We start from the raw sequence: 72,089 nt of genomic DNA on the forward strand, positions 1-72,089 counted from the left end.
AGTGCATACGCTAAATGCATTCGAGAGACCAGCGACAGTGGTATAGGTAGGATTTCCTTAGTTTGTTTTTACTTGAGGACAAGTAAAATTCAGGTTTGGGGGTATTTGATGAGTGCCAAATATTGTATATATTTATCCCTTTTTGTTGGCATTTAACTCATCTTTTGCGCATTAATTCTACATTTTATCCCATATTCTGTATTTTCATTGTTTTCAAGAATAAATAATTTTCTTAATTAATTTTGCATTTTTAGGTACTAAATAAATCTTGGTTATCTCACGGAGCGAAAAGAGCAAAGGAACGGCAAAGACTCTCGATAGGAGGAAGCGAAGATTGATGTTTGCAAGAGCCGGATCAATTAGAAGTGGGATTGAAGAGGAAGAATTGTTCTTAAAGAAGATATGGGCTTGGTATACCTAAGGCCCAAAACCCTTACCCAAATCCATTTCCATTATACATACCCATTTCCACGAGAGCCGTCAGATTGGATCCATCTCATCATCCGACGGTCGCCTCATCATTGTGCATCAAACTCCGAAGATCCTGTCAAACACTATAATACCTAACTCCATCTGAAGCCGTCAGTTTTGTTGTATCTCATAATCCAACAATCGTGAAAACCCTCTTTATCGTAGCCGTTCGATTCAATCTATATGGGATCGTCCAACGGATTTTCATCGCCGTACATCAACTCTTGAGGTCTCCGCCTCACACCATAGCAACACATACCCTATTCCCAACCAAACAACCCCTAATCCTAATCCCATCGATCTCTTCCTTCTCATCTTCCCAAAACCAGTTTCTCTCTTCCCCATCGCCTGCAACTCCACTGCCACCACCAGACCTCGAGTTCCACCACCACCACAAACACCCGACAACACCACCATCTCCATCACCCGACAACAAAACCCATCATCCTATTTCACCCATTTCATTAACCCTACCCACTGTTAGGGTTTTGACATGAGAGAACTAGGTTGATGGGAACTGAATTCGTAGCAGAGGAGCAGAAGAAAGCATGGGTCATCGACAAGAAGGACAAGGAACAAAAAACACCAAAATTTTGCTCCTAATTTCAAAAACCAAAACTTTTCTCCCATTCAAAAACCAAATTTTACTTGCTCCCATTTTAACAACCAAATTTTTTCTAAATTATCCCATTAAAACCAAACTTGCCAAAAAAAAAAAATGTCTCCCACCAAAACCAAATTTTTCCCAAAAATCCAAACCCTTTAAAAACCAAATTCTGAGCTTTGTAACATAGTTACTTAGCTTTTGAGCCAATCATGTCTGGATTTTGGTCTGCTCCTGGGGATGGAAATAAAACTCTTAGAGAACTTGCTTATGGGCATATGCCACGTTATGAACCTTCCACGGACCATGATGTCAATAGTCATAGGAATTATTATGGACATTTTCAAAGTCCCGAGCCTCAATACATGAACCCTAATGACTATTCACACATGCATCATTCGCCACAACGTGAAAATGAACATTTTGCTAGTGCCTCACTCACACAATCATCACTGATCGATCAATTAGAAGCTCGAATCACAGCTTTAGAAATGCAATCACATGAGGAATCTGTCACATCTAATTTTCTTAGGCAACCTGAAATCTATGCATGTCCCGCATGTGGTAGTTTAGACCACCCTGTTGAGAATTGTCATATTTTGCATAATTTTAGGCAATCTAGAGAAAATCCAAGGTATGAAATGCCCATAAATTGTTAGAATGGTAGTCATTGGGACCATAATCAATCCTTTGAGGGTTGCGATCAATATTTTGTAAACCCTAATGACCATGCACACATGTACCATTCACCACAATTTGAACATGAAGAATTTTGTACTCCCATGAATTTAGACTCCACCACAGAAGCTTTAAGACTCAGTAAGCAAAACTTTGATAAATCTACATCACGAATTCATGCATATTTAGATCAGATTTTGCTTCACCTACAAAAGGAGGAAATTCATGAGGAAATGTATGTTGTCCCTAATGAAGTGTCTAGTCCCATTCATGTAAATGATGTTGAATATGAACCTAATTTAGAGGAACATGAATCGACTAATGACACCACCACTGTTAATGAGGACCAATATGCATGCTACCATGATGATGATTATGATGATTATGATGATATGTTAGAAGAACATGAAAATATTGTGGAACCTATTGGTTCAATAACATATGGCTTCTCGCCCTTGACCTTCATGAATGTTGTTTTTTCTAATACTCATTGTAATTCATATGATTTTGATATTGACATGGGATTCGTACAATTATTCTGTGAAGATGAGCATGACATAGGAATAGTTGAATCTTCTGTAGACACTAATGCTAATATGCATGAAAATATATTTGATGTGTCTGATTCTCTACCTAGGTCACATTGTGATATTTCTCCTGATTTTCCGATGCATGAGAATAAATTTGTTGATGATGTTGATGACTCTGATTGTGATCTTGCCAATTTGTTTGATGATTGTGAGCATGTTGTGACACGTGTAGAAGACTTAGGAGATGTTGATGTGATTAGTAATGATGTGCCTATCGTCCTACATAAGTCACAATCTGATGGCCTTCCACCCAACCTAGATTTGGTTTGTACCCATATTGTCAAACCGATTTTTCTGAGAGTCCCTAATCTAGGTTTGGAACTGTGTGCTTCCCAAGTCCTTTTGGACTATTTTGCTTCTAAGTATAATACATTTGAGGAACCACAGTTGGAATTAGCATGTTTGCCCGTCCCTAGCACAGTTCACTTTGAGTTAGACCTTGTACATGATGAACCCCCAAAACTGCGAGATTTTGTTTCCAAAATTTTATCCGTTGAAAAATCCAGGTTTGGGGGTAGCTCATTTTGTTTCACAGTTTCACTTGCGTTTATTTCCTGTTATATTTGTGTGAAGCTGTTGAAACCTCTACACTTTGTCTTTTGGGTTGATCCTCAACTCTTTAGATTGTTAGTGTATGGTGAATTTTTTGTATATAATCCAGTAGATAAAATTTCTTAAAACCCTTTTGTTCCTTTTGTATATATTTTGCTAATCCAATATGATCTCGGCTGACATATGTTGGATTCTTGCCTTGAATAACGGAGTTCTAATATTGCTTTCGCCGAAATCGGGTATTCCCTTTCCTTTTTCTCTACTCAACATGATCCTCTTCACATGTTGTATTATAATTTTGTTCATATTTTGAAACATTGAGGACAATGTTTTGTTTAGGTTTGGGGGTGAAAAGTAGATACTTTGATAATATGTCATAATTGAAAACAAGAACTCCTTCTTTTTGAAAAAATTAAAAATTCCAAAAATAAAATAAAATTAAAAAATCACAAAAATGGAGCTCATTTACCTTGAAATGTTGACTCTTGTGCAAATATGTAATTATTAGGAGTCTTAGTCTAGATATTTAGGCACCCTGATTCTAGCATAATTCACATAGTGATAAGAAACTTGCACGCGCACGATCTACCAATACATGTATAGCCTCATCCTTGAGGTGTTCTATCGGAAGTCACGATTGCCAATCACTTTAGAATACTGAACGAAACTTGACTAGCTTGTTCTTTGGTTGGTTGGGATAGAAGGTGGAGGTTACATTAAGAAAGACAACCATCGAATTTAACTGGGTGCATCAAAAAGGGCTACCTCTTGCAAAGTGTCATGTAATTTTTTGTTTCTTTTTGCTTATGTATCAAAAGTGTTACCTTGTTAAAAAAAAAAGTATTTATCAATTCCGCCCTATCTTGTTCCAAAAATAAAAGAGAGTAGTCAATGTAAATAAGAGTCATGTAAAGAGTCATCTTTTGTTGTATTATAGTAAGCAAGGAAGGGTGCATGCCATTGATGTACAACGCGAGTAATTGTGAAATACCTCCAACTCATTCACAATTCTCGTAAAGTCCGGACAGCTAGCTAGATTTCGACCTTGGTTCTTAGCCTGAGAAACTATCTCTTGGTGATTAGTAGTCATAACATCCGATCTTTCTTTACACATGTGTAGATACACTTTACACTCTTATCACATGTCTTTATTTGTTATCAGTGCTAGGATTGTGCCTTAGATAGCTAGATTGACATCTCCATTTTGCTGTGAGCTTAAACTGTCTTGCACATGTCACATTTGATGGAATATGAGCTTATATTTTGTCCTAGAACTTTGTAGGTACGTTCTAAGCAAACCTTTACGAGACTTCACTCGTCCACTAGGGACACTTAGTGGTTTAAAAGGCTTATTGCATTCGCTAAATGCATTCGAGAGACCAGCGACAGTGGTATAGGTAGGATTTCCTTAGTTTTGTTTTACTTGAGGACAAGTAAAATTCAGGTTTGGGGGTATTTGACGAGTGCTAAAAAGTGCATATTTCTATATCTTTTTGTTGGCAATTAACTCATCTTTTGTGCTCTAATTCTCCATTTTATCCCATATTCTGTATTTTCATTGTTTTCAAGAATAAATACTTTTCCTAATTAATTTTGTATTTTTAGGTTCTAAATAAAGTTTGGATGGAATTACGGAGCGGAAAAGAGCATAAAAGTGGTGGAAGCCGATAGGAATCACGCAAGGAAGCCGCGAGGAATGTTGTGCACAAGACCAAAAGGCTAGAAATGGGCTTAACAAGGAAGAATTGTTCTTAAAGAAGATATGGGCTTGGCATACCCAAGGCCCAAAGTCCATCCCACTCCCATATCAAGATCCAAGCCCGCCTCAGCTCCTGGCCGTCAGATTGGATCCATCTCATCATCCAACGGTCGCTCAAGACCTGCTTCCATCTTGTCGTTAGATCCATTTCATAAGTGACAATCCAACGCTCATCTTCGCTGTTCATCAAAATTTTCTGCACCCGCTCAACACCACAATACCTAACCCTATTTCTCCCAAAACAGAACCCAACCAAACACTCCCTTCTCTCTTCTCCCATCGAACTCTCTTCGTTCTTCTCTCCCTCACCTCCTCTGCAACCACCATTCCCACCACCTTCTCCTGCTGCCTCCACCAACTCGAGAAGAGATCGAGAAATCAAATCATCACCACCCCAACCACTAAAACCCATCATCACCCTATTTCTCTAGCCATCTATTTCATCGATTTCTCACCTCACCTCTCCCTGAAACCCTAGGTGAGAAATTGATGAAATAGGTGAGTCTATAGACGTAATTGGAAGGCATGAAGAGGAGCAGGAAGAGCAGAAGAAGAGTGGGTCGAAGAGATGGAGCAATTGTCCCATCTAATTAGGTGAGAAATCAGAAACCCTAACTGCCCTGTTTTGAATTTGGGGGAAAATTGTAAACCCTAATTTTGGGTATAAATAGAAGGCTTGTGTGTTGTGTTAAAGATATGCCTGGATTAGCCAGAGCACCACCAAGAGGCCTGGAATAGCCAGGACCTCAACTGTTAATTTTGTTTTCAATATCAGTTCATTTTAATCTTCAGTTGTTTCATCAAATTCATCATGTTCTAGTTTAATTGCTAAGGGGGAGATGAAATCATGATGCTTCTGCTAATTTAATCCAATCTAGATATTGTGCTTGTTGTGCTGAAATGTTTAGGATAGTCTTAATCAAAGCACTTTAGTTGTGATTAGAACATCCTTTAGGTTGTTAAAACACCTAAGTGGCTTCTCTGCGGGTAGTTGCAGTGTGAGAGCCCCAACTATCACAAGGTTTAGAATTATCTTAGTGCCTTTAGCCTCTTTTCTAACCCAACCCTTTGATGAGCAGCAGGCATAGAACCTCCACTGCCATCTAGTTAGTCAGCAAGCCTAGAAGCTGACTGATAACTAACAAGGGACAAGAGCAGTATTGAACTGAGATTGCCTTAGCATAGGTAAAATGGTGGATTTGAAGCCTTAGTACCCTGCCATTGTTACCTTTACTTTCTGTCACTATTTCAGTCACATACCAAAACAGCTCAGTTGTGTTTCAACACAACACAAAATTCATTCCCACTGTCACTAGAAAAGTAGAAACAACATTTGCACCCTCCAAGTCCCTGAGGACTTTCCCTTTCTTCCCATCACTAGCTACATTCGACCCTGTATACTTGCAGGTGTAGTTGTAGGCTTTCTTAAAAACCTACCAACACCCAAAGAAACGTAAAAACAACAAATAAAAAAAAACCTAAAAAATCTACCTAAGCACAAATCCGCGTCGGCGGCGCCAAAATAATTCTGTTTTTTGATTGTTGTTGTAGTAATGAGGTTCAAACTCTCGGACTTGTGAAGATTAAATTTAAAGATTTAATAAAATTATATACAAAAATATTAACAAAGTGGGCGAGAGGTATGAGAAAATAACCAAGACACTGATTCTACTATTACACATGAATTAACGATGGTAAATAATCCAAAACTCTAATTATCTTTTAAGTTATTTATATCTTAACTCACTAATAATCAAGCAAATTCTCAAACATCAATTGTATCCCTTAAGCATAAACTATGTAAACAAAGCATAACCTATCTAATTGAATCACAACTGATTAGACAAACTACGCAAACAATTTAAAACTCTGCAAAACAGTGATTGAGTGAATTATAATTAAATATTAGAGAAAATAAAATAGTTACCAATTATTCATGCGTAAATAGCTTCCTCACTGCCTTGGTTGTGGGAGAATTAGCCGCTCATCATGTTGGAAACACGCTCAAAAATAATTATTATTGCTCAAAGGGTGTTTACAAATGATGAAAATGGAAAAATAATTCAAAACCAGGTTTGTAAAAATTATATTTGTTACAAACCAGAGAACTACGACCCACAATATGTGTCACTGATACTGTTTCTCTAAGACCCACGGCTCTGTGTCGCAAATGCTGACAAATAAATCTGCCTCTTATGTACGACCCACGGCTGTGAGTCGTTGTTACTGTTGGAAAACGACGGTCTTTGGATGGTCCGTTCTTCGTGTTCTTCATGTTCATCAGTAGCAGCAGCAGAAACCGAGTTTGGGAAAACTCGAATTTCTTCTTCTCTGGCTCTCCTCAGCCCCCCAGACTCTCGACACCCCTTCTCTATGATCCCATCCACCTATTTATACTCCTTAGACTCATTTAATCACGCCATGATTCTCAATATTCTGCATTGAACTCGGGCAGTAAAGAAAATATTTTGGGAATATTTTCTTCCCTGATTTAGCTTCTCACGCGTTTCTACAGCTGCAAAATCTCTTCATTTATCTTTTTCAAGGTTCAAAGTGTTGTTAGAATCATCATACATGAGCAGAACACATTTAAATTCTCCAAAACTCATGTAATCCCGTGAACTGTCCCTCTCATGCACGTGCTGCCCTGATTTCTTCTCATGGATTTTTCAGCCAAATTTGATCGAAACAAACACCCATACCATCTTTGTTATGACATATCACGTCTACCCATTAAGTTTCAGCCCTTTAGTCTACCCAGAACTCCTTCAAGAATCGATCGAAAGTTACACAGTTGAGAATAAAATTTTCCCGCCAAAAAGAATTTTTGAAATGTTGAAGATAGTGTCCCCCTAACCAAACTGGGGGTGCAAATAGCATGTACCCAACTGAGGTGCCCCTTATCCAAATTGAGGGTGCCTACTTTTTCCACACAAGTGTATTTCTCCAAAAACAACTACAACACACACAAAGCATCAAAATTAGTACAAAAATCGAGCACTAACAATAGAGGCATTGAGTGCAATATAGACACAAAAATGTGTCTATCACCATCACATCTTTCTCATGATTTTAGCTACGTCGTTTATTATATCATTTCTGAAATTGTTCTGCGACGCTGTTGTGTTGTGTTGTTGATAATTTCGCTAAGATATCATTGTTGTGAGATTCTGATCCTACAAGATCGATTAAGGTACACGATGAAACTATACCGATAAAATCTGTATTCATTGCAATTCTGCATGCACATACACCTTCCAACAGTTTCCAAGCAGATGTTGTCAGCATCATAGCACTTTTCAAGAGACGCATCCTCACGATATAGTCCCAAAAAACTGATTGCACCAACGAACCATCAACTCTTCCTTGTTCAAAATATGGCAAGCCAAAGCGATGTAAGAGTATAAACCTGACAATGGGCACTCCATCAAAACCAGTGAGGAGGATGTTCTGCAACTGCATGAGGCTGAAACTACGAGCCTGAAATTTCTTATCCTAACAATTCGGTTTTTAAGTTTTTAAGGTGAATTAGAAATTGTTCCTAACTCAAAGTGGTATCTTCTGAAATTTTTCGGACAAAGACACCTAAGTTATGCCATGAAATTCATAAATATTCTCCTAGTCCTAAGTTATGCCAGGAGAGTCAGAAATAACTAGCTATGCCAGGACATTCAGAAAATTTAGAAATACTACAACTACAAACGTGAAAGATTACCTATTTTACTGTGCAGAAATCAGCTTCACTTTTTATTTTTGATTTTTGCCAAAAAATAAAAAAGTTGGTTTCGCATGATTGCTGGCACATGCAAAGCCTGGTCGCTGAGAATCCTCGCAAGGAGGCGAACTACGCAATGAAACTTCAGATCCTGTACGCTTCCTCCGTTGCCACTCAAGCTGAGCCCGTTGAATATAAATCAAAGGCAAATGAGTAATGTGCTCGATGTGGGACAAACTATCATCTCTGTCTGTTTAAACTTTTAACTTTCCTCCCGAGCACAGGGACAAGTGAAATTTTGGAGTCCTAAAATGACTCTCAAATTAGGAATGTGATATTTTTCTTTTATGATTTCTCTCTTTTACACACATGATCGACTGGATGGGATTCGTTCTACATCAATCACTGTGTTTTTCTTTTATTTTGGAGTCATCTTATCAGTTCTTGACAAAGCAATTTTGAGTCAAGGACATGGTGAAGAATTCTTCTAATCTTCAGAGGTAAAACTGCTCTATCAACTTCCTGGTGTAAGGTATGGAAGCTCTACTGGATATTTAAGGAACAAATCTCTTCTGGAGGTAACCATGCTTGTGGATGAATGATGTAATAATAAGATTAACATTATTGATATTGTAGTGGCAAAATATCTTAGGAACACGTGTCGAGAAATTAGGATAGAATTAGCTTAGTTTGATACAACTGTTTTTAGGGAATAAGGTCCTCTCACTAGATCTTATCCTAACTAGTCAGCCCTAAGGGCACTATTGTAACTTGATTTGTATCCCTACCCTTTATAAGGAAAAGAGAGAGATATTTGTAGGGATGGGCTTCTCCTCCCTCACACAACCTAGAGATCAACAAGAACTCCGATCCCTTTTAATGGAGTTTGTATGTAACACCGATTTTGTAACACCACCAATCTTAGTGAAACACCGTGGACGTAGGATTCATTAATGGCCTAACCACGTAAAAACTCTCGTGTCCATGTTTATTTCGATACACTTCATCTCTTCTTTGTTGAGTAGATCTTCATTTTAGGTGTAGATATCTTTGGGTGTGGTTGTTAGATTTTAGCAACTACATTCTGGCGCCGACTAAGGGGACCGAGAGTCTTCTTCTGCAACTTTTGGTTTTGAAGTAGTTTGAGGGAAGTGAGTACTGATCTACTGAATAACGGAGAGACTGAAGTGTGAGGGGTAAATATGGAACTTTTTCCAGAAAGAGCAATCTTTAGACATCAAACAACAGAAACATCTGGAGAGAAACATCGGAAGTTCTGTATGTGAAAGCAGGGACGAGTATGGAGAGAAATTAAACCAGATTGGAAACAGAGATACCGTCAACAAAGAACAAATCGAAACAGGACGAATCTTCTTCCTTATCTCCTCTTTTATCTTGTTCTTAAACATTGAGATTTGAATATCTCAAGTTAAAATATTCTCAAAAGGCATTTTGTGAAACCTAGGGTTTGTTCTTGAGAAAAAATTGGATTTTCTTTCAAAACCTGTGCTCGATTTATGTTTTGATGGGAAATTCGCCATCAGCAGATCTTGTTTTACAAACCCATTTAAGCTATTGTGAAAATTTTGAATAACGAAATCTTTAGATGATTTGGGGAGTTTTCCGATTCGTTTTAGCCGAGGCTTTTATATCTTATGTCTTGAATCGAATGATTTAGTTGCTCTTCTCGGTTATTCACTTAATTGATTTGTTGGTACAAGGATTCTCTTAACCATGATGTGGGTATCGCCTCTTGCCTTAGCCATCGGGAGTTACAGGAAGATCAAATTTGTGAAATCACCACTAACTTAATCGAGATTTACCAACTCAATCTCAAAGGAAATCGTCATGGGAAAAACTGCCACAGTTGGACCGAGCTCAGATCAATTAGTTCAAGTATCGTAACCTTGCCGGTACACTAGATTCGCCTGCCAACTCCAGCTGAAACAACAGTTTTGGACTTACATGGAATGAAGAACTTTGGACATAGCTTATAACCACCTCGTCTATCTTCACCTCGGATGAATTCAAGATCATAAATTGCAATCAGCGTCGGGCTCGGCTACTTCAGTAAAACGTATCTTTGGTTTGGTCACAAGAGTTTATTGAATTCTGTTTTTAGGCGATCAAAATTCATGGCACCATCATCAGATTAATCGGGTCTCAGAACTCAGTTTCGGAAGAGATCATCATTGGGACCTAAGGTTACCGTTCGATCAAATCTTGGCTGTTCTAACCTTAGATGTTCTGTCACCTCTAGGTTCATTGGCGGCAACTCAGTCTCGTGTAATTCCACATCGGGGGGAATCAGTCAACTTACTCGGCTCAAAATCATCTCGTGCCAGTCAACATCGGGAAGATACCAAAGCGACAGGTCGGAGTTACCCATATCGACCATACCCCTTTTTACTTACAACGCCTATCTCGGGTCAGATCACCTCATGTCGGGAAATGTGAACCATATCGGACGGGACCGATACTTCAGATTAACTCGTGCAGAAGACTCGGCTCATGAAAATTGAGTTGGTTCAACTTCATCGGGACATTCATCTATATTTGTGCCTTTCATTTTGAATTTGGGCCTTTCATTTTGAGTAATCTCATTATCTCTCGATTGAGCCTGAAATTGCATTTGAATCCTTGGTGACCCATTAATCCGATTGCCTAAATCCGTCACCTTAACCACTTAGATTGTCACCAGGCTTAATTCTTCAATGTACTGTCACTTTACTTGAACATGTCGCTTATCTTAATAATCATGTGTTGTTAGAATTATACCTTAACCAGAGCATCCACGACAATGACATCTAATGGGGTCATTTAATTAAAAAAAAACTGCTACTTATCCGAATTGAAAGTCGCAGGTGCATAAACCCAGTCCCGAGTATCAACCGAGAAGCAGAATGATATTGACAGCATGAACACGAGCCTCAGGCGATGACATAGACTCCAACGGAGGGGCAACTTTACTCATGGAAACGAAACAATACTCTCTGACCAGGCCACCTCGGACATGTGGATCGTGTCGTAATTTGTAGATGATATCTACTCTCAACTGTCAGGATTGATAGCTAAGTACCGTCACCCTCAAACACTTAGCTCATTACAGAGCGCTTAACATTTGAATTCATCTGTTACGATAGGTTAAACATTCAAAGGCTAACGACCAGTCCAAACTGGATTTTTTCATTAATTGACAAAGCTTGTTTTCCTCAAGTTATTTAATAAAACGTTAAGTAATGTTTTGGCCTGATTTGGAGGAAACAGATCATGTCGCCAATAGTACATTTGGCTTAGGTTTACCTTGGGTGCTCACTTGCCTGACTTCTTGTTGCAGAAGATGGTGAAAGGAGTGAAATCATCTCTGGAGAAATTAGCTCGGGAAGATACCATTATGAATAATCACTTTGGATCATCTGTCTCGGATCAATATACCTTCTGCACTCCTCCATACAACCTTTAGTTCGGGTCTCATCAGCTTCTGGCCACTACCCATCATTGGGAGAAGAACTGCATACACGATTAACTCGGACTCACATACGCTTCCTGTATCAGATCACCTTGAATCATCATCTCAAGAACGCTTCAGACTCCATCTTTAACCAACGCCGGACATCATAACTCAACTACAAAGTTATATCGGGAGAACCTACTAGAATCATGAAACTGAATGAGGCAGCTACGCGGTGGCGGATGTTAACCCCATGGATAGTTATGAGTCGCAGCAACGTCAATTACTTCTTTGAAACGATAAAAAATGATGATAGATCGAATATTGACCCTTCAGTGAGATTATGTTGGAAGATCCTAGACGATCACTTCAGACCAACCATCTTGGAGTTAACCATATTAGCCTTCTCATGAAACATCATTTCGTCTAAGGAAGCTATCTTGGAACAAATTGTTCAGGTCAATCAACTCGGAAAGGAAGGAAGTAGTATCTCAAGCTGCAACCACTCGCGCCAGATCACATCGGGGCACATACAATCCACTCGGATTCCATCCAGAAACATTTGTGACCAGCACATATCGGGCACTCATCGTCTTCGGGCGATAACTGAGAACACTTCTCTCAACTAACACATCCCAGCACACAAAATCTCGCAGTAATATTTCTCTCATGAATGGCACCAATGAAATCAGGGCAGCTCCACATATGACAAGTCAAGGATTTCTCAGACCTCCTCGGGCCTCAGCTCTAGATGAGCTTGTCTTGAAACGACAAACTGGACGAGACACTTTTCTTCTCTTATCTTTTGATTCCTTTCGGTTACTGCTTACATGATATACTCTAAATGAATGTGCATAACCCTTGAGATCTCATTAAATTGAACTTAAGAATTTTGCAAGCAACTTAGTATGATATTGTCACACACACCTTTTAGTTCTGTTTCAAGGGTACAAAAACGTTATTAGCATGTTGTTATTAGACATGATAAGGGGTTCATACATACATGCATTTAACTTACTCCTGTGCATTATTGTCGTAGCGATATAATCCTACCATGACTAGCCACTATTGGAGGACCGAAAATCCAAATAAGGAGACCCTGATCGCTTGAAGAATTTGCACGATGAATAACACGGTAGAATGACCCAGTTCACTTCATCGGGATTTACTATTTTATGCCAGGCGGACTATGAACAACAATCAGTCATCTCGGGACAAAGCAATATACCAAGCTGCTGCGCTTACTCGAGTCGGGGAATAGCCAATACACTTATGGTCCTAGAAGTGAACACTCCTTTGTTGCGAATAATCATTGGGATAGGAGTCAACTCGGACTGATCACATTGTCGATTCCAGCTTGCAAGGCTCATCAACTTACGAGCGACACCTAAGAAAGGGGAGAATCCTTTCCCTCCTGTCTCTAGATCTTTAATTGCTGATAGCTTGAGTAACGTCTGCAAAAACTCTTGAGAAGGCGCTGAGTGAAACCACATGACGAGTCCAGCAAAGAGCTTCAGAAATTGTTGAGAATTTCATTTCAAGGGTCAAGACTTTCTTTGTAGTTGCTAACTTATAACTGGAATTCACATGGACCTTTGAGTTAATCGGGCGAGATACAACGGTGACATGATGGTGAGCATCGATCTTGGAATGGTCGTGAGCCCAAATAGCAGCAATCACTTCTCTACCCAATTAGTCTACAGGCGTGGGAGATTTGGCGATACTTGGAGCAACGTGTGACTGAGACATTCCTATAGTGTGTGACGCTGAACGGACAAGGAGCAAATGCTTCTCCAGAGAACCAACTCACGACTACTTCCTTTCCGTTTCAACGAATCGGGAGCAAGTCATTCCGGGAAAACATGAAACAACTTGGGCATACCCTAGATCAATGGACAGTAAATCATCTCGGGCATCATCAGTACGGAATCGATTACCTCACTGCAACGGCCGACTACAACCTCGGGAAATATCACGACTGTTTGCCCATCGAAACCTTTGTACATGAACACACCAAGCCTGACTACAAGTGATACAATATCTCACCTTGCCAACAACAATCTACTACGGATGCAATGCAGGACTCTGTCAATCCTAACACAAAGCGTATAGTCAGGGCGAAGCGTGAAACGGAAAAATTGGGACAAACAGTAGAATGAAGGCATTCTTCGGGAGATAACTGATAACTCCAAGATCAAGGAAAGAACTCACAAATCGTGGCAACGAAACGGGACCGAAATTGAATATCCGTGGAACATAGTGTACTGCATGAAACGTATATCGGTAAGGCGATGGTATGATAAACGCAGCGATATACCATTCATATTTGGGTCATCAAACGGAATGGCCCGAGATGGTCTAAGACTTCTGACTCCAACTTAGACTACACAGGCTTTGGAAAATAATAACCTGGGGGACGCCTTGGGTTGTTAGCGTACTGTAACACACAGGTCATTCGTACTCGGGTCATCAAACAGAATGATTCGAGGTGATATAAGAGCCCTGGACGAGCCAGGAGCTAACTTGTCATTTATTTATTTAAAACCACGAGGGGTAGGAAATAAGACATGAGCGACTAATGGTCATTCTTACTCGGGGCGACGCCAGTGTAGAAGTGCCGAGGTGGCTTACAGTGGACTGGCTATTCGATACTCGGGACAGTGGCAGTGTGCAAGTGTCGAGGTAGCCTAAGGGTTCTGGTGGTTGGAAGCCAGTTACCAAAGACTGTTAAGATACGATTTCTTCTCATCCAGCTAACCTACTTACACTTGACAGGTTACCCCCATCGCAAGTGGTCGTGACCACTTGCCCGAGATGGTTGGTCGATAACCACTCGGGACCATCGGGCCTAGCAACTTGGAACGACTAATAAACTTCCACTGAATCTAAAAGATAGTGATGAGATACCTCAATCGGAACATGGCATTGGGCCCGATGACCCTCCATGTTGAGTGTGTTCGACAGATATGGAATATTAACTAATGCCTACTCTGAAATGATTAGTATTGCAGGAAAATATGTATGCTAAAACTACGAGCGGTTATACATGAAAGGGGAAACACAATCGGGACGACGGATCTGTCGGGTCATCAGCGTGGGAGACTTGAATAATATAAGTACATCGTATTTGTAAGACAACAGTAACAGAGGCGGCTTCTAATCGGTCATCAGCAAGCTAACACAAACTGAGCTAAATATCACATGGAGGCTAAATGGTGTGCACGGAAGATACATGATGGACAAAATCAAACGCACAGAGGAATGGTCGATGGAAACCAAAGGTATGTCAGGGTAACACGAACAGAGGAGACTACATACAGGGACATGGAAGATAAGAAGAGTAACTATCTTAGTCGAGAATCGTGAACAGCAAAAGTTACAGACCGAGATCACCAACCAAATGAAAGTTGCAGTGAGATGAAGGATGCAATGAGATCACGGAGTCTCCCGAGTTTATGAATCAAGCAAGAAGTTGCAGCAACAAACCATACTGTGTCGACATCACTGGCAGCAAACAAGATCACAAGTAACTATATAGTCCGGTTATGAGGCGAGTAATGTACGAGTAGAGCCTGCAGCTAGCCTTCCACACCATTCCAAAGTACAATAGAACAATGCGCCCAAGTATCGGGACTTGCCAGGTCGAAAAAAAGGAACTTATGGACTTCATCGCCAGCAGCAAAACCAAAATCTATCACCGAAAAAACAAGCTAAGTATCGCCTATCCCCAAGACTGCAAGTTGTTTTAACTAAAGGGGACATGTCATCCACACATTTCGGTTCATCATCGGCCACTATAAAATCTCAACTGATTGCTCGTTCTAATAGTGCTAAAACAAACATGTGTGCTTCGTAGCTCATTTGACAGACCGCTATCACATGTTTTATTGCGAATTACGAATGTGATATCGTTTGTACCAAACATGATGATTTTTGCTATTTGATATAGTTGTCACTAGCCCTCGCGCATTGCAGGAGCTTACGTATTTTGTGCACAGATCTGGATGCACATATTTGGGCGAGAAGAAAGACATGGAAACTAAGGACGAGAGCTAGTCTGGGGCATAGGGGCACAATTGTTGTCTCGAGAATCCGCAAACGAATGGGGGCAAGTACGCGTACTAGGATGAAGCAGATTGTATTCCTTTGCGCAGTCCCTTCGACAACAATCAGATAGATACAAGATCGATGCAATAAAAGTGCTTTGCAGGAGCGACACGAGAATACCCTCATCATGCTTTGAAGCAAACTGGGGACGCCAAGACAGTCAGTCGGTTTCGAAAAACAGCTAAGTATCATCTATTTTTAGAAATTGTTATACTGCGTAGTTCAATGGTTGTTTGCATAATTGGAAAGACTAGGATAAACCCTAACACTCTACAACCATGTTGATATGCCATAACTTGCATGCTTCTTTTCACTTTAGACCAAAAATGTTTTGCTGATTCATGCCATGAGCATGCTTAGTGAGTAACATCGCGAGTACGGGAACAATCGGTCACATCCTTTGAGTCGTATGGAAACAAGTTCGACCAGAAAAATGATAGAATTAAGGTGCTAAGCCTATATCCCTCCCATTTCCTTTTCATTTTCAGCTAACTGAATAGTAACATGGGTCGATTCACTGTGATGTTTATGCTAACAACAAAGGTTTGACTTTTGCATCGTACTTGAGATATAGAAATTGTAATTTGTCCTCGTAAGCAGCAACAACCCGTGTCCGTCTAGAGAGTTTCTACTACAATTCGACAAGAACTGATGCCCGCTGAACCAGTAAAATTTTGAGCATAGACCACCAAGGAGAAACACAACAACTTCGAACATGATGAGTGCATGAACAGATTGTCCAAAGTCTAGTCAGTTCGGGAATGCTGCATATATACTTCAGGCGAAAGAATAGCAATCAGACCCGAAGTGAGCGGCGATTACTAAGGGAGACTGATAGTTCGGGGCAGAGGTCATGGTTCAGTTCACAACTGTTAGCTAAGACTACACAGTACAACACGATGGCAGCAGAGCTACGAAGAATGTCACAACACGACGACAACAATCAGCAGCCTTTAATGGATTTGAAACTTCGCACAAGAATAGGGGCAAGTATGCATACTGCAGTCGCAGTTTGTATTCTTCTGCTCAGTTCCTTCAACAACAATGTAAAGTTATACAACTCAATGCAAAGTACATCCGAGGCGCCATTCAGCCGAATTATCAACTTACCCCAACAAAGGACCCACAATAGAGGAAGACACCACAAGACTCGTATCAGAAAAGGAAGTCACTTAAAATCAAAAATAGCAACTCAACATCAGAAATTCTCAACAAGAATATAAGTCGAAGCGATAGTCAGCAGTACCAAGAGAGCTCATCACCAAAGTATGGCACAGTTGGATAGTTTCTTTGAGCCGTGAATAATCCATCCGTATTCGGTTGTCACTCCCAGACATCATTGTAAACAAGATCAGAAACCATTGTTACCAAAAAAACATTACTTGTGCCAGTTAGATTCAAGCTTGTGATGCCTCTACTGCAGATGCGTGTTTCCACCAGAGTTGTGCGCTATAGAACCACCTGGACAAAGATCTTTTGAAGTACGAGACATTCGACTCCGAGCCGATCATCCACCTCAATGAAATTTGGGTTCGCCTCCAAATTTTTGGAAAACCTAGCCAGGACTGATTAAAGAGGAAAAAAGTACTACAACAACGAACGCGATTGAAATGTATAGATCGGGAAGCACATATCGACCGGGACAGAAAATAGTGAGGTTCACCTGGTCCAAAGACATGCTACCCCAGGCCCATGTTTCAACAACTAGAAGACCAACAAAAATCCCAAGTAGCCACTAGCAAGCAGTTGACAGAGAATCATTAAGTCAAGGCCCGAAGAAGAAGTATCAAAGGAAAAACAACAACAACAACAACAACGCGAATGCATGATCCAAAGGATTTTCTTAAGGATTGCTCTCCGATCAAACCTCAAGAAAAGGGGCATAAATGTAGTGGCAAAAAATCTTAGGAACACGTGTCGAGAAATTAGGATAGAAGTAGCTTAGTTTGATACAACTGTTTTTAGGGAATAAGGTCCTCTCACTAGATCTTATCCTAACTAGTCATCCCTAAGGGCACTATTGTATCTTTACCCTTTATAAGGGAAAGAGAGAGATGTTTGTAGGGATGAGCTTCTCCTCCCTCCCACAACCTAGAGCTCAACAACAACTCCGATCCCATTTAATGGAGTTTGTATGTAACACCGAATTGTAACACCACCAATCTTAGTGGAACACCGTGGACGTAGGATTCATTAATGGCCGAACCACGTAAAAACTCTTGTGTCCATGTTTATTTCGATACACTCCATCTCTTATTTGTTGAGTAGATCTTCATTTTAGGTGTAGATTTCTTTGGGTGTGGTTGTTAGATTTTACAACTACAGATATCATGCTAGATCATTAAGGAGGATTTCTCAAATTTTAGAAATAAGTCTGCAACTCTATTTAAGCTCACATAATCATGTGGTGCCTAATGTTCTGAACAATGTATCCAATACTTCCATATTCCGTGTCAGTTGCAAAAAAAAAGCCTTTGCAGATTAATCAAAATACTGGATGAAACAACTCCATAAGTGATTTCTCAATGATAGCCTTCTCCACGCGTTGAAGTTCTAATAGCCTCGACAGACAGACAGACAAACATACACGCAAGTCAGTGGCAAGGAACATGCCAACCATCATATGTCAACTGACAGAGGAAAGAGCAAACAATGAGGTTTTTGCTCATACAATTGCTGAATATTAGAGAATCGGAGAAAGAATACAAGATGGGAATTGATTTCAAGCTATTTAATTGTGGTAACTTGTGATTTTCGATAACTAAAACAAAGAAGCGGAGCCAAGAAGTTTAAACATAGCTAAGCTCACTAAATGTGTTTTTCTTGCACTCCTACTAAAAATAGTCTTTTTGGAAATTCTCCAGATGCCCCTGACTCTATATATGTAGAAGTTGTTGTTTTAGGATGTAGAAACCAACTAGGACAAGTATCCTGGAGAGCTATATAACTAAACCAAAGATACTTTTACATATACAACATTAGAACTTTGCGTTGGAGAAAGAGGAGAGGTAATCGTTTAGGTTACAAGGTAAACAAAAGGTAGTGTTCGTTTAAGTATTCTTCTGCAAACTCAAAAATTTGGTTGAGGGAATCCATCCATGGAGTCGGACCAGCAGGAAGAAGCTCCTGCTGCTTCCTGGAGAGATGAAGTTGTATTGGCGTCAGATTCTATATCGCTCGTGTCTGATGACATGTTCTATGTCGATTTCCTCTCAAGATGAAGAATGTCAGGTGGTGACTGTTGCAAACTTCAAAAAAGACCGTTTTAGTTTGTTGGCAGAGAATCTCAGACACACTTGTAAGGAATTCAAGCAAGAAATAGTCCAGTATATGGCTGAAGAAATCCTAGATTTTTTCATACAGCCACAAGGTAGTTTCTTTTATTTATTTTTTCTGTTTAATTTTTGTTAATTCTCTGATGTTAACTTAAGTTTTCATCTTATATTTTTGGGTTTCTTAGAGCACTGCATTAAGAAAGAGCGGTGCAGTGTCGAGCATGTGGAATATCTGTTGTATGAGTTGGTGAGAATATCCTTTACATTCAAAATTAAGAAAAATCCATCAGCGCCAGAGGTTCGTATGTCGTTTTAAACTTCAAACTACTTTATTTTCTAGAGTTTGTATCGTTTGTTCTTCAACTCTTTTTAAGGTGCTTAATTATATATTTTTGTGTAATTCCAAGCAGGCGATTGATGCAGTATTCACTCTCCATCAAGACTTTATGCCAGAGAAGATTGACGTAGTTAAAGAACTTGAGGAAACCTTAAGTTGGACTGGAGTAAACCACATGGAGAAGAAAAGCAAAGACGGGGAACTAGAGATGATTAGAAGAGCACATAGAGCTAATAAACACCGAACTATTTCAGAACGCCAAAGGCTGAAATTCCGAGCTTACTTTGTGTAGACAAAAAAATTGCTAAATTTTTGTTCTCAGAATCAAGTCTGTACTGTTGTTTGTTCTCAAAGTCAAGTATGTACTGTTGTTTGCATCAGTAAAAAGCATGGTCGATCTGATCATAGTTTAATTGTTGTCTACAAATTTCGGAATTTCTGGTTTCCACAAATCCAGACAGGATTTTTTTTTTCACTTTCCCTGACAACAAGATGAAATTGCAGCTATTTAACTCTTGCACAGGTGATTTGATGGTCAAGGGTCCAAAATCTCAGCTCCTTGACAATCTGAGCACAAAGTTATACTGCAGCAGCTTTTGGGACTATGACAATAAAGTTCAAATTTAGAAACCGGTATAGGTGCGCCTGGCCCTTGCAATAGTGCAACGCATGAGAACCCCAGCAGTAATCAAAAGGTTATGCAGAAAAGTTAATTTCAAGCAATCAAAGCTCTGCTTGTATATATGTACTCCAATTTCATTCCTCCAACACCAACAAGGCCACAACCACTTCCCTGGACATGGTAACATTCTCCATCTCCACTCTCCCTTTGATGATTCTTATTAATCCCTAAATTTAATATTTGGGTTCGGGTATGTTGTCCGAACAGGAAATGCTTAAGGTGACTGTTGAAAACTTTGAAACAAACCGTTTTAAAGGGATGGCAGAGTGACGTTTTTGTGAGCAAGTTAAGAAAGAAATAGTCGATAAAATGGCTGCAGAAATCCTAGCTTTTTACATACGACCAGAAGGTAGATTTGGTGTTGCACTTGTCACTGTATCTTCATTGATTTTGGTTAAGTTCTAATGTTAACTTAAATTTTCATCTTTTCTTAGAGGGCAAAAAGAAAAGAAGGCGTTGCAGTGTTGAGCATGTGAAATTTCTGCTGCATCAGTTGGTGAGGATTTCCTTTACATACACAATTGGAAAAAATCCATCAAGCCTGGAGGTATCCATGGCAGTTTTGAGCTAAAAACTACTTGTTCTAGAGTTTGTAATATTTGTACTTCATCTCTTTTTCGGATTCTTATATTTTTTTTTTTGTGTGTAATTCCAAGCAGGCGACTGATATACTATTCAATTTGCATCAAGACTTTTTTGATTAAAGCACATAGAGCTAATAGACAACGAAAGATATCGAAAAGCCGAAGGATGAAAGTCCGAGCTTACTTTGTGTAGACCGAAAAATTGAGCTGGCAAAGGCCAGTGAATTTCTGCAAAGAAGATAATACACGACAATGTCAAAGGCAGAAACCCTGCTAACACAACAATGCTATTCATCTCTTAATTGACCAGTGATTAGTTGGAAAATTTATGTCTAGCTTATTGAAGTTTGTAAACTGAAAGCAGTTTTTCAATGTAATATATTTGTTACTTCCATTAGATTTCTATGTAACCAAGTAGTTCTTGAGATTCAATATGCTCACTGTTACAGGGTAATAAATTTTCTAAAAGAAGGCATTGCTTGCTGCTGGTGATAAAAATGTGAAAATCCAAGTTCTAGCAGATGATAAAAGAAAGTCAAGTCAAATTGAAAAGGCAAAGGATGCAAGGTTTAGTCTTAGCGGAATTGGCAGGGGCAGTGCGAACGTGTACCCCCTCAGGAACAAATTATGACGTAGACTCTAACCCGTAGGCAGATCTTACACAGAACTACTATGCCCATAAACATTGAGGCTTGTGCCTTGTTTGTGACTGTAGAGATTCGAACTCTTAACGACTACAGAAAAGGAACGCAGAAACTGTGACTAGCGCGTTCTGTATAGTCCCACATTTCCTTGTTTGCAAACAGAGATTGGTTCAAATAGCCGGAGCTTTCCCTTAAGCTTGTCCCTTCGGGGACATCTGATAAAATTGGAACGATACAGAGAAGATTAGCATGGCCCCTGCGCAAGGATGACACGCACAAATCGAGAAATGGTCCAAATTTTTTGATTTTTTTTTTTTTCGGATGCTTATATATATTTTTTTTTGTGTAATTCCAAGCAGGCGACTGATATATATTTTTTCTTTTTTCGGATGCTTATATCTCTCCTGAAAGCAACCGTGGTTGTTGGTATCGCACGCTGATAGTATCTAGCTTGTGGGTGAATGATGTGCACCACATACCTTTTCCACTAAGATTAACATTATTGATACGGAATTGGTATCATGGTGGAACATCAAGGAATATTTTCCCAAATTTTAGACTTGTTGCAGAACAGAAGTCAAGATACTGGATGAAACAACCCCATGAGTGGCGCATACCAAGTTCAGGACCCGTGTTTCAAAATTCAAAACCGTAAAATACCACACCAGGAGAGGCAGCATTTCTGTAGAAAGAAACCTCTCTTTGATCCATATCAGTAAAACATCCCTTTATATAACCAACAGACCACGACTGGAGGTTGTAGGTCACAGTATCCGTGTTCCATTTTCCAACCCACCTACCATCAAAATGCATACGTATATTCAGCATCTCCTACACATTAATATGACCGCTATAGATCAGAACTAAACTCAAACAAAAACAAAACTTGAACCTTAAATATATACCGGACAAATTTTGCATCAATTGGAGCATTTGATGATGGAATTGACTTGTAAGAGTGGTCAGATATGGGCTAATAATAATATTACTCTTTTATGCAAATTCCGCAGATGCTCCTGACCAAGTGACCATGTATATTTGCAAGTTGTTGTTTTAGGATGTAGAAACCAACTAGGACAAGTATCCTGGAGAGCTATATAACTAAACCAAAGATACTTTTACATATACAACATTAGAACTTTGCGTTGGAGAAAGAGGAGAGGTAATCGTTTAGGTTACAAGGTAAACAAAAGGTAGTGTTCGTTTAAGTATTCTTCTGCAAACTCAAAAATTTGGTTGAGGGAATCCATCCATGGAGTCGGACCAGCAGGAAGAAGCTCCTGCTGCTTCCTGGAGAGATGAAGTTGTATTGGCGTCAGATTCTATATCGCTCGTGTCTGATGACATGTTCTATGTCGATTTCCTCTCAAGATGAAGAATGTCAGGTGGTGACTGTTGCAAACTTCAAAAAAGACCGTTTTAGTTTGTTGGCAGAGAATCTCAGACACACTTGTAAGGAATTCAAGCAAGAAATAGTCCAGTATATGGCTGAAGAAATCCTAGATTTTTTCATACAGCCACAAGGTAGTTTCTTTTATTTATTTTTTCTGTTTAATTTTTGTTAATTCTCTGATGTTAACTTAAGTTTTCATCTTATATTTTTGGGTTTCTTAGAGCACTGCATTAAGAAAGAGCGGTGCAGTGTCGAGCATGTGGAATATCTGTTGTATGAGTTGGTGAGAATATCCTTTACATTCAAAATTAAGAAAAATCCATCAGCGCCAGAGGTTCGTATGTCGTTTTAAACTTCAAACTACTTTATTTTCTAGAGTTTGTATCGTTTGTTCTTCAACTCTTTTTAAGGTGCTTAATTATATATTTTTGTGTAATTCCAAGCAGGCGATTGATGCAGTATTCACTCTCCATCAAGACTTTATGCCAGAGAAGATTGACGTAGTTAAAGAACTTGAGGAAACCTTAAGTTGGACTGGAGTAAACCACATGGAGAAGAAAAGCAAAGACGGGGAACTAGAGATGATTAGAAGAGCACATAGAGCTAATAAACACCGAACTATTTCAGAACGCCAAAGGCTGAAATTCCGAGCTTACTTTGTGTAGACAAAAAAATTGCTAAATTTTTGTTCTCAGAATCAAGTCTGTACTGTTGTTTGTTCTCAAAGTCAAGTATGTACTGTTGTTTGCATCAGTAAAAAGCATGGTCGATCTGATCATAGTTTAATTGTTGTCTACAAATTTCGGAATTTCTGGTTTCCACAAATCCAGACAGGATTTTTTTTTTCACTTTCCCTGACAACAAGATGAAATTGCAGCTATTTAACTCTTGCACAGGTGATTTGATGGTCAAGGGTCCAAAATCTCAGCTCCTTGACAATCTGAGCACAAAGTTATACTGCAGCAGCTTTTGGGACTATGACAATAAAGTTCAAATTTAGAAACCGGTATAGGTGCGCCTGGCCCTTGCAATAGTGCAACGCATGAGAACCCCAGCAGTAATCAAAAGGTTATGCAGAAAAGTTAATTTCAAGCAATCAAAGCTCTGCTTGTATATATGTACTCCAATTTCATTCCTCCAACACCAACAAGGCCACAACCACTTCCCTGGACATGGTAACATTCTCCATCTCCACTCTCCCTTTGATGATTCTTATTAATCCCTAAATTTAATATTTGGGTTCGGGTATGTTGTCCGAACAGGAAATGCTTAAGGTGACTGTTGAAAACTTTGAAACAAACCGTTTTAAAGGGATGGCAGAGTGACGTTTTTGTGAGCAAGTTAAGAAAGAAATAGTCGATAAAATGGCTGCAGAAATCCTAGCTTTTTACATACGACCAGAAGGTAGATTTGGTGTTGCACTTGTCACTGTATCTTCATTGATTTTGGTTAAGTTCTAATGTTAACTTAAATTTTCATCTTTTCTTAGAGGGCAAAAAGAAAAGAAGGCGTTGCAGTGTTGAGCATGTGAAATTTCTGCTGCATCAGTTGGTGAGGATTTCCTTTACATACACAATTGGAAAAAATCCATCAAGCCTGGAGGTATCCATGGCAGTTTTGAGCTAAAAACTACTTGTTCTAGAGTTTGTAATATTTGTACTTCATCTCTTTTTCGGATTCTTATATTTTTTTTTTTGTGTGTAATTCCAAGCAGGCGACTGATATACTATTCAATTTGCATCAAGACTTTTTTGATTAAAGCACATAGAGCTAATAGACAACGAAAGATATCGAAAAGCCGAAGGATGAAAGTCCGAGCTTACTTTGTGTAGACCGAAAAATTGAGCTGGCAAAGGCCAGTGAATTTCTGCAAAGAAGATAATACACGACAATGTCAAAGGCAGAAACCCTGCTAACACAACAATGCTATTCATCTCTTAATTGACCAGTGATTAGTTGGAAAATTTATGTCTAGCTTATTGAAGTTTGTAAACTGAAAGCAGTTTTTCAATGTAATATATTTGTTACTTCCATTAGATTTCTATGTAACCAAGTAGTTCTTGAGATTCAATATGCTCACTGTTACAGGGTAATAAATTTTCTAAAAGAAGGCATTGCTTGCTGCTGGTGATAAAAATGTGAAAATCCAAGTTCTAGCAGATGATAAAAGAAAGTCAAGTCAAATTGAAAAGGCAAAGGATGCAAGGTTTAGTCTTAGCGGAATTGGCAGGGGCAGTGCGAACGTGTACCCCCTCAGGAACAAATTATGACGTAGACTCTAACCCGTAGGCAGATCTTACACAGAACTACTATGCCCATAAACATTGAGGCTTGTGCCTTGTTTGTGACTGTAGAGATTCGAACTCTTAACGACTACAGAAAAGGAACGCAGAAACTGTGACTAGCGCGTTCTGTATAGTCCCACATTTCCTTGTTTGCAAACAGAGATTGGTTCAAATAGCCGGAGCTTTCCCTTAAGCTTGTCCCTTCGGGGACATCTGATAAAATTGGAACGATACAGAGAAGATTAGCATGGCCCCTGCGCAAGGATGACACGCACAAATCGAGAAATGGTCCAAATTTTTTGATTTTTTTTTTTTTCGGATGCTTATATATATTTTTTTTTGTGTAATTCCAAGCAGGCGACTGATATATATTTTTTCTTTTTTCGGATGCTTATATCTCTCCTGAAAGCAACCGTGGTTGTTGGTATCGCACGCTGATAGTATCTAGCTTGTGGGTGAATGATGTGCACCACATACCTTTTCCACTAAGATTAACATTATTGATACGGAATTGGTATCATGGTGGAACATCAAGGAATATTTTCCCAAATTTTAGACTTGTTGCAGAACAGAAGTCAAGATACTGGATGAAACAACCCCATGAGTGGCGCATACCAAGTTCAGGACCCGTGTTTCAAAATTCAAAACCGTAAAATACCACACCAGGAGAGGCAGCATTTCTGTAGAAAGAAACCTCTCTTTGATCCATATCAGTAAAACATCCCTTTATATAACCAACAGACCACGACTGGAGGTTGTAGGTCACAGTATCCGTGTTCCATTTTCCAACCCACCTACCATCAAAATGCATACGTATATTCAGCATCTCCTACACATTAATATGACCGCTATAGATCAGAACTAAACTCAAACAAAAACAAAACTTGAACCTTAAATATATACCGGACAAATTTTGCATCAATTGGAGCATTTGATGATGGAATTGACTTGTAAGAGTGGTCAGATATGGGCTAATAATAATATTACTCTTTTATGCAAATTCCGCAGATGCTCCTGACCAAGTGACCATGTATATTTGCAAGTTGTTGTTTTAGGATGTAGAAACCAACTAGGACAAGTATCCTGGAGAGCTATATAACTAAACCAAAGATACTTTTACATATACAACATTAGAACTTTGCGTTGGAGAAAGAGGAGAGGTAATCGTTTAGGTTACAAGGTAAACAAAAGGTAGTGTTCGTTTAAGTATTCTTCTGCAAACTCAAAAATTTGGTTGAGGGAATCCATCCATGGAGTCGGACCAGCAGGAAGAAGCTCCTGCTGCTTCCTGGAGAGATGAAGTTGTATTGGCGTCAGATTCTATATCGCTCGTGTCTGATGACATGTTCTATGTCGATTTCCTCTCAAGATGAAGAATGTCAGGTGGTGACTGTTGCAAACTTCAAAAAAGACCGTTTTAGTTTGTTGGCAGAGAATCTCAGACACACTTGTAAGGAATTCAAGCAAGAAATAGTCCAGTATATGGCTGAAGAAATCCTAGATTTTTTCATACAGCCACAAGGTAGTTTCTTTTATTTATTTTTTCTGTTTAATTTTTGTTAATTCTCTGATGTTAACTTAAGTTTTCATCTTATATTTTTGGGTTTCTTAGAGCACTGCATTAAGAAAGAGCGGTGCAGTGTCGAGCATGTGGAATATCTGTTGTATGAGTTGGTGAGAATATCCTTTACATTCAAAATTAAGAAAAATCCATCAGCGCCAGAGGTTCGTATGTCGTTTTAAACTTCAAACTACTTTATTTTCTAGAGTTTGTATCGTTTGTTCTTCAACTCTTTTTAAGGTGCTTAATTATATATTTTTGTGTAATTCCAAGCAGGCGATTGATGCAGTATTCACTCTCCATCAAGACTTTATGCCAGAGAAGATTGACGTAGTTAAAGAACTTGAGAAAACCTTAAGTTGGACTGGAGTAGACCAAACCGAGAAGATGATGAAAGACGAGGAACTAAAGCTGATTAGAAGAGCACATAGAGCTAATAAACACCGAACTATTTCAGAACGCCAAAGGCTGAAATTCCGAGCTTACTTTGTGTAGACAAAAAAATTGCTAAATTTTTGTTCTCAGAATCAAGTCTGTACTGTTGTTTTGCATCAATAAAAAGCATAGTCTGCTCTTTCATATCTCATTTACTAAAATATTATTGGCACATCACATGATCGAAATTCCACAGATGCCCTTAAGACCTTAACCCGAACACAAAGCTCCGTCATTCCTGCAACACCAACAAGGCAACAACCACTTCTCTGGACCGGGTGACTTTCTCCTGTGCTGATTCCGGGTTTGGTTTGGGTATTTTGGTCCGGAGTTGAGTAATATTTAGGGTTTAATATATATTTAGTACAATTCTAGAACATTTTTGGGATTGTATTCAGAAGTTAGTTGTAGGAGAAGTAATCTTAACCAAAGGCTGCTATATGAACCCTAACACAAATATTTTCACATATACAACATTATCAGAAGGAATGAAATTATCTTGGAGATAAAGAGTAGTGGTTTAATCAGCAGGGTATAGAGAAGCCAAAGTTTAAGTCTTCTTCTTCTTCAAACTCAAAATTTTGGTTAAGAAGATATGGAGAAGTTGGAACAGCAGGAAACTACTGAAGACATGGAGTACTTGTACCAGCAGGAAACTGCTTCTGCTCGTACGGTTGAAGATATTATGGAGTACTGGGATCTGCAGGAAACTGCTGCTGCTGCTAGAGATATGGAGTGCTTAGACAAGTGGGAAACTGCTGATGCTGCCGAAGAGATGGAGTTGGACTCACCGTGGGAAACTGCTGCTTCTACTACTTCCCATTTCAAAAAAAGAAAAACAAGAACTGCTTTACTTTATAGATAGTATTGGATTGTCGCGAGAGTCTATATCGCTCTGTGTTGATGGCATCTCTCGTATGATTCTCTCTGAACGGGAAATGCTTGAGGTAACTGTTGAAAACTTTTAAAGAAACCGTTTTAATGGGATGGCAGAGTATCTCGAACTTTTTTGTTATAAAGTTGAGCAAGACATGGTCGACAAAATGGCTGCAGATATGCTAGCTTTTTTCATACAGCCAGAAGGTAGTTTTGGTTTGTACTTCTCACTGTACGCATTGATTTTGGTTAACTTCTGAGATGTTAACTTAAATTTTCATCTATTGTGTTCGGGTTTCATAGAGGGCAAAAAGAAAAAAGAGCGCTGCAGTGTTGAGCATGTAAAATTTCTACTGCATCAGTTGGTGAGGATATCCTTTACATACAGTCAAGAGTCAAAAAATCCATCAAGGCTGGAGGTATCTATGTCAGTGGTGAACTAAAAACTACTTGTTCTAGAGTTTGTATCATTTGTACTTCAGCTCTTTTCTCGGATGCTTATATATATTTTTGTGTAATTCCAAGCAGGCGACTGATCTACTATTCAATGTGCATCAAGAATTTTTGAAAGGGAAGCATGATGTAGTTAGAGAACTTGCGAGGACCTTATGTTGGAATGGAAAAGGCCACAAGGACAAGTTGAACAACTAAAGCTGATTAGAGCACATAGAGCTAATAGACGACGAAAGATTTCGAAAAGCCAAAGGCTGAAAGTCCGAGCTTACTTTGTGTAGACGAAAATTTGAGCTGGAAAATACCATAAAATTTCTGCGAAGAAGACAATACACGACAATGTTGAACGCAGAAACCCTGCTAACACAACAATGTTTAACTTCTCAATCTATTCATCTCTTATGTGAAAATTTATGTCTAACAGAACAATGTATTATTGTTATTACTTTTCTATGATTTTATGGGTAATCGAGTAAGGCTTTAAATTTTGATATTCTGCTTCTTAGCAAAGTGGATGTCATTGCAAGCAGGCGGCTGATATATTATTCAATTTGCATCAAGGTTTAATTAGGTTTTGGTTTGATAACACTACTTATGTATCTGGAGATGTTTCTAGACTATATTGGGATATATCAGAATTAGCCTAGTAAGACAACCATAGGTTGTGAGTGTAAACAGCCTGGTTCGAGATGGTACAATGTGAATGACTGGGCATCTCGAGAAATGACAATGAATTTGGAATTGCAATAGGAATCGAACTATTTACCAGCTCCTTGAATTCTTTACTGTAGTGCCTGATGTGAGGTTTTGTGCGTATATACTGGCTGCTAGGCTACAACTTTGGATGACGAGCTTTCATTGCTGCTACAACTTTGCAATTTACTGGCTGCTAGGCTACAACTTTGCAATTACCACCTGCAACTTGACGAGCTTTTATTAAGATTTCAGGTGGTATTGGGGTGGCAAATTATATTGCTGAGGTGATGGCAAATTATATTGCTGTTAGCTTATAAAGGTGTGATAAAATCATAATCCAGTTGTTGGTGATTCTAGAAAAGGGGAGTATTCCTTGGTGATTTAGAGCTAAATGTCAGGTTCTTGAGATTCAATATGTTCACTGTTACAGGGAGATAATTTCTTAATGAAGGGCGGGCATTGCTTAGTTTGTAATTAACCCAAAGCACAGAAAAATGATTCACTGCTAGTCCCTTACATAAGAGAAGCAAAGGCTGAAAGGTTTAGTTTAATTGGCAGGGGCCGCGCGGACGCGTACCCCCTCAGGAACAAATTATGACGTAGACTCTCCCTCGGTGGGGAGATCTTAGGCAAGCACCCCTCCTTAGTGTGCAATGGAGGTCGCTAACCTAGGCCATGGACCTTCTTGATCATCCATAGACCCCGTCCAGGTAAGTATGCTTCTACGTTCCAATGCCTCTCCTATTTGTAGCATCTCTTTCTCGTCTCTTGTATGGACACAAGTAGTGTGGGACTAATATAATCTGTTTCATTTGAATGTGGTTTGTCTATTGAATGGGTAAGATACTGGCTCTCTATTGCCTCCCCTTGCCTAGTATTTGGCAACAGCGCTAGGACAGGAACACAAAACCGGGATGTGTATGTCTATTGAGTGACTGAATCGCAAAATAACTATTCGATTGCGGGAAGGAATAGTTATACAGATGGTGAGTTTTAATGTATGTTTCGAGTCTGTAGTGTATTTCCTTTTGCTTATGACTGGCAAGATGCCCTTGCAGTCTTTCTTATGTAAGTGCTTGCTTTAGTTTGTTCAGATAGTAGAAGTAGTGAAATCTCTGATTCCCAAATTGTGCTTGTATCTAAGTATTTGTCTTTACGATATGATGTTGAAGAACGTAGTATTTTAGTTAAGAGTTTCTTTTAGTGTTGGGAACAAATAGAATTTTAATACTTGTCAGAATTTCCTCTTTCTCACTAAGTTTGCTGAAATTGTTACGAGTTTGGGTCAATACTCTTGAGCTGATTCTATTGTCTTGTATTGAAAATGTGGGTTGTTCTTAACCCGTAGAAGGATTCAATTTGAATCCGGTTATTCGAAACATGGGCACGTAGTTAGCCACAAATAGTTCATGAAGAAGTCAGAAAAATCCATGGTTACTTGGAGTTGCTAGAAACTTTGTGGTTTATGAGGATGTTCGAATTTAATTGGTGATATTTTGGATGTTGGGAAGCTAAGACATCCCGCACCAGTGGTCTAGTGGTAGAATAGTACCCTGCCACGGTACAGACACGGGTTCGAATTCCCGGCTGGTGCAGTTTTTCTATTTCCTTCTTATCGGCAATTTGTGAAGCAGTTTTTGTTTTTGTTTTGAAATGACAGACGTATATTAGTTTTCGCATCACTCGTATATTTGAAGTGATGTGCATACATATAATTATTGTCACTACCGGTATTAATTATGTTGATTCATTTTCGGTCCTTAGCTAGCAGGGTTACATATAAATCAAATATCCCCAAATATTACATATAGAAAGCACACATAGAGATACAAAATGACCCATGTGCTTACGATTTATTCCCTTCAAATTCGGTAAGTTGGTAAAGCGTTGTGTTCCTGAGGCTAACAAGTGCTCAGATCCATTACAAGCTGTTGCAGCTATTTCACTCTTGCACTGAGCACAACGCTGGACAGCGTGGAACACCAATGGGTTCTCTTAAATTCTCAAATTGACATTTCATCCTCGCAGAAGCTGGAGATTATGAAAACAGATAGTTTAACTCAAATTGACAATGGATTTGGAACAACGCTCATATACTTCCTTAGAATTGGGAGTTATATGTTGGTTTCGAGACCACCTATCAAAGATCTTAATGTTTTAGATATGTTTTTTTCTGAAATAAACTTACTTATAGTTATTGTATATGTTCATGTAGGGGTTTCTTGTGGGATTACTTGATGTACTTTGTTGCGTAAGTAACACTCAGAATTTATATTTTCTTGGTATACAGGTTATCATTCGTAACGCAGACATCGTGAGAGGGATGTTAGTTCTAAAGCCTCAAGTCTTGGAAGCTGCACGCAAGAAATTAGTAGAAGAAGTAGTAAGTATCGGTCAAAAGTATGTACGGGGCTGTGGTGTCTTGTGTAGCATAATGTTTGCAGTAGTTCAGCATAAGTTTAGTTTTTAGATCTGGTGGGGGTGCGCCAGGCCTCTGCAGTAGTGCAACGCAGAGGCGACGCGTGAGAACCCCAGCAGCAAGCTGCTATGATGGGAACTCCCCCATGTAAAAAATTAGATTAATATCGTGCCATCCGATGGATGGCATATCAGATATTAAACTGATAAGAACAGATACTACACTTGATCTTAGCCAAAAGGCCGAGAAAGGTATGCTTGGACTAGCTTTTCACTTCTCCTTTTATACTGTCTCGTTTCCATTCCTCTTCTGTAACTAGTCTCTGTGGGACTAAAACTTAAACAATTACGGGTTGTACTTAAAAAGTTGTTGTTGTTTTCGAAACCAACTAGGACACGTATAATTTTAACTCAGGGGAAGTTATATATAAACCTCAACCACATTAGAGGGATTCGATTATTGTATTGACTCCAGAGTCTATAAAGCTCTTTGCTGAAGGCATCTCTATCATGATTCCCTCTCGACAGGCACAACTTCAGGTTGGTGTTCCCAACTTTGAAAAAGACCGTTTTAACGGGACTAACCCATACTCCACTTTTAATTTATGATATACTTGTCTTTGCGACTAACCCATACTTTTTATTGCTTGCTTTGGGTTACTTTTCAGGATGATTTCCTTGCACTGCAAAGTATCTCAGACTTACTTGTGTTTATGACATGTGGGAAAGTTAAGCATGAAAAGTAGTCGAGGAAATGGCTGCAAAAATCCTAGCTTTTTTCATACAGCCTCAAGGTATATAGTTTTGGTTTTTGCACTTCTCTTCTTTTCATTGAATGCATTTTGATTTTTGGTGATTCTGATGTTAACTTGGATTTTCTATCTTTTGTCTTCGGGTTCCTTAGATGGCTGCACTAATAAAAAAGTGCGGTGCGGGGTTGAGCATGTGGAATTTCTGCTGCATGAGTTGGTGAGGATTTCATTTACATACACAATTGGGAAATCAACACTGGAGGTATGACGTCGTTTTAAACTCAAACTACTTGTTCTAGAGTTTGTATCTATCATTTGTACTTCAGCTCTTTTCTCGGATGCTTATATATTTTTTTGTGTGATTCTGAGCAGGCGACTGATATAACATTCAAATTGCATCAAGACTTTTTGCTAGGGAAGCATAAGGTAGTTAAAGAACTTGGGGAAACCTTATGTTGGACTGGGAAAGACCACAAGGAAAAATTGAGGAAAGACGAAGAATTGGAGCTGATCAGAGCACATAAAGCTAATAGAGACCGAAAGATGATTACAAGACGCCAAAGCCTGAAATTCCGAGTAAGTGACAAAAAATTGAGCTTGCTGCCTCTTGATAAACCACAAAAGTAAAGAAGAATGTTTCATCGATGTAAGATCTGTAGTTGCAGGAAATCCCACACTACACCCCTCATATGATTTCATTATTAATCAACTCATTTTAGATTTATACTCTTAATTTTATTAATCAACCTTTGAATATTCTTACGAGAGAAGATAAAGAAATCAAGAATGATCTCTGCTCTAGACTTTATCTCTCCTATTTACTTGTTTCTTACTCAAAAAAGATCTCTCCCTTTTCCTTTACAACTGAACGACTATTTATAGGGAAGTACATAGTGGATGACAGCTAATCTGTCATTTATTTTAGAATATGGCTTGCGACATTCTCGCAACCTTACAAATGTTAATCTCGCAAACTCTCTAATTTTCGCAGGACCATCACATCTTTCTCATGATTTTAGCTGACGTCGTTTATTATATCATTTCTGAAATTGTTCTGCGACGCTGTTGTGTTGTGTTGTTGATAATTTCGCTAAGATATCATTGTTGAGAGATTCTGATCCTACATCTTGCCTCTTCTCATATCTTTTCTGCGAAGTAGAGAATGATGTGAGAAATGCCGCAGTTGTTCATCGTTTCATATTCTGCATTTATCACACGTATTCTTTCTTCCATTTGTTTCTTGACACGTCTTCTGTAACCGCTACTTTTCAACCGCTCACGTCTCTTCGTCTTAATGGTGTTTATTTCTTCGAGTAAAAAAAAATCTCCTTTATATACTCTTCTTACTCTTCTTTCCACTTTTCTTTTTTACTTTCTCTTCTATTTTTATTCTCTCATCTCTGCAACTCTGTTATTCTTCTGCAAGTTCTGCTGCTGTAATTTTTCCTCCTTCAATCCTCTTACTTTTTATTCATTCCTATACTCTATATTCAAACATGGCTCCAAGTGGTCATAGATATGAGAAGAATTTACAAGATGTCCAAAAAGATCTTGCTGATAAAGGTTTCACACTCTCCACCATTCCTGGTGAAAATGCCAAATCAATTCTTTTTGTCAAACTTTTCTCTGATCAGTATTGTGATGATCAGTCAATCATAATTTCGCTACGTCAGATTCTCGCAGGTCTCCCTATTCCTATTTATAACCCATATCTTCCTTTATTTTATGAAATTCTTTCTCACTCGGGATTTTCGCGAGCTATCTTCCAACTGAGTGGGGACTGCATCCGTCTGATGCTAGAGTTCGCTAATCGTGGTGCTGGTAGAGGATCTCTGTACTCCAAAGAACTTAGGGATCCTAAATTCGCAAACCTAGAGATAGTTGCTGAGAAATACACAGTAGCGAATTTCTTTGAGAACTATGAACTTATCTCCATGAAGAAAGAGAATACTCGCTGGGGTATTCGCTTAAAAAGGAAAGATAATATTGACGAAGCCAAAATTCTCATGCAAGATATTGACTGGCACTCTGGTAAGAACACAACTCCTCGCCAATCCAAAGATGATAAATGGTGTGTTTTTCCTTTAATGCTAAAAGGACCCTACATTGCTGGGTCAAATGTTCTTCCTGCGAATCTCGCTGCTTATCAACCTTGGGTTTTCTCTTGGCCTGAAAAGGAGAAAGAAGTATGTTTCTTCCAATTTAACTCACTTTATATTTCTTTATTGATTTTTATTATTCTGTTCGCTAACTCTTGCGACATTCCGCAGATCCAAAAACTGAAGGATAGTTATAGCAGGACTGGGAAATCTAGTACTCTGCTAGCTCTTCGCTCATACACAGATGAGGTAAGAAATTTTCTCTTATGATTTTAAATTTTCTTCAATTTTCTCTTATGATTTTAAACAGTATACTGTTACTTCCATGCTTCCATTTCTTATTTCTATCTGTGTGTGAAGATTATTGCTGAAGTAGAAGAATCTGCCGATGTTGCGAAGATTGGTGATAAAGGTAAAGGTGCTCTTCGCAAGGAAAAATCAACTGGTCCTCCTCCAAAGAAAAGTAAAGTTCGTTCTTCTTCTCCTTCAAATATTCCTCCTCACGAAAATTCCGAAAGTGATAAGGGTGATGAGGACAACGATGATCTTGCTGCAAGTGAAGATTCTCCACCTGAATCTTCTATGGCTAAGCTCTCTGGCCTCTTTTATGATTCTCTACAAGGAATGGGAGATAGCCAATTCGCAAATACCTGCAAATATCTCGCTACCCTTTGCGATGTCCCTTTATTAGATGGTGATAGCTCTCTTCGTGGAGTTTCTAGATCAGTGACTCTCGACTTCTTGCATTCTCTCAATAGTCTGGTATACTTTTATCCTTTTACTTCTTCATTATTATAACTCAAAATTTCTTTCTATATTAATATTTTTTATATTTTTTCGCAGGATGAAAAAGCTTCTTTTGTTGTTGCCTCAGATCTAGAGAGAAGACGCGAAAATCTTGAAAAGAAGAATCTTCAATTTCGCAAAAAGAATAAAGAATTGGAAGCTGAAGTTAAAGGTCTTCGCGAGAAAAATAGACAATTATAAATTGATTCTTCTTCGTATAAGAACAAAATCTATAGTCTTCAGCAAGCTAATAATCATCTTTACGGCATTTTACTTTTGTCTTTTCCCTTTAAATAGATTCTCAAATGATCCTTATTTAAATGATCCTTATTCATTCATCCCGTTGTTTTATCTTATTTAAATGATCCTTTTTGCAGACATTTATGGTCTTTCTGATGAAGCTACCCTTCTTCGTTCATTTCCTAATGCCTTGGATAATGATACCCTTCTTGAGCGTCTTAACAATTCCTTAAATAGATTCTCAAATGATAGAATTTCATCTCTTTCTCTAAATGAGCTTAGATCTAAATTTCGCCTCTTAGAAATTGATCACAGATCTAGTTTAGGCCTAGCCAACCGATTTAAGCGTCTCCTTCTTGATTTTAAAGAGAAAACCAATGAGTTAAGAACCAAAATTAGCGGTCTCATAGATGATAAGGATCGCATCTCTGATCAAGGTGCCAAGGCTTTGGCGAAATTCCAAGAGGCTCTTCTTGAAGTTCAACTTGAACGAGATGAAGCTAACCGCAAGAATATCGAACTCTGCGAAAGGGAAAATCAAATTCGTTCTCGTCTTCTTAAGTAGTGAGGATGAATTTCTCTGGGTTGCGAAAATCTTAGATGATGCTAGAAAAGATTTAGGTGTAAATGTTAGTCTCCAAGTTGAGCATACATCCTTGATTAGAGATATGATTTCTGACAGAGAAGGTTACTAACTGCTCTTCTTTGCTAATCTTTTGCTTCTTATGAATTCTCATCAAGTTAATAATTGATTGTATTTTGTTCGCAGATTCTGAAAATAGATATCGTGAAAAGATTGATGAACTTGAAGCTGAAAAGGAGGAACTCGCAAAGAATCTTTCTTCTCGCAACGACAAGTATTATATATTAAAGAATCAAATCAAGATCACTGTTGCGAATTTTAAGAATGATGATATGCATTTTCGCAATCAAACTATCCAAATGGTTTGTGACGATCATAATATCCCACATTCTGATTATCCTTGTGTCTTGGAAAAATCTCACAGAATACTCCCAGTTTGACTATCTCTGATAGCGAGGCTGACGATGAAGAATCTGATAGTGATGGAAGTTCTAATGGTGATGAAGATTCTGACGCAGACGAAGAAGGGAGCAAGTCTGATGAAGATAATGAAGGATTAACTAAGAAGTAGTCTTTATTTCTTTCTTTGATTCTTTGTAATACTTGTACATTTATTTCTTCTTTCTGTATATTTGTGTTTCTTTCATTTTGACCTGCATTAATTAAAACAATTCTTCTTTGCAATATAGTTAATCAATATAATCATTAATTCTTGAATCTTTGAGTAAATCTCTCATATGGAGACAAATAAAATTTTCTAATTTCATACATTCCCATACTTGCCTCTGTTATTTGAATCCAAATGAGAGATTTCATAAAAAAATTCTTATTGTATAACTTCGCAATCTTATGCGAAGTGAATTTTGTTTCTTTTCAAAATCTCACTCTCGTGTGGTCTTATTTTTCCTTCCTAATTAAAGGTCTTATTATGCCACCTCTTGTCATTGCGACAAAATCGCAGGACGTCCTTGCACTTTCATGCAAAAACCCATTGATCTTGCCTTAACTTTTTCTTTTGTATTATGGCCTCTTCAGGAATGTTGCGACAATATGACATGCCTAAATATTCTTGCGAAAATGAAGCCCCATGACATTGCCGTCTTGCGACGAAACCGCAGGACGTCTTCACACTTTCATGCGAAAACCCATTGATCTCGTCTTATCCTTTTCTTTTGTATTATTGCCTCTTCATGATTGTTCACAAATATGACAAGCGTTAATATCCTTGTGAATAAAAAGCCTCATGACATTTGCGTCTTAAGACACTTATCAGCTCCCTAATGGAGGGTGACGTCGTTATCTCCCCCCTGGTTGCCCCTTTAAGGAGGCGTACTTATACCATACAAGGTTAGATCCTCTCATCCAGTCTTAACAACAACCAGTTGTTTTCGCAGCCTCTTATCCCTTTTACCTATAGGGCTTATGGTTACGAGACTGCACCCTAAGTGGGGTTTTCTTCAGGCCGAGTGCAGTATAATCCAAGACTTGTCAAGAATGGCAAAGTACGCTTCAAACGTCTCTGACACTCTTGACTCAACCGTCTACCTCGACGCCTTGATCATATCTGCACCCCTTGGGAGAGTCCTTATTACCTTAGTCTCCCAACCTAAGTCATATGCTTAAGCTGAGAATCCAAGGTGCCTCTCCCGGATGGGCTTCATTGACCCCAAATCTCCATGACTCAGGTTCCGGTGGAGGTGTAGCCTTTCCATGAGTCATGCAATAGGTACCCCCTTATATGACGTACTTTAGGTCTTACATTTGCCTCTTGCGAAATTGTATTCGCGAACTAGGGTGTACGCCATAAAGGTTCGCCTCTTTCTCTTTTGTCATTTTTCTCTAACTACTTTCTGTAAAATTCATTATCTCTGCGAGAGTCTCGCAAATAATCATATTGTATCTGAATTTCGCAATCTCAATTTTGCCATTCAACCAAATATATTTTTGAGAATTTTGCTTATTGCGAGAGTATCGCAACAACTTAATCATTCATACATTTCTTGTTTTTATTTCCTTTGTCATCCTCTGCTTCTTTATTATTTTCTGCTACTGCTTCTTTAGTGTTGGTATGCTCATTATTTTTATCCTGAGCTAGCATTAGTTTCGGAACATCTCTTCTGATTTCCTTTCGATTGTATCCACCATCAACCTCTCACTTCTTTGTGTATCTTTGATTTTGTGTCACCAATTTTCCTTCTTGTTTGCTCTTCCTTCGCAAGATTCTATCTCAGTTTCGTAACACCTCTTTCCTTCAACCCAATCTCCCTTTATGATTCCTACACCACTGGGGTGAGGGAATTTGATGCACTGGTGAAAAGTTGAAGCTACACCTAGAATCCCATGTAGCCAAGGTCGACCAATTAACGCATTGTAGGGTGATTCTACATCAACGACACGGAATAAGATTTCAGATGATATTCCTTTCAATGGAATTCGCATAGTAACCTCCCCTTTAGGCTTGTTAGCAGTACCATTAAAACCATATATCTTATATGTTGATGGTATAAGATCATCGTCTCTTCCACCCATGGTTTTATAAGTATGATAAAATAAGATGTTCACAGAGCTTCCAGTATCGATTAGAATTCTATTGATTGCCCATGAATCTTCAGCTTCATTATCCTCATCTTCTTTCGGTTTTGAATTAATTTCTAATTTTACTACCAATGGATTGTCATGCACCTCTTCTCCTTCGGGAATTTCTTCTGCGGTAAAAGAAATGATCTGTTTCTGCCATTTCTCTAGTGGCGATATTTTCACAATATTCATAATTTCTCTTCCATCATTATCTCTTGCGAACACTCTACTCAAAACATTATCATGAAAATCTTCAATTGTCTTATATGAATGTACGATAAAGTGACAGAATAGATTTTTTTCTTTTGCACCAACTTCTATGAAGAATGTTTCTTTCTTTTTCATCGTATTCACTTTGTGATGTTCTGGTGGTGGTGGCAGTGGTTGAGATTGTGGATGCCCTACCAGAAAGTCGTTTAGTTTTCCTTGATTTATCATTCTCAAAATAATTATTTTTACATTTATGCAATCATTTGTGGTATGTCCATGAAAATGATGATAAGAACAAAACTCATGACTTCTGTGGTTTGGAGGTGGTTCCGTTCCCATGTTCCATGGTGTTGGTATATTCTCCATCAAGATTATAGCTTCCCATATCTTATTCACACTTGCATTTAGAGGTGGCATCTTGATTTCTTCCCATACTACCTTGTGACCTCTTTGTCCTCTATTATAGTTTTGTCTTTGCCCTCCATAAGTTTCTTGCGGTTGATCGAGTCTTTGAATCTTGTTATTTCCTCCACGATTGTAGAAATTTCTTTCTCTTTCATACTCTTCTTGATCTCTGCTTCCCATAGCTACCAGTTTCTGTTGATTGTTACTTGTTACCTTCTCTTGTTGTACTTGCGAAGTATTCACCACTGTGTTTATTAGATTGGGTAATAAGCTTGCATTCGCTGTTTGTGAGTTGGTGTTCGCAACTGGATATGATTCCATTTCATTTTGCCTTTCCTCTAGAGCAATGTATTCTTCTTGAAGTTCTCGCAATTCAGTCATTGTGATCGTATTCTTAACTCTGAAGATTTGTACATACAATAGGTTTGTTGCAAACATAGCATTGATAAATGATAATATAAGATATCTCTCATCTACACGGCCAGCCATTTCGCTACACATAGTTCTCTATCTTTTAGTCAGGTGTTTCAAACTTTCGCCAATCCTTTGTTTTAATCCAAACACATCTTCTATACCATGTCGCGAGGAATTATTACTTATATATGCCCCCAAGAATGTAGTCTGCAAATGATTGAAGGAGGTTATTGTGTTCTTTGGTAGACCTTCAAACCATTTTAACGCCTCTCCTGTTAAGCTGGATGCAAAATATTTGCACAATACGGCATCATGATTTTCCCATTGTAACATGCACCTCACATAGGCTTTAATGTGTTGAATTGCACAAGTTGTTCCATCAAAAATGCTGGTTAATGCGGGCAAAAAAGATAAAGAAATCAAGAATGATCTCTGCTCTAGACTTTCTCTCTCCTATTTACTTGTTTCTTACTCAAAAAAGATCTCTCCCTTTTCTTTTACAACTGAACGACTATTTATAGGGAAGTACATAGTGGATGACAGCTAATCTTTCCTTTATTTTCGAATATGGCTTGCGACATTCTCGCAACCTTACAAATGTTAATCTCGCAAACTCTTTAATTTTCGCAGGACCATCTGATTCTGTTTTTTGATTGTTGTTGTAGTAATGAGGTTCAAAATCTCGGACTTGTGAAGATTAAATTTAAAGATTTAATAAAATTATATACAAAAATATTAACAAAGTGGGCGAGAGGTATGAGAAAATAACCAAGACACTGATTCCACTATTACACATGAATTAACGATGGTAAATAATCCAAAACTCTAATTATCTTTGAAGTCCTTTATATCTTAAGTCACTAATAATCAAGCAAATTCTCAAAAATCAATTGTATCCCATAAGCATAGATTATCTAAACAAAGCATAACCCATCTAATTGAATCACAACTGATTAGGAAAATTACGCAAACAATTTAAAACTCTGCAAAAGCAGTGATTGAGTGAATTATAATTAAATATTAGAGACAATAAAATAGTTACCAATTATTCATGCGTAAATAGCTTCCTCATTGCCTTGGTTGTGGGAGAATTGGCCGCTCATCATGTTGGAAACACGCTCAAAAATCATTATTATTGCTCAAAGGGTGTTTACAAATGATGAAAATAGAAAAATAATTCAAAACCGGGTTTGTAACAATTATATTTGTTACAAACCAGAGAACTACGACCCACAATATGTGTCACTGATACTATTTCTCTAAGACCCACGTCTCTTTGTCGCAAACGCTGACAAATAAGTCTGCCTCTGATGTACGACCCACGGCTGTGAGTTTGGGAAAACTCGAATGGTCCGTTCTTCGTGTTCTTCATGTTCATCATCAGCAGCAGCAGAAACCGAGTTTGGGAAAACTCGAATTTCTTCTTCTCTGGCTCTCCTCAGCCCCCCAGACTCTCGACACCCCTTCTCTATGATCCCATCCACCTATTTATACTCCTTAGACTCATTTAATCACACCATGATTCTCAATATTCTTCATTGAACTCAGGCAGTAAAGAAAATATTTTGGGAATATTTTCTTCCCTGATTTAGCTTCTCACGCGTTTCTACAGCTGCAAAATCTCCTCATTTATCTTTTTCAAGGTCCAAACTGTTGCTAGAGTCATCATACATGAGCAGAACACGTTTAAATTCTCCAAACCTCATGTAATCCCGTGAACTGTCCCTCTCATGCACGTGCTTCCCTGATTTCTTCTCATGGATTTTTCAGCCAAATTTGATCGAAACAAACACCCATACCAGCTTTGTTATGACATATCACGTCTACCCATTAAGTTTCAGCCCTTTAGTCTACCCAGAACTCCTTTAAGAATCGATCGAAAGTTACACAGTTGAGAATAAAATTTTCCCGCCAAAAAGAAATTTTGAAATGTTGAAGATGGTGTCCCCCTAACCAAACTGGGGGTGCGAATAGCAGGTGCCCAACTGAGGTACCCCTTATCCAAATTGAGGGTGCCTTTAGTACTTTTCTCCGGGAGTCCAAATAGCACTTTTTGAGCAACTTTTTCCACACAAGTGTATTTCTCCAAAAACACCTACAAACACACAAAGCATCAAAATTAGTACAAAAATCGAGCACTAACAATAGAGACATTGAGTGCAATTTAGACACAAAAATGTGTCTATCAAATACCCCCAAACTTATTATTTACTAGTCCTCGAGCAAAAATAAAATCGAGTTAACCTCGGGAGAGTTTACCAGAGGTGTACCCACAAAACCATTACTTCTAATTGGTCACAAGTATCCAAAGAGCTATGAGGACATACATATTCTCAACCTATCTCCAAGTAACTAGAATTCCAGAGAAATTAAAGGTGTCTTCTCTAAAGGTGACTGAAGAAAAGGGGAGACACATCCGCAACACTGCTAGATAAAGAGATATCCGCTACACAGCTAGATAAACATTATAAGATGCGTCCGCTGCTTTACAGCTGGATAAGATTAGGAGAGAGATAAGGATGAGAGGGACATCTGCTACACAGCTGGACTAATTACGTGTGATGAGTTAAACCAGTGCTAGAAAGATCTTGTGCCAGATTGAAAGCGGACTAACAAAGCAACCAAATGTATCTTTCTTCGACTCTCTCATAGTGCTCAGTAGAAACAACGTCTTCTTCGGTCTTCAACTGTTGATGATAAACTATCGAACCTCATTGAACCTTGACAATTAACTCTTCTCTTCGATTTCTTCCTTAACTTATAAATTTCTACTTCCCTTTTGCCTTATTGAACAAAACGTAACGATGATTTTTTTCATTTTTTTTTTCATTTTTTTTCATTTTTTTTTTTTGAAACAAAAATTACAAGACAACAATTTACATGGCCATGAGAGAAGGAATTTCAAAACTAAGATCTTCGCAACTTGTGATGTATTGGTATCATGGATTCTAACAACTTATATCATTTGCTCTTATAACTTCAACTTTGATTTTTGAATTATTCTTTTATATTGTTGATTCTAAACCTAAAACGTCTTCAACTTTCTTCATAGATTTTGATGTCGCTCCGCTTGTTGATGATGATAAGTTTCTACTGAGAGAGAGTCGCAATCCAGTAACTAAGACTACATTGTGAGGTTGCTTTGTCTTTCTGGCATTTCCTGACCTATTCGCCTTTCCATCATGTATGGTTAGGTCCATCACGGTTACCCTCTAAAAGGAAAAAATTCTCTCTCGAATTTCAAGGATCTCAATGTCTTTTTCTCTAATGTCTCAAAAGGTTGTTATCCCTAGCATTCGAATTTCTATCTTTTCGGTGATAAACAATATGTAAACTTAGATAACCGGATACCATGTGACGCTAGAAGTTTCAAAAGTGCAACTAAAAAGTTATTCCCCACCCCCAAACTTAAATCTAACATTGTCCTCGATGTTCTAAAGATAAAATTAAAAGCATGAACAAGGAGAAATTTTTATCACTTGAATAAAAAGAGTTAAGGAAAGATATTACCATGTTGCATGAGCATGGGTTACCTCCCAAGAAGTGCTAAGTTTAAAGTCTTCAGCCAGACTTAGGAAAGGATTAGTCAACTCGAACCGTATAACAGTAGCCGAAATAACTGTGGGTCTTCAAAACCAAATAGAGCTAACCAAAGGAAACTGCGGTAAACCAAGAAAATGAACAAGACTAGCATGCCCTTACCTAGTTTCCTGATTAAGACAACTACATCTAATTGTGGTTCAGGTTCAGGTTCTATAAAAGGGTCTAAATATATTTCTTTAGGCTGCAACTCCTCAAAAGTGAGATCCGAATTATTAGGTCCTAGAGTCTGTAAAAACTCAAATAAAAATTTAGAAGCACATAGTAATAACCTAAATAATTGAGGATCCTCTAAGTCAATCAGGTTTGACTTACAAAATTGACCACAATGAGGGTAGTAGTCATTCTTAAGAAAATGTGTTGATTCTAATTTCCTAAAGAATTTAGGTTTAGTCTCACAACTAAATATTCGACACATTTGAAAATCAAAAGTTCCCACAATTGGAAGAAAAGTTTTTGGTGGGAAAACAAAGTCAATCTTGGTATCATAGCCTGGGTTAACCACATCAACCAGAGGATGGGTTTCTAACAACTGAGCTTCTTTCTGGACATCATTAGGTTCGGGAAAACGTGTATGAAGATAATCTTGCAAGATGGTTGAGACACAAATGTCAAGTTCTACAGGAGGGTACTTTTTAAGAGTTAAAGCACACGGAGAATGATAATCACCCCCAAACTTAGAGTTTTCTGTGTCTCTAGAAAGACTAGTCACAACTTCCCTAATTTCTAGGTCATCAGATTCCTGAAAATGGTCAATTGCTTCTTCTAAGTATGGTTCATCCTCACTCATCTATACGAGTTTATAATCTTCTAAGACTAGTGTTTATAAATCGGTAGATTCTAAAACTGTATTCTCAGGGTAAACTCTTTCCTCTAAATCATTATCGGCTTTGTAAACAGGAAATACTACATCGTCTAAAACGGGGGTATCTCTAGTCAAATCCTCGTCCTTTTGAATAGGTGAATAATTATTAAAATTATTTGGATTTGAACTAGAAATAATATTATCATTAAAGAGCTCAATGGGAGTAACAGATTCTTCATCACTATGCCTATATATTTCATATTCTTCATCAATACTATCCTCATCACTGTCGTCATTATAATAACATGAAAAAGGTCAAACCTCATCAAAAAAAGTAGTGTTACCAATTCTAACCTCGTCATCTTGATTATGTGAATAAAAACTATCCTTATTTTCGAGGGTGGTATTGGGAAAACTACACTGGAAATTAAGACTATCCTGAGCAAGTTTTTCCAAAATCCTATTTGTACTCTCAGTAAATTGCTTGAGGGTCTCTTCTAGAGATATCTTAGTTGACCGCTCTACGGACTCTTCGGGAGAAGAATATTATAAGTCTCTTTCATAAATAACTTCTGCGCTGATTCATTGAAACTCTTGAGAGACTCTTCTAGAGAAATAGAAGGATTTTTTGCTCGTATGACCTGTGGGTATATGGATAGTAATTGGGCTCACAATGGTATGGACCATAACCTTCAAAAGTTTCGCGTTCCCAATCACTATTCACACTATGGTCATAAAAAGGATAATGTCCAAGCTGCTCAGTCGGGTACTCATTGTATTGGCTATTATAATACCAGTTCGACATCCTAACCGCAAGGGAATTCTACACAATCAAATAAGGCTGACTCGACCAAATCAAACCTACAAAATCTAGCAAACAACAAGCATGATGGCTCCACTTAGATTGTTTCTAGACCAGCTTCTAATCTTTCGAAAAGGAATTCGTTACAATCTGAGCAAACCTCTCTGGAATCAATCCGAGTTTAAGTAAGTTGAATTGAGACGAGGGAAGCTGCGAGGAGCTTTGATACCCAAGGCCTCACCGCATCCCAAGGCGGCGCAGTCACGCATTCAACTCACAGAAACCATCATGAACTTCTAAGTATGCTCAAAAGAGTAACCAATATTTTTCGAACGACTTTCCTATTAAGCTCGTTACCCTATAGGTCTCGTTCTATTCCAAATTTTAGGCTTAAGTTCGCGTTTGGTTTCGTTTTCCTAAGGCGGGCAAGAAGGAAACGGTGTTGAAATCCGAGTCCTTATCTTAATTTGGCCAGGCCTTTCCCTTTACTTGGAAATTAAAACAACCGTATTCAAATCCTCAGCATATATTCACTTTAAGGCATACAATAAACCCGCTGACAGGGGATTCGCGGGTGTTTCGAAAGCTTACCTCCCGTACCAGACGGGCGCAGAACCGCTGAAGTCGACTCGGGCCACGACTCCTATGTCATGGGCGAACCCGAGGGGTCGAGACAATATTGTAATCGTCGTCCTTCCCTGCAAACAGTTTTATATTTAATGTACCCTTCCTTAGGGTTTAAAAAAAATAATTGTCCAAGTCCAAAGTCCAAATAAAGTGCAAAAAAAATAAAATAAAAAAATAAAATAATAATTACAAAAAATGGAAGGTCTCTAAAAAAAAAATTCTCTCTCTTTTTTTTTTTAATTTTTCTTTCGCTCTTTTTTTTTTTTGCTTTGTCTTTTTCCTTCTCTTTTGGCTTTAAGCTTTGATTCCAAGTCTTTAGTATCCAACTTCAAACCTGTAATACAAAGACACACCTGATGAGTGCTAAAAAGTGCATATTTCTATATCTTTTTGTTGGCAATTAACTCATCTTTTGTGCTCTAATTCTCCATTTTATCCCATATTATGTATTTTCATTGTTTTCAAGAATAAATACTTTTCTTAATTAATTTTGTATTTTTAGGTTCTAAATAAAGTTTGGATGGAATTACGGAGCGGAAAAGAGCAGAAAAGTGGTGGAAGCCGATAGGAATCACGCAAGGAAGCCGCGAGGAATGTTGTGCACAAGACCAAAAGGCTAGAAATGGGCTTAACAAGGAAGAATTGTTCTTAAAGAAGATATGGGCTTGGCATACCCAAGGCCCAAAGTCCATCCCACTCCCATATCAAGATCCAAGCCCGCCTCAGCTCCTGGCCGTCAGATTGGATCCATCTCATCATCCAACGGTCGCTCAAGACCTGCTTCCATCTTGTCGTTAGATCCATTTCATAAGTGACAATCCAACGCTCATCTTCGTTGTTCATCAAAATTTTCTGCACCCGCTCAACACCACAATACCTAACCCTATTTCACCCAAAACAGAACCCAACCAAACACTCCCTTCTCTCTTCTCCCATCGAACTCTCTTCGTTCTTCTCTCCCTCACCTCCTCTACAACCACCATTCCCACCACCTTCTCCTGCTGCCTCCACCAACTCGAGCAGAGATCGAGAAATCAAATCATCACCACCCCAATCACTAAAACCCATCATCACCCTATTTCTCTAGCCATCTATTTCATCGATTTCTCACCTCACCTCTCCCTGAAACCCTAGGTAGGAAATTGATGAAATAGGTGAGTCTATAGACGTAATTGGAAGACATGGAGAGGAGCAGGAAGAGCAGAATAAGAGTGGGTCGAAGAGATGGAGAAATTGTCCCATCTAATTAGGTGAGAAATCAGAAACCCTAACTGCCCTGTTTTGAATTTGGGGGAAAATTGTAAACCCTAATTTTGGGTATAAATAGAAGGCTTGTGTGTTGTGTTAAAGATATGCCTGGATTAGCCAGAGCACCACCAAGAGGCCTGGAATAGCCAGGACCTCAACTGTTAATTTTGTTTTCAATATCAGTTCATTTTAATCTTCAGTTGTTTCATCAAATTCATCATGTTCTAGTTTAATTGCTAAGGGGGAGATGAAATCATGATGCTTCTGCTAATTTAATCCAATCTAGATATTGTGCTTGTTGTGCTGAAATGTTTAGGATAGTCTTAATCAAAGCACTTTAGTTGTGATTAGAACATCCTTTAGGTTGTTAAAACACCTAAGTGGCTTCTCTGCGGGTAGTTGCAGTGTGAGAGACCCAACTATCACAAGGTTTAGAATTATCTTAGTGCCTTTAGCCTCCTTTCTAAACCAACCCTTTGATGAGCAGCAGGCATAGAACCTCCACTGCCATCTAGTTAGTCAGAAAGCCTAGAAGCTGACTGATAACTAACAAGGGACAAGAGCAGTATTGAACTGAGATTGCCTTAGCATAGGTAAAATGGTGGATTTGAAGCCATAGTACCCTGCCACTGTTACCTTTACTTTCTGTCACTATTTCAGTCACATACCAAAACAGCTCAGTTGTGTTTCAACACAACACAAAATTCATTCCCACTGTCACTAGAAAAGTAGAAACAACATTTGCACCCTCCAAGTCCCTGAGGACTTTCCCTTTCTTCCCATCACTAGCTACATTCGACCCTGTATACTTGCAGGTGTAGTTGTAGGATTTCTTAAAAACCTACCAAGTTTTTGGCGCCGCTGCCGGGGACTGGTGCTGTGTTGAAGTTGTTTTCTTGCTTACATTTCTGCATCATAACTTGCATATTCATATTTGCATTGCATTCCTGCATGAGCATTTAGTGTAATTTTCCTGTTCTTTGTAGCTTGCTCTTAACTGATAACTCTGTTGAGTAACAGGTGCCTTCTCCAACTGACCTGTTGCTTGCCAAGGACCTGTTGCTGCTTTACCTGTGCTCAACCCTTGGTGCTGCTGCCAACCTGAGCTGCTGTGGCTCCTGCTGTTGCTGGATGCCTGGTGCTGTTGCTGTTGCTGCTGTACTCCTGTTGTTGTTCCCTGTTCCTGTTGCTGCTGCCAGCCTCTGCTGCTGCCAAGACTGCTGCTGTGCTGTTGCTGCTGAGTGCTGTGTAGCCCTGCTGTTCCTGGTGCTACTGTGCTGCTGAGGAGAAAATCACAAGACCAACTGGGCCTGCTGAAGTTGCTGCCAAGCTTAACAAGTTGAGCCAAGCCCAACTGGGCCTCAACAAAGACAAAAGCTTAGGATGATCCAAAGCCCAACTAGGCTTTTGCAACCAAACTGAGCAGCTGGGCTGTGCTTAAGCAAGTAAGCCTAAACCCATTAAGAGAACCCAACCTCTGGGCTTCCATTTTTAATTTGTGGGCTTGTAATAATTTTTTCCATTTTTCTGTTGGGTTTGTAATTGATTTCTTGTGAGCTTGTTTGTTTAATTGCTTGTGGGCTTGTGGTGTTAGATTGATTTGGGCCTGTAGTTTTAAATTAGAAAAACTGAACTTTTAAAAGCCCGACTGGGCCGCAGACCAAACAAGCAACAATTAGGCTATCTCAAAAGCTACATTGGGCTTCAGTTTGCATACACATTGTGGGCTTGTTCACCTTCCCTTGGCAAAGCAATTTCTCCCACCAATGTGGGCTTGCTCCCAATACTAAAACCAAAATTTTTGCTCCCAATTAAAAAAACCAAATTTTTCCCAAAAATCCAAACCCATTAAAAACCAAATTTTGGGCTTTGTAACATAGTTACTTAGCTTTTGAGCCAAATCATGTCTAGATCTTGGTCTACAGTTGGGGAATACAACAAATCCCTTAGAGAACTTGCGTATGGACATACTCCACGTTATGAACCTCCCATAGACCATGATGTCAATAGTTATAGGAATTATTATGGACATTTTCAAAGTCCCGAGCCTCAATACATGAACCCTAATAACTATTCACACATGCATCATTCATCACAACGTGAAAATGAACATTTTGCTAGTGCCTCACTCACACAATCATCACTGATCGATCAATTAGAAGCTCGAATCACAGCTTTAGAAATGCAATCACATGAGGAATCTGTCACATCTAATTTTCTTAGGCAACCTGAAATCTATGCATGTCCCGCATGTGGTAGTTTAGACCACCCTGTTGAGAATTGTCATATTTTGCATAATTTTAGGCAATCTAGAGAAAATCCAAGGTATGAAATACCCATAAATTGTGAGAATGGTAGTCATTGGGACCATAATCAATCCTTTGAGGGTTGCGATCAATATTTTGTAAACCCTAATGACCATGCACACATGTACCAATCACCACAATTTTAACATGAAGAATTTTGTACTCCCATGAATTTAGACTCCACCATAGAAGCACTCAGTGAGCAAAACTTCGATAGATCTACATCACGAATTCAGGCATATTTAGATCATATTTTGCTTCACCTACAAAAGGAGGAAAATCATGAGGAAATGTATGTTGTCCCTAATGAAGTGTCTAGTCCCATTCATGTAAATTATGTTGAATATGAACCTAATTTAGAGGAACATGAATCGACTAATGACACCACCACTGTTAATGAGGACCAATATGCATGCTACCATGATGATATTATGGTGATTGATGATATGTTAGAAGAACATGAAAATATTGTGGAACCTGTTGGTTCAATAACATATGGCTTCTCTCCCTCGACCTTCATGAATGTTGTTTTTTCTAATACTCATTGTAATTCATATGATTTTGACATTGACATGGGATTCGTACAATTATTCTGCGAAGATGAGCATGACATAGGAATAGTTGAATCTTCTGTAGACACTAATGCTAATATGCATGAAAATATATTTGATGTGTCTGATTCTCTACCTAGGTCACATTGTGATATTTCTCCTGATTTTCCGATGCATGAGGATAAATTTGTTGATGATGTTGATGACTCTGATTATGATCTTGCCAATGTGTTTGATGATTGTGAGCATGTTGTGACACGTGTAGAAGAATTAGGAGATGTTGATGTGATTAATAATGATGTGCCTATCTTCCTACATAAGTCACAATCTGATGGCCTTCCACCCAACCTAGATTTGGTCTGTACCCATATTGTCAAACCGACTTTTCTGAGAGTCCCTAATCTAGGTTTGGAACTGTGTGCTTCCCAAGTCCTCTTGGACTATTTTGCTTCTAAGTATAATACATTTGAGGAACCACAGTTGGAATTAGCATGTTTGCCCGTCCCTAGCACAGTTCACTTTGAGTTAGACCTTGTACATGATGAACCCCCAAAACTGCGAGATTTTGTTTCCAAAATTTTATCCGTTGAAAAATCCAGGTTTGGGGGTAGCTCATTTTGTTTCACAGTTTCACTTGCGTTTATTTCCTGTTATATTTGTGTGAAGCTGTTGAAACCTCTACACTTTGTCTTTTGGGTTGATCCTCAACTCTTTAGATTGTTAGTGTATGGTGAATTTTTTGTATATAATCCAGTAGATAAAATTTCTTAAAACCCTTTTGTTCCTTTTGTATATATTTTGCTAATCCAATATGATCTCGGCTGACATATGTTGGATTCTTGCCTTGAATAACGGAGTTCTAATATTGCTTTCGCCGAAATCGGGTATTCCCTTTCCTTTTTCTCTACTCAACATGATCCTCTTCACATGTTGTATTATAATTTTGTTCATATTTTGAAACATTGAGGACAATGTTTTGTTTAGGTTTGGGGGTGAAAAGTAGATACTTTGATAATATGTCATAATTGAAAACAAGAACTCCTTCTTTTTGAAAAAATTAAAAATTCCAAAAATAAAATAAAATTAAAAAATCACAAAAATGGAGCTCATTTACCTTGAAATGTTGACTCTTGTGCAAATATGTAATTATTAGGAGTCTTAGTCTAGATATTTAGGCACCCTGATTCTAGCATAATTCACATAGTGATAAGAAACTTGCACGCGCACGATCTACCAATACATGTATAGCCTCATCCTTGAGGTGTTCTATCGGAAGTCACGATTGCCAATCACTTTAGAATACTGAACGAAACTTGACTAGCTTGTTCTTTGGTTGGTTGGGATAGAAGGTGGAGGTTACATTAAGAAAGACAACCATCGAATTTAACTGGGTGCATCAAAAAGGGCTACCTCTTGCAAAGTGTCATGTAATTTTTTGTTTCTTTTTGCTTATGTATCAAAAGTGTTACCTTGTTAAAAAAAAAAGTATTTATCAATTCCGCCCTATCTTGTTCCAAAAATAAAAGAGAGTAGTCAATGTAAATAAGAGTCATGTAAAGAGTCATCTTTTGTTGTATTATAGTAAGCAAGGAAGGGTGCATGCCATTGATGTACAACGCGAGTAATTGTGAAATACCTCCAACTCATTCACAATTCTCGTAAAGTCCGGACAGCTAGCTAGATTTCGACCTTGGTTCTTAGCCTGAGAAACTATCTCTTGGTGATTAGTAGTCATAACATCCGATCTTTCTTTACACATGTGTAGATACACTTTACACTCTTATCACATGTCTTTATTTGTTATCAGTGCTAGGATTGTGCCTTAGATAGCTAGATTGACATCTCCATTTTGCTGTGAGCTTAAACTGTCTTGCACATGTCACATTTGATGGAATATGAGCTTATATTTTGTCCTAGAACTTTGTAGGTACGTTCTAAGCAAACCTTCACGAGACTTCACTCGTCCACTAGGGACACTTAGTGGTTTAAAAGGCTTATTGCATTCGCTAAATGCATTCGAGAGACCAGCGACAGTGGTATAGGTAGGATTTCCTTAGTTTTGTTTTACTTGAGGACAAGTAAAATTCAGGTTTGGGGGTATTTGATGAGTGCTAAAAAGTGCATATTTCTATATCTTTTTGTTGGCAATTAACTCATCTTTTGCTCTAATTCTCCATTTTATCCCATATTCTGTATTTTCATTGTTTTCAAGAATAAATACTTTTCTTAATTAATTTTGTATTTTTAGGTTCTAAATAAAGTTTGGATGGAATTACGGAGCGGAAAAGAGCAAAAAGTGGTGGAAGCCGATAGGAATCACGCAAGGAAGCCGCGAGGAATGTTGTGCACAAGACCAAAAGGCTAGAAATGGGCTTAACAAGGAAGAATTGTTCTTAAAGAAGATATGGGCTTGGCATACCCAAGGCCCAAAGTCCATCCCACTCCCATATCAAGATCCAAGCCCGCCTCAGCTCCTGGCCGTCAGATTGGATCCATCTCATTATCCAACGGTCGCTCAAGACCTGCTTCCATCTTGTCGTTAGATCCATTTCATAAGTGACAATCCAACGCTCATCTTCGTTGTTCATCAAAATTTTCTGCACCCGCTCAACACCACAATACCTAACCCTATTTCTCCCAAAACAGAACCCAACCAAACACTCCCTTCTCTCTTCTCCCATCGAACTCTCTTCGTTCTTCTCTCCCTCACCTCCTCTGCAACCACCATTCCCACCACCTTCTCCTGCTGCCTCCACCAACTCGAGAAGAGATCGAGAAATCAAATCATCACCACCCCAACCACTAAAACCTATCATCACCCTATTTCTCTAGCCATCTATTTCATCGATTTCTCACCTCACCTCTCCCTGAAACCCTAGGTGAGAAATTGATGAAATAGGTGAGTCTATAGACGTAATTGGAAGGCATGAAGAGGAGCAGGAAGAGCAGAATAAGAGTGGGTCGAAGAGATGGAGCAATTGTCCCATCTAATTAGGTGAGAAATCAGAAACCCTAACTGCCCTGTTTTGAATTTGGGGGAAAATTGTAAACCCTAATTTTGGGTATAAATAGAAGGCTGTGTTGTGTTAAAGATATGCATGGATTAGCCAGAGCACCACCAAGAGGCCTGGAATAGCCAGGACCTCAACTGTTAATTTTGTTTCAATATCAGTTCATTTTAATCTTCAGTTGTTTCATCAAATTCATCATGTTCTAGTTTAATTGCTAAGGGGGAGATGAAATCATGATGCTTCTGCTAATTTAATCCAATCTAGATATTGTGCTTGTTGTGCTGAAATGTTTAGGATAGTCTTAATCAAAGCACTTTAGTTGTGATTAGAACATCCTTTAGGTTGTTAAAACACCTAAGTGGCTTCTCTGCGGGTAGTTGCAGTGTGAGAGACCCAACTATCACAAGGTTTAGAATTATCTTAGTGCCTTTAGCCTCCTTTATAACCCAACCCTTTGATGAGCAGCAGGCATAGAACCTCCACTGCCATCTAGTTAGTCAGAAAGCCTAGAAGATGACTGATAACTAACAAGGGACAAGAGCAGTATTGAACTGAGATTGCCTTAGCATAGGTAAAATGGTGGATTTGAAGCCATAGTACCCTGCCACTGTTACCTTTACTTTCTGTCACTATTTCAGTCACATACCAAAACAGCTCAGTTGTGTTTCACACAACACAAAATTCATTCCCACTGTCACTAGAAAAGTAGAAACAACATTTGCACCCTCCAAGTCCCTGAGGACTTTCCCTTTCTTCCCATCACTAGCTACATTCGACCCTGTATACTTGCAGGTGTAGTTGTAGGATTTCTTAAAAACCTACCAAGTTTTTGGCGCCGCTGCCGGGGACTGGTGCTGTGTTGAAGTTGTTTTCTTGCTTACATTTCTGCATCATAACTTGCATATCATATTTGCATTGCATTCCTGCATGAGCATTTGTGTAATTTCCTGTTCTTTGTAGCTTGCTCTTAACTGATAACTCTGTTGAGTAACAGGTGCCTTCTCCAACTGACCTGTTGCTTGCCAAGGACCTGTTGCTGCTTTACCTGTGCTCAACCCTTGGTGATGCTGCCAACCTGAGCTGTTGTGGCTCCTGCTGTTGCTGGATGCCTGGTGTTGTTGCTGTTGCTGCTGTACTCCTGTTGTTGTTCCCTGTTCCTGTTGCTGCTGCCAGCCTCTGCTGCTGCCAAGACTGCTGCTGTGCTGTTGCTGCTGAGTGCTGTGTAGCCCTGCTGTTCCTGGTGCTACTGTGCTGCTGAGGAGAAAATCACAAGCCCAACTGGGCCTGCTGAAGTTGCTGCCAAGCTTAACAAGTTGAGCCAAGCCCAACTGGGCCTCAACAAAGACAAAAGCTTAGGATGATCCAAAGCCCAACTAGGCTTTTGCAACCAAACTGAGCAGCTGGGCTGTGCTTAAGCAAGTAAGCCTAAACCCATTAAGAGAACCCAACCTCTGGGCTTCCATTTTTAATTTGTGGGCTTGTAATAATTTTTTCCATTTTTCTGTTGGGTTTGTAATTGATTTCTTGAGCTTGTTTGTTTAATTGCTTGTGGGCTTGTGGTGTTAGATTGATTTGGGCCTGTAGTTTTAAATTAGAAAAACTGAACTTTTAAAGCCCGACTGGGCCGCAGACCAAACAAGCAACAATTAGGCTATCTCAAAAGCTACATTGGGCTTCAGTTTGCATACACATTGTGGGCTTGTTCACCTTCCCTTGGCAAAGCAATTTCTCCCACCAATGTGGGCTTGCTCCCAATACTAAAACCAAAATTTTTGCTCCCAATTAAAAAAACCAAATTTTTCCCAAAAATCCAAACCCATTAAAAACCAAATTTTGGGCTTTGTAACATAGTTACTTAGCTTTTGAGCCAAATCATGTCTAGATCTTGGTCTACAGTTGGGGAATACAACAAATCCCTTAGAGAACTTGCGTATGGACATACTCCACGTTATGAACCTCCCATAGACCATGATGTCAATAGTTATAGGAATTATTATGGACATTTTCAAAGTCCCGAGCCTCAATACATGAACCCTAATAACTATTCACACATGCATCATTCATCACAACGTGAAAATGAACATTTTGCTAGTGCCTCACTCACACAATCATCACTGATCGATCAATTAGAAGCTCGAATCACAGCTTAGAAATGCAATCACATGAGGAATCTGTCACATCTAATTTCTTAGGCAACCTGAAATCTATGCATGTCCCGCATGTGGTAGTTTAGACCACCCTGTTGAGAATTGTCATATTTTGCATAATTTTAGGCAATCTAGAGAAAATCCAAGGTATGAAATACCCATAAATTGTGAGAATGGTAGTCATTGGGACCATAATCAATCCTTTGAGGGTTGCGATCAATATTTTGTAAACCCTAATGACCATGCACACATGTACCAATCACCACAATTTTAACATGAAGAATTTGTACTCCCTGAATTTAGACTCCACCATAGAAGCACTCAGTGAGCAAAACTTCGATAGATCTACATCACGAATTCAGGCATATTTAGATCATATTTTGCTTCACCTACAAAAGGAGGAAAATCATGAGGAAATGTAGTTGTCCCTAATGAAGTGTCTAGTCCCATTCATGTAAATTATGTTGAATATGAACCTAATTTAGAGGAACATGAATCGACTAATGACACCACCACTGTTAATGAGGACCAATATGCATGCTACCATGATGATAATTATGGTGATTATGATGATATGTTAGAAGAACATGAAATATTGTGGAACCTGTTGGTTCAATAACATATGGCTTCTCTCCCTCGACCTTCATGAATGTTGTTTTTTCTAATACTCATTGTAATTCATATGATTTTGACATTGACATGGGATTCGTACAATTATTCTGCGAAGATGAGCATGACATAGGAATAGTTGAATCTTCTGTAGACACTAATGCTAATATGCATGAAAATATATTTGATGTGTCTGATTCTCTACCTAGGTCACATTGTGATATTTCTCCTGATTTTCCGATGCATGAGGATAAATTTGTTGATGATGTTGATGACTCTGATTATGATCTTGCCAATGTGTTTGATGATTGTGAGCATGTTGTGACACGTGTAGAAGAATTAGGAGATGTTGATGTGATTAATAATGATGTGCCTATCTTCCTACATAAGTCACAATCTGATGGCCTTCCACCCAACCTAGATTTGGTCTGTACCCATATTGTCAAACCGACTTTTCTGAGAGTCCCTAATCTAGGTTTGGAACTGTGTGCTTCCCAAGTCCTTGGACTATTTTGCTTCTAAGTATAATACATTTGAGGAACCACAGTTGGAATTAGCATGTTTGCCCGTCCCTAGCACAGTTCACTTTGAGTTAGACCTTGTACATGATGAACCCCCAAAACTGCGAGATTTTTTTCCAAAATTTTATCCGTTGAAAAATCCAGGTTTGGGGGTAGCTCATTTTGTTTCACAGTTTCACTTGCGTTATTTCCTGTTTATTTGTGTGAAGCTGTTGAAACCTCTACACTTTGTCTTTTGGGTTGATCCTCACTCTTTAGATTGTTAGTGTATGGTGAATTTTTGTATATAATCCAGTAGATAAAATTTCTTAAAACCCTTTGTTCCTTTTGTATATATTTTGCTAATCCAATATGATCTCGGCTGACATATGTTGGATTCTTGCCTTGAATAACGGAGTTCTAATATTGCTTTCGCCGAAATCGGGTATTCCCTTTCCTTTTTCTCTACTCAACATGATCCTCTTCACATGTTGTATTATAATTTTTTGTTCATATTTTGAAACATTGAGGACAATGTTTTGTTTAGGTTTGGGGGTGAAAAGTAGATACTTTGATATATGTCTAATTGAAAACAAGAACTCCTTCTTTTTGAAAAAATTAAAAATTCCAAAAATAAAATAAAATTAAAAATCACAAAAATGGAGCTCATTTACCTTGAAATGTTGACTCTTGTGCAAATATGTAATTATTAGGAGTCTTAGTCTAGATTTTAGGCACCCTGATTCTAGCATAATTCACATAGTGATAAGAAACTTGCACGCGCACGATCTACCAATACATGTATAGCCTCATCCTTGAGGTGTTCTATCGGAAGTCACGATTGCCAATCACTTTAGAATACTGAACGAAACTTGACTAGCTTGTTCTTTGGTTGGTTGGGATAGAAGGTGGAGGTTACATTAAGAAAGACAACCATCGAATTTAACTGGGTGCATCAAAAAGGGCTACCTCTTGCAAGTGTCATGTAATTTTTTGTTTCTTTTTGCTTATGTATCAAAGTGTTACCTTGTTAAAAAAAAAAGTATTTATCAATTCCGCCCATCTTGTTCCAAAAATAAAGAGAGTAGTCAATGTAAATAAGAGTCATGTAAAGAGTCATCTTTTGTTGTATTATAGTCAAGGAAGGGTGCATGCCATTGATGTACAACGCGAGTAATTGTGAAATACCTCCAACTCATTCACAATTCTCGTAAAGTCCGGACAGCTAGCTAGATTTCGACCTTGGTTCTTAGCCTGAGAAACTATCTCTTGGTGATTAGTAGTCATAACATCCGATCTTTCTTTACACATGTGTAGATACACTTTACACTCTTATCACATGTCTTTATTTGTTATCAGTGCTAGGATTGTGCCTTAGATAGCTAGATTGACATCTCCATTTTGCTGTGAGCTTAAACTGTCTTGCACATGTCACATTTGATGGAATATGAGCTTATATTTTGTCCTAGAACTTTGTAGGTACGTTCTAACAAACCTTTACGAGACTTCACTCGTCCACTAGGACACTTAGTGGTTTAAAAGGCTTATTGCATTCGCTAAATGCATTCGAGAGACCAGCGACAGTGGTATAGGTAGGATTTCCTTAGTTTTGTTTTACTTGAGGACAAGTAAAATTCAGGTTTGGGGGTATTTGACGAGTGCTAAAAAGTGCATATTTCTATATCTTTTTGTTGGCAATTAACTCATCTTTTGTGCTCTAATTCTCCATTTTATCCCATATTCTGTATTTTCATTGTTTTCAAGAATAAATACTTTTCCTAATTAATTTTGTATTTTTAGGTTCTAAATAAAGTTTGGATGGAATTACGGAGCGGAAAAGAGCATAAAAGTGGTGGAAGCCGATAGGAATCACGCAAGGAAGCCGCGAGGAATGTTGTGCACAAGACCAAAAGGCTAGAAATGGGCTTAACAAGGAAGAATTGTTCTTAAAGAAGATATGGGCTTGGCATACCCAAGGCCCAAAGTCCATCCCACTCCCATATCAAGATCCAAGCCCGCCTCAGCTCCTGGCCGTCAGATTGGATCCATCTCATCATCCAACGGTCGCTCAAGACCTGCTTCCATCTTGTCGTTAGATCCATTTCATAAGTGACAATCCAACGCTCATCTTCGCTGTTCATCAAAATTTTCTGCACCCGCTCAACACCACAATACCTAACCCTATTTCTCCCAAAACAGAACCCAACCAAACACTCCCTTCTCTCTTCTCCCATCGAACTCTCTTCGTTCTTCTCTCCCTCACCTCCTCTGCAACCACCATTCCCACCACCTTCTCCTGCTGCCTCCACCAACTCGAGAAGAGATCGAGAAATCAAATCATCACCACCCCAACCACTAAAACCCATCATCACCCTATTTCTCTAGCCATCTATTTCATCGATTTCTCACCTCACCTCTCCCTGAAACCCTAGGTGAGAAATTGATGAAATAGGTGAGTCTATAGACGTAATTGGAAGGCATGAAGAGGAGCAGGAAGAGCAGAAGAAGAGTGGGTCGAAGAGATGGAGCAATTGTCCCATCTAATTAGGTGAGAAATCAGAAACCCTAACTGCCCTGTTTTGAATTTGGGGGAAAATTGTAAACCCTAATTTTGGGTATAAATAGAAGGCTTGTGTGTTGTGTTAAAGATATGCCTGGATTAGCCAGAGCACCACCAAGAGGCCTGGAATAGCCAGGACCTCAACTGTTAATTTTGTTTTCAATATCAGTTCATTTTAATCTTCAGTTGTTTCATCAAATTCATCATGTTCTAGTTTAATTGCTAAGGGGGAGATGAAATCATGATGCTTCTGCTAATTTAATCCAATCTAGATATTGTGCTTGTTGTGCTGAAATGTTTAGGATAGTCTTAATCAAAGCACTTTAGTTGTGATTAGAACATCCTTTAGGTTGTTAAAACACCTAAGTGGCTTCTCTGCGGGTAGTTGCAGTGTGAGAGCCCCAACTATCACAAGGTTTAGAATTATCTTAGTGCCTTTAGCCTCTTTTCTAACCCAACCCTTTGATGAGCAGCAGGCATAGAACCTCCACTGCCATCTAGTTAGTCAGCAAGCCTAGAAGCTGACTGATAACTAACAAGGGACAAGAGCAGTATTGAACTGAGATTGCCTTAGCATAGGTAAAATGGTGGATTTGAAGCCTTAGTACCCTGCCATTGTTACCTTTACTTTCTGTCACTATTTCAGTCACATACCAAAACAGCTCAGTTGTGTTTCAACACAACACAAAATTCATTCCCACTGTCACTAGAAAAGTAGAAACAACATTTGCACCCTCCAAGTCCCTGAGGACTTTCCCTTTCTTCCCATCACTAGCTACATTCGACCCTGTATACTTGCAGGTGTAGTTGTAGGCTTTCTTAAAAACCTACCAACACCCAAAGAAACGTAAAAACAACAAATAAAAAAAAACCTAAAAAATCTACCTAAGCACAAATCCGCGTCGGCGGCGCCAAAATAATTCTGTTTTTTGATTGTTGTTGTAGTAATGAGGTTCAAACTCTCGGACTTGTGAAGATTAAATTTAAAGATTTAATAAAATTATATACAAAAATATTAACAAAGTGGGCGAGAGGTATGAGAAAATAACCAAGACACTGATTCTACTATTACACATGAATTAACGATGGTAAATAATCCAAAACTCTAATTATCTTTTAAGTTATTTATATCTTAACTCACTAATAATCAAGCAAATTCTCAAACATCAATTGTATCCCTTAAGCATAAACTATGTAAACAAAGCATAACCTATCTAATTGAATCACAACTGATTAGACAAACTACGCAAACAATTTAAAACTCTGCAAAACAGTGATTGAGTGAATTATAATTAAATATTAGAGAAAATAAAATAGTTACCAATTATTCATGCGTAAATAGCTTCCTCACTGCCTTGGTTGTGGGAGAATTAGCCGCTCATCATGTTGGAAACACGCTCAAAAATAATTATTATTGCTCAAAGGGTGTTTACAAATGATGAAAATGGAAAAATAATTCAAAACCAGGTTTGTAAAAATTATATTTGTTACAAACCAGAGAACTACGACCCACAATATGTGTCACTGATACTGTTTCTCTAAGACCCACGGCTCTGTGTCGCAAATGCTGACAAATAAATCTGCCTCTTATGTACGACCCACGGCTGTGAGTCGTTGTTACTGTTGGAAAACGACGGTCTTTGGATGGTCCGTTCTTCGTGTTCTTCATGTTCATCAGTAGCAGCAGCAGAAACCGAGTTTGGGAAAACTCGAATTTCTTCTTCTCTGGCTCTCCTCAGCCCCCCAGACTCTCGACACCCCTTCTCTATGATCCCATCCACCTATTTATACTCCTTAGACTCATTTAATCACGCCATGATTCTCAATATTCTGCATTGAACTCGGGCAGTAAAGAAAATATTTTGGGAATATTTTCTTCCCTGATTTAGCTTCTCACGCGTTTCTACAGCTGCAAAATCTCTTCATTTATCTTTTTCAAGGTTCAAAGTGTTGTTAGAATCATCATACATGAGCAGAACACATTTAAATTCTCCAAAACTCATGTAATCCCGTGAACTGTCCCTCTCATGCACGTGCTGCCCTGATTTCTTCTCATGGATTTTTCAGCCAAATTTGATCGAAACAAACACCCATACCATCTTTGTTATGACATATCACGTCTACCCATTAAGTTTCAGCCCTTTAGTCTACCCAGAACTCCTTCAAGAATCGATCGAAAGTTACACAGTTGAGAATAAAATTTTCCCGCCAAAAAGAATTTTTGAAATGTTGAAGATAGTGTCCCCCTAACCAAACTGGGGGTGCAAATAGCATGTACCCAACTGAGGTGCCCCTTATCCAAATTGAGGGTGCCTACTTTTTCCACACAAGTGTATTTCTCCAAAAACAACTACAACACACACAAAGCATCAAAATTAGTACAAAAATCGAGCACTAACAATAGAGGCATTGAGTGCAATATAGACACAAAAATGTGTCTATCACCATCACATCTTTCTCATGATTTTAGCTACGTCGTTTATTATATCATTTCTGAAATTGTTCTGCGACGCTGTTGTGTTGTGTTGTTGATAATTTCGCTAAGATATCATTGTTGTGAGATTCTGATCCTACAAGATCGATTAAGGTACACGATGAAACTATACCGATAAAATCTGTATTCATTGCAATTCTGCATGCACATACACCTTCCAACAGTTTCCAAGCAGATGTTGTCAGCATCATAGCACTTTTCAAGAGACGCATCCTCACGATATAGTCCCAAAAAACTGATTGCACCAACGAACCATCAACTCTTCCTTGTTCAAAATATGGCAAGCCAAAGCGATGTAAGAGTATAAACCTGACAATGGGCACTCCATCAAAACCAGTGAGGAGGATGTTCTGCAACTGCATGAGGCTGAAACTACGAGCCTGAAATTTCTTATCCTAACAATTCGGTTTTTAAGTTTTTAAGGTGAATTAGAAATTGTTCCTAACTCAAAGTGGTATCTTCTGAAATTTTTCGGACAAAGACACCTAAGTTATGCCATGAAATTCATAAATATTCTCCTAGTCCTAAGTTATGCCAGGAGAGTCAGAAATAACTAGCTATGCCAGGACATTCAGAAAATTTAGAAATACTACAACTACAAACGTGAAAGATTACCTATTTTACTGTGCAGAAATCAGCTTCACTTTTTATTTTTGATTTTTGCCAAAAAATAAAAAAGTTGGTTTCGCATGATTGCTGGCACATGCAAAGCCTGGTCGCTGAGAATCCTCGCAAGGAGGCGAACTACGCAATGAAACTTCAGATCCTGTACGCTTCCTCCGTTGCCACTCAAGCTGAGCCCGTTGAATATAAATCAAAGGCAAATGAGTAATGTGCTCGATGTGGGACAAACTATCATCTCTGTCTGTTTAAACTTTTAACTTTCCTCCCGAGCACAGGGACAAGTGAAATTTTGGAGTCCTAAAATGACTCTCAAATTAGGAATGTGATATTTTTCTTTTATGATTTCTCTCTTTTACACACATGATCGACTGGATGGGATTCGTTCTACATCAATCACTGTGTTTTTCTTTTATTTTGGAGTCATCTTATCAGTTCTTGACAAAGCAATTTTGAGTCAAGGACATGGTGAAGAATTCTTCTAATCTTCAGAGGTAAAACTGCTCTATCAACTTCCTGGTGTAAGGTATGGAAGCTCTACTGGATATTTAAGGAACAAATCTCTTCTGGAGGTAACCATGCTTGTGGATGAATGATGTAATAATAAGATTAACATTATTGATATTGTAGTGGCAAAATATCTTAGGAACACGTGTCGAGAAATTAGGATAGAATTAGCTTAGTTTGATACAACTGTTTTTAGGGAATAAGGTCCTCTCACTAGATCTTATCCTAACTAGTCAGCCCTAAGGGCACTATTGTAACTTGATTTGTATCCCTACCCTTTATAAGGAAAAGAGAGAGATATTTGTAGGGATGGGCTTCTCCTCCCTCACACAACCTAGAGATCAACAAGAACTCCGATCCCTTTTAATGGAGTTTGTATGTAACACCGATTTTGTAACACCACCAATCTTAGTGAAACACCGTGGACGTAGGATTCATTAATGGCCTAACCACGTAAAAACTCTCGTGTCCATGTTTATTTCGATACACTTCATCTCTTCTTTGTTGAGTAGATCTTCATTTTAGGTGTAGATATCTTTGGGTGTGGTTGTTAGATTTTAGCAACTACATTCTGGCGCCGACTAAGGGGACCGAGAGTCTTCTTCTGCAACTTTTGGTTTTGAAGTAGTTTGAGGGAAGTGAGTACTGATCTACTGAATAACGGAGAGACTGAAGTGTGAGGGGTAAATATGGAACTTTTTCCAGAAAGAGCAATCTTTAGACATCAAACAACAGAAACATCTGGAGAGAAACATCGGAAGTTCTGTATGTGAAAGCAGGGACGAGTATGGAGAGAAATTAAACCAGATTGGAAACAGAGATACCGTCAACAAAGAACAAATCGAAACAGGACGAATCTTCTTCCTTATCTCCTCTTTTATCTTGTTCTTAAACATTGAGATTTGAATATCTCAAGTTAAAATATTCTCAAAAGGCATTTTGTGAAACCTAGGGTTTGTTCTTGAGAAAAAATTGGATTTTCTTTCAAAACCTGTGCTCGATTTATGTTTTGATGGGAAATTCGCCATCAGCAGATCTTGTTTTACAAACCCATTTAAGCTATTGTGAAAATTTTGAATAACGAAATCTTTAGATGATTTGGGGAGTTTTCCGATTCGTTTTAGCCGAGGCTTTTATATCTTATGTCTTGAATCGAATGATTTAGTTGCTCTTCTCGGTTATTCACTTAATTGATTTGTTGGTACAAGGATTCTCTTAACCATGATGTGGGTATCGCCTCTTGCCTTAGCCATCGGGAGTTACAGGAAGATCAAATTTGTGAAATCACCACTAACTTAATCGAGATTTACCAACTCAATCTCAAAGGAAATCGTCATGGGAAAAACTGCCACAGTTGGACCGAGCTCAGATCAATTAGTTCAAGTATCGTAACCTTGCCGGTACACTAGATTCGCCTGCCAACTCCAGCTGAAACAACAGTTTTGGACTTACATGGAATGAAGAACTTTGGACATAGCTTATAACCACCTCGTCTATCTTCACCTCGGATGAATTCAAGATCATAAATTGCAATCAGCGTCGGGCTCGGCTACTTCAGTAAAACGTATCTTTGGTTTGGTCACAAGAGTTTATTGAATTCTGTTTTTAGGCGATCAAAATTCATGGCACCATCATCAGATTAATCGGGTCTCAGAACTCAGTTTCGGAAGAGATCATCATTGGGACCTAAGGTTACCGTTCGATCAAATCTTGGCTGTTCTAACCTTAGATGTTCTGTCACCTCTAGGTTCATTGGCGGCAACTCAGTCTCGTGTAATTCCACATCGGGGGGAATCAGTCAACTTACTCGGCTCAAAATCATCTCGTGCCAGTCAACATCGGGAAGATACCAAAGCGACAGGTCGGAGTTACCCATATCGACCATACCCCTTTTTACTTACAACGCCTATCTCGGGTCAGATCACCTCATGTCGGGAAATGTGAACCATATCGGACGGGACCGATACTTCAGATTAACTCGTGCAGAAGACTCGGCTCATGAAAATTGAGTTGGTTCAACTTCATCGGGACATTCATCTATATTTGTGCCTTTCATTTTGAATTTGGGCCTTTCATTTTGAGTAATCTCATTATCTCTCGATTGAGCCTGAAATTGCATTTGAATCCTTGGTGACCCATTAATCCGATTGCCTAAATCCGTCACCTTAACCACTTAGATTGTCACCAGGCTTAATTCTTCAATGTACTGTCACTTTACTTGAACATGTCGCTTATCTTAATAATCATGTGTTGTTAGAATTATACCTTAACCAGAGCATCCACGACAATGACATCTAATGGGGTCATTTAATTAAAAAAAAACTGCTACTTATCCGAATTGAAAGTCGCAGGTGCATAAACCCAGTCCCGAGTATCAACCGAGAAGCAGAATGATATTGACAGCATGAACACGAGCCTCAGGCGATGACATAGACTCCAACGGAGGGGCAACTTTACTCATGGAAACGAAACAATACTCTCTGACCAGGCCACCTCGGACATGTGGATCGTGTCGTAATTTGTAGATGATATCTACTCTCAACTGTCAGGATTGATAGCTAAGTACCGTCACCCTCAAACACTTAGCTCATTACAGAGCGCTTAACATTTGAATTCATCTGTTACGATAGGTTAAACATTCAAAGGCTAACGACCAGTCCAAACTGGATTTTTTCATTAATTGACAAAGCTTGTTTTCCTCAAGTTATTTAATAAAACGTTAAGTAATGTTTTGGCCTGATTTGGAGGAAACAGATCATGTCGCCAATAGTACATTTGGCTTAGGTTTACCTTGGGTGCTCACTTGCCTGACTTCTTGTTGCAGAAGATGGTGAAAGGAGTGAAATCATCTCTGGAGAAATTAGCTCGGGAAGATACCATTATGAATAATCACTTTGGATCATCTGTCTCGGATCAATATACCTTCTGCACTCCTCCATACAACCTTTAGTTCGGGTCTCATCAGCTTCTGGCCACTACCCATCATTGGGAGAAGAACTGCATACACGATTAACTCGGACTCACATACGCTTCCTGTATCAGATCACCTTGAATCATCATCTCAAGAACGCTTCAGACTCCATCTTTAACCAACGCCGGACATCATAACTCAACTACAAAGTTATATCGGGAGAACCTACTAGAATCATGAAACTGAATGAGGCAGCTACGCGGTGGCGGATGTTAACCCCATGGATAGTTATGAGTCGCAGCAACGTCAATTACTTCTTTGAAACGATAAAAAATGATGATAGATCGAATATTGACCCTTCAGTGAGATTATGTTGGAAGATCCTAGACGATCACTTCAGACCAACCATCTTGGAGTTAACCATATTAGCCTTCTCATGAAACATCATTTCGTCTAAGGAAGCTATCTTGGAACAAATTGTTCAGGTCAATCAACTCGGAAAGGAAGGAAGTAGTATCTCAAGCTGCAACCACTCGCGCCAGATCACATCGGGGCACATACAATCCACTCGGATTCCATCCAGAAACATTTGTGACCAGCACATATCGGGCACTCATCGTCTTCGGGCGATAACTGAGAACACTTCTCTCAACTAACACATCCCAGCACACAAAATCTCGCAGTAATATTTCTCTCATGAATGGCACCAATGAAATCAGGGCAGCTCCACATATGACAAGTCAAGGATTTCTCAGACCTCCTCGGGCCTCAGCTCTAGATGAGCTTGTCTTGAAACGACAAACTGGACGAGACACTTTTCTTCTCTTATCTTTTGATTCCTTTCGGTTACTGCTTACATGATATACTCTAAATGAATGTGCATAACCCTTGAGATCTCATTAAATTGAACTTAAGAATTTTGCAAGCAACTTAGTATGATATTGTCACACACACCTTTTAGTTCTGTTTCAAGGGTACAAAAACGTTATTAGCATGTTGTTATTAGACATGATAAGGGGTTCATACATACATGCATTTAACTTACTCCTGTGCATTATTGTCGTAGCGATATAATCCTACCATGACTAGCCACTATTGGAGGACCGAAAATCCAAATAAGGAGACCCTGATCGCTTGAAGAATTTGCACGATGAATAACACGGTAGAATGACCCAGTTCACTTCATCGGGATTTACTATTTTATGCCAGGCGGACTATGAACAACAATCAGTCATCTCGGGACAAAGCAATATACCAAGCTGCTGCGCTTACTCGAGTCGGGGAATAGCCAATACACTTATGGTCCTAGAAGTGAACACTCCTTTGTTGCGAATAATCATTGGGATAGGAGTCAACTCGGACTGATCACATTGTCGATTCCAGCTTGCAAGGCTCATCAACTTACGAGCGACACCTAAGAAAGGGGAGAATCCTTTCCCTCCTGTCTCTAGATCTTTAATTGCTGATAGCTTGAGTAACGTCTGCAAAAACTCTTGAGAAGGCGCTGAGTGAAACCACATGACGAGTCCAGCAAAGAGCTTCAGAAATTGTTGAGAATTTCATTTCAAGGGTCAAGACTTTCTTTGTAGTTGCTAACTTATAACTGGAATTCACATGGACCTTTGAGTTAATCGGGCGAGATACAACGGTGACATGATGGTGAGCATCGATCTTGGAATGGTCGTGAGCCCAAATAGCAGCAATCACTTCTCTACCCAATTAGTCTACAGGCGTGGGAGATTTGGCGATACTTGGAGCAACGTGTGACTGAGACATTCCTATAGTGTGTGACGCTGAACGGACAAGGAGCAAATGCTTCTCCAGAGAACCAACTCACGACTACTTCCTTTCCGTTTCAACGAATCGGGAGCAAGTCATTCCGGGAAAACATGAAACAACTTGGGCATACCCTAGATCAATGGACAGTAAATCATCTCGGGCATCATCAGTACGGAATCGATTACCTCACTGCAACGGCCGACTACAACCTCGGGAAATATCACGACTGTTTGCCCATCGAAACCTTTGTACATGAACACACCAAGCCTGACTACAAGTGATACAATATCTCACCTTGCCAACAACAATCTACTACGGATGCAATGCAGGACTCTGTCAATCCTAACACAAAGCGTATAGTCAGGGCGAAGCGTGAAACGGAAAAATTGGGACAAACAGTAGAATGAAGGCATTCTTCGGGAGATAACTGATAACTCCAAGATCAAGGAAAGAACTCACAAATCGTGGCAACGAAACGGGACCGAAATTGAATATCCGTGGAACATAGTGTACTGCATGAAACGTATATCGGTAAGGCGATGGTATGATAAACGCAGCGATATACCATTCATATTTGGGTCATCAAACGGAATGGCCCGAGATGGTCTAAGACTTCTGACTCCAACTTAGACTACACAGGCTTTGGAAAATAATAACCTGGGGGACGCCTTGGGTTGTTAGCGTACTGTAACACACAGGTCATTCGTACTCGGGTCATCAAACAGAATGATTCGAGGTGATATAAGAGCCCTGGACGAGCCAGGAGCTAACTTGTCATTTATTTATTTAAAACCACGAGGGGTAGGAAATAAGACATGAGCGACTAATGGTCATTCTTACTCGGGGCGACGCCAGTGTAGAAGTGCCGAGGTGGCTTACAGTGGACTGGCTATTCGATACTCGGGACAGTGGCAGTGTGCAAGTGTCGAGGTAGCCTAAGGGTTCTGGTGGTTGGAAGCCAGTTACCAAAGACTGTTAAGATACGATTTCTTCTCATCCAGCTAACCTACTTACACTTGACAGGTTACCCCCATCGCAAGTGGTCGTGACCACTTGCCCGAGATGGTTGGTCGATAACCACTCGGGACCATCGGGCCTAGCAACTTGGAACGACTAATAAACTTCCACTGAATCTAAAAGATAGTGATGAGATACCTCAATCGGAACATGGCATTGGGCCCGATGACCCTCCATGTTGAGTGTGTTCGACAGATATGGAATATTAACTAATGCCTACTCTGAAATGATTAGTATTGCAGGAAAATATGTATGCTAAAACTACGAGCGGTTATACATGAAAGGGGAAACACAATCGGGACGACGGATCTGTCGGGTCATCAGCGTGGGAGACTTGAATAATATAAGTACATCGTATTTGTAAGACAACAGTAACAGAGGCGGCTTCTAATCGGTCATCAGCAAGCTAACACAAACTGAGCTAAATATCACATGGAGGCTAAATGGTGTGCACGGAAGATACATGATGGACAAAATCAAACGCACAGAGGAATGGTCGATGGAAACCAAAGGTATGTCAGGGTAACACGAACAGAGGAGACTACATACAGGGACATGGAAGATAAGAAGAGTAACTATCTTAGTCGAGAATCGTGAACAGCAAAAGTTACAGACCGAGATCACCAACCAAATGAAAGTTGCAGTGAGATGAAGGATGCAATGAGATCACGGAGTCTCCCGAGTTTATGAATCAAGCAAGAAGTTGCAGCAACAAACCATACTGTGTCGACATCACTGGCAGCAAACAAGATCACAAGTAACTATATAGTCCGGTTATGAGGCGAGTAATGTACGAGTAGAGCCTGCAGCTAGCCTTCCACACCATTCCAAAGTACAATAGAACAATGCGCCCAAGTATCGGGACTTGCCAGGTCGAAAAAAAGGAACTTATGGACTTCATCGCCAGCAGCAAAACCAAAATCTATCACCGAAAAAACAAGCTAAGTATCGCCTATCCCCAAGACTGCAAGTTGTTTTAACTAAAGGGGACATGTCATCCACACATTTCGGTTCATCATCGGCCACTATAAAATCTCAACTGATTGCTCGTTCTAATAGTGCTAAAACAAACATGTGTGCTTCGTAGCTCATTTGACAGACCGCTATCACATGTTTTATTGCGAATTACGAATGTGATATCGTTTGTACCAAACATGATGATTTTTGCTATTTGATATAGTTGTCACTAGCCCTCGCGCATTGCAGGAGCTTACGTATTTTGTGCACAGATCTGGATGCACATATTTGGGCGAGAAGAAAGACATGGAAACTAAGGACGAGAGCTAGTCTGGGGCATAGGGGCACAATTGTTGTCTCGAGAATCCGCAAACGAATGGGGGCAAGTACGCGTACTAGGATGAAGCAGATTGTATTCCTTTGCGCAGTCCCTTCGACAACAATCAGATAGATACAAGATCGATGCAATAAAAGTGCTTTGCAGGAGCGACACGAGAATACCCTCATCATGCTTTGAAGCAAACTGGGGACGCCAAGACAGTCAGTCGGTTTCGAAAAACAGCTAAGTATCATCTATTTTTAGAAATTGTTATACTGCGTAGTTCAATGGTTGTTTGCATAATTGGAAAGACTAGGATAAACCCTAACACTCTACAACCATGTTGATATGCCATAACTTGCATGCTTCTTTTCACTTTAGACCAAAAATGTTTTGCTGATTCATGCCATGAGCATGCTTAGTGAGTAACATCGCGAGTACGGGAACAATCGGTCACATCCTTTGAGTCGTATGGAAACAAGTTCGACCAGAAAAATGATAGAATTAAGGTGCTAAGCCTATATCCCTCCCATTTCCTTTTCATTTTCAGCTAACTGAATAGTAACATGGGTCGATTCACTGTGATGTTTATGCTAACAACAAAGGTTTGACTTTTGCATCGTACTTGAGATATAGAAATTGTAATTTGTCCTCGTAAGCAGCAACAACCCGTGTCCGTCTAGAGAGTTTCTACTACAATTCGACAAGAACTGATGCCCGCTGAACCAGTAAAATTTTGAGCATAGACCACCAAGGAGAAACACAACAACTTCGAACATGATGAGTGCATGAACAGATTGTCCAAAGTCTAGTCAGTTCGGGAATGCTGCATATATACTTCAGGCGAAAGAATAGCAATCAGACCCGAAGTGAGCGGCGATTACTAAGGGAGACTGATAGTTCGGGGCAGAGGTCATGGTTCAGTTCACAACTGTTAGCTAAGACTACACAGTACAACACGATGGCAGCAGAGCTACGAAGAATGTCACAACACGACGACAACAATCAGCAGCCTTTAATGGATTTGAAACTTCGCACAAGAATAGGGGCAAGTATGCATACTGCAGTCGCAGTTTGTATTCTTCTGCTCAGTTCCTTCAACAACAATGTAAAGTTATACAACTCAATGCAAAGTACATCCGAGGCGCCATTCAGCCGAATTATCAACTTACCCCAACAAAGGACCCACAATAGAGGAAGACACCACAAGACTCGTATCAGAAAAGGAAGTCACTTAAAATCAAAAATAGCAACTCAACATCAGAAATTCTCAACAAGAATATAAGTCGAAGCGATAGTCAGCAGTACCAAGAGAGCTCATCACCAAAGTATGGCACAGTTGGATAGTTTCTTTGAGCCGTGAATAATCCATCCGTATTCGGTTGTCACTCCCAGACATCATTGTAAACAAGATCAGAAACCATTGTTACCAAAAAAACATTACTTGTGCCAGTTAGATTCAAGCTTGTGATGCCTCTACTGCAGATGCGTGTTTCCACCAGAGTTGTGCGCTATAGAACCACCTGGACAAAGATCTTTTGAAGTACGAGACATTCGACTCCGAGCCGATCATCCACCTCAATGAAATTTGGGTTCGCCTCCAAATTTTTGGAAAACCTAGCCAGGACTGATTAAAGAGGAAAAAAGTACTACAACAACGAACGCGATTGAAATGTATAGATCGGGAAGCACATATCGACCGGGACAGAAAATAGTGAGGTTCACCTGGTCCAAAGACATGCTACCCCAGGCCCATGTTTCAACAACTAGAAGACCAACAAAAATCCCAAGTAGCCACTAGCAAGCAGTTGACAGAGAATCATTAAGTCAAGGCCCGAAGAAGAAGTATCAAAGGAAAAACAACAACAACAACAACAACGCGAATGCATGATCCAAAGGATTTTCTTAAGGATTGCTCTCCGATCAAACCTCAAGAAAAGGGGCATAAATGTAGTGGCAAAAAATCTTAGGAACACGTGTCGAGAAATTAGGATAGAAGTAGCTTAGTTTGATACAACTGTTTTTAGGGAATAAGGTCCTCTCACTAGATCTTATCCTAACTAGTCATCCCTAAGGGCACTATTGTATCTTTACCCTTTATAAGGGAAAGAGAGAGATGTTTGTAGGGATGAGCTTCTCCTCCCTCCCACAACCTAGAGCTCAACAACAACTCCGATCCCATTTAATGGAGTTTGTATGTAACACCGAATTGTAACACCACCAATCTTAGTGGAACACCGTGGACGTAGGATTCATTAATGGCCGAACCACGTAAAAACTCTTGTGTCCATGTTTATTTCGATACACTCCATCTCTTATTTGTTGAGTAGATCTTCATTTTAGGTGTAGATTTCTTTGGGTGTGGTTGTTAGATTTTACAACTACAGATATCATGCTAGATCATTAAGGAGGATTTCTCAAATTTTAGAAATAAGTCTGCAACTCTATTTAAGCTCACATAATCATGTGGTGCCTAATGTTCTGAACAATGTATCCAATACTTCCATATTCCGTGTCAGTTGCAAAAAAAAAGCCTTTGCAGATTAATCAAAATACTGGATGAAACAACTCCATAAGTGATTTCTCAATGATAGCCTTCTCCACGCGTTGAAGTTCTAATAGCCTCGACAGACAGACAGACAAACATACACGCAAGTCAGTGGCAAGGAACATGCCAACCATCATATGTCAACTGACAGAGGAAAGAGCAAACAATGAGGTTTTTGCTCATACAATTGCTGAATATTAGAGAATCGGAGAAAGAATACAAGATGGGAATTGATTTCAAGCTATTTAATTGTGGTAACTTGTGATTTTCGATAACTAAAACAAAGAAGCGGAGCCAAGAAGTTTAAACATAGCTAAGCTCACTAAATGTGTTTTTCTTGCACTCCTACTAAAAATAGTCTTTTTGGAAATTCTCCAGATGCCCCTGACTCTATATATGTAGAAGTTGTTGTTTTAGGATGTAGAAACCAACTAGGACAAGTATCCTGGAGAGCTATATAACTAAACCAAAGATACTTTTACATATACAACATTAGAACTTTGCGTTGGAGAAAGAGGAGAGGTAATCGTTTAGGTTA

The 72,089-nt window shown here is 39.0% G+C and overlaps 5 non-coding genes across 5 annotated transcripts; 3 read left to right on the plus strand and 2 right to left on the minus strand.

The window, feature by feature from the left end:
• Positions 1–21,648: 21,648 nt before the first annotated feature.
• On the plus strand, positions 21,649–21,751 carry LOC113325914. The gene has a single exon (XR_003348166.1). It is a non-coding gene; the product is annotated as a U6 spliceosomal RNA (small nuclear RNA).
• A 3,573-nt stretch (positions 21,752–25,324) lies between these two features.
• LOC113325915 lies at positions 25,325–25,427 on the plus strand. The gene has a single exon (XR_003348167.1). It is a non-coding gene; the product is annotated as a U6 spliceosomal RNA (small nuclear RNA).
• Positions 25,428–29,702: 4,275 nt separating this feature from the next.
• Positions 29,703–29,866, minus strand: LOC113325917. Its single transcript, XR_003348169.1, has one exon. It is a non-coding gene; the product is annotated as a U1 spliceosomal RNA (small nuclear RNA).
• Positions 29,867–30,671: 805 nt separating this feature from the next.
• TRNAG-GCC lies at positions 30,672–30,743 on the plus strand. The gene has a single exon. It is a non-coding gene; the product is annotated as a tRNA-Gly (tRNA).
• An 881-nt stretch (positions 30,744–31,624) lies between these two features.
• Positions 31,625–31,822, minus strand: LOC113325908. The gene has a single exon (XR_003348162.1). It is a non-coding gene; the product is annotated as a U2 spliceosomal RNA (small nuclear RNA).
• Between the last annotated feature and the right edge of the window lie 40,267 nt (positions 31,823–72,089).

The sequence above is a fragment of the Papaver somniferum genome, unplaced genomic scaffold, assembly GCF_003573695.1.
Source record: "Papaver somniferum cultivar HN1 unplaced genomic scaffold, ASM357369v1 unplaced-scaffold_0, whole genome shotgun sequence".
NCBI classification, from domain to species: domain Eukaryota; kingdom Viridiplantae; phylum Streptophyta; class Magnoliopsida; order Ranunculales; family Papaveraceae; genus Papaver; species Papaver somniferum.